The sequence below is a fragment of the Medicago sativa genome, chromosome 8 (assembly GCF_051527215.1).
Source record: "Medicago sativa cultivar Bolivia chromosome 8, Bolivia_mono, whole genome shotgun sequence".
NCBI classification, from domain to species: Eukaryota; Viridiplantae; Streptophyta; class Magnoliopsida; order Fabales; family Fabaceae; genus Medicago; species Medicago sativa.
Window position 1 is genome coordinate 10,096,735 of NC_140756.1, and position 72,089 is coordinate 10,168,823.

A 72,089-nucleotide genomic window follows, 5' to 3' on the forward strand; every position below is an offset into this window, starting at 1 on the left:
TTCAAAATAATTTGTGACACACAAATGAAAAGTTTACCCTTTGAGCTAAAAAAAGAAGTAGTTCACCAATTTAACTACAAAAATTAAAATTAAATAGATTGAAAACCCCTTATATATATTTATTGTAAATTCATGTTATAGATATGAAATATGCCTAAAACTCTTACAACATAGACCAACTGTACGTTGGTAAGACTCTTTCCATTTCACTTCTTTATAAATTTATCAATATACACATATTTTAACTTTTTTTTGTTGAAGTTAAATTAAACCATCAAACTTGACATCGAACATAATCGAACATAAGACCTTAAAATAAACATGCTTCAAGCAAACACTACCAGATCAACTCAAATAAGTTAATTTTAACCGGTTATTATACAATGATAATGACAAAAATCACTAAGAGCCTGTTTGGAACACTTTTTTAGTTTCCAAAACTAAAAAACCCAAAACACTTTTCAAAAATTATATTTTAAAAATAGGTAATCAAACAAGTTTTTAACTTTTTAATTTTTAAAAATTAAAAAAGTGTTTTTAAAAAGTGTTTCAAACAGGCCCTAAATGTTTCAATTATATTTGTTTCCACTTCAAGCATACGTCATTGCATTTATAAGGTATTTTCCACATTGAGTTGAATAGTGTAAGTGTTGTTTATAAATTATAACTAATCTCTGTTTTCAAGTGATGCGAGACCTTTTGTGTTTTAGAATATTAGTCCCTTGGTCAAGGCTACACCTTTAAAAAATCTTTTGCCCATTGTACAAGGCTTAGATTTTGTTTCCTACTACGTCTATGTTTTGAGCTCAAATCCGCATCACTATTTTCCGATGTATACATAAAGATATTTTAAAAATAAATGTTTTTTTAGGGGTAAAAAATTAACATTATAACGTAGAGTAGATGGATAACAATGAGATATAAGTCCTTAGTAATAAACAAATAATGAAATATATAAGTCGGTATCTCAAAACATATTTAATTATTTTATTTAAGCAACAAATTAACTAACTAAAAACAAAAAGATTTCCTCAAAACAAAAAGAAACAAACAAAAAAAGGATAGTGTGACGAAACACGAGTAACGGAAAGAAGAAGTGGGTCTCCCAAAATAAAATCGTGCGCGCATTCTTCCATTCTCCCCTACATTTTCTCATTTTTATTTTCCTTTGTTTTTTTCTCCCTTATTCCTCTTTTTTTTTTAACAAACAAAAATGGATTATATTAACACAACTATAGCAATCCTCTCAAAGCACAAGATGTACCGATAAGACTACTAAAACGAAACAATCCGTACACAAATAATACAACAAGTGGCTAACCAATGCCTAAACAGACAAAGGATTCGATAACCACAACTGATCACCAAACCTAAATACAACCCCGTTGGCTTTCGCCCACCACAATGAATGATATTTCACTTTATTTAATAATTGAGCTATGGAACTTTCTTTTGCTTAAAGAGCCTCGTTATTTCTTTCATTCCATATAACCCACATCGTAAGTAACCAAATAAGTCGAAGAAATGATCTCCTTGCTTTCAAACCACCCGTGTAATATGAAAAATGAGCACCATGATTTAAAATATCACAATGATCGACACCATCAAAGCCTATCCAAGCCCTCACTAAAGACCATAAAGAACCAAAAAATCCGCAAGACAAAAATAAATGGCGAGCATCTTCCACAAGACCACACCCCGATACACACAAGCACTCCTCGGAATCCAATACACCACGATATACTAGATTAGACTTTGTTGGAAGACGATCTCTAATCAACCGCCAAGCAAAGATTGACACCTTAAGCGGAACCTCGTTTGTGCCAAACCAAATCATCACAATGTCTATCCCGCCGCAATTCCCGATTAGTAAGCATAGCATACGCACCACGAACCGTATACCCTTATTCCTCTTCATTAAAATCAAATAACTCTTAAATGAAAAACACAAATATAATATAAAATTCCCTTCTTCCTCTTCATTGCAATCAAATAATTCTTAAATGAAAAACACAAATACAAAAAACCACAAAAAATCAAGTGTTTTTTTAGACGAAGTGATAAATGTCATTTAAAATAAATTTCACATGAACCATCAACTAGATATTATGAATAATAAATTCAGGGTTGTCATGAGAAGTGATAATGATTAGATGCATGGTTCAATGTTTTTGCATTATGGGTTTGTTATGTTGCGTGAAATTCAATAAAAGTGCTGAAATTGTTTTCATGTAAGATTAACTTAACTATCAGTAATGTTACATTATTTACATAAGGTCAAGTTCAAACTTCATATTATCCACTTATTCACTAAGAATTACCAGACAACTTGACCAAAACTATTAAAATTGTTAAACACACATCGGCTCTGTTTGGTAAACCCAAGAAAAGAGCTTTTAGCTCTTAGCTTTTAGCTTATAAGCTCATTTGACAAAAAAAGCTCGTTTGGTAACACTTTAGCTCCGTTTGGTACAACGAGCTTATAGCTTATTTCAGAGCTTATAAGCTATTTTTCGAAGCTACTTCAAGTAGCTTTTGAGCTTATAGCTTTTAGCTTCTCATTTTTTCTTCCATATTTACCCTTATTATTCAAAGCAAAAGCTATCATCTAATTTTACCAAACACTTCAACTAGCTTATCAAAAAGCTATCACTAGCTTATCACCTATCGCCTAATTTTACCAAACAGAGCCATCATGATCGGGGTTCAAATGCAACTCTTTTTTTTTTTTATGTCAAGTAGCCTAGTGGCTAGAACAATTAAATGTGGAGAAGTGGAATGTCCGAAGTTCGAACCCGACTCTTACCTATAATATACAATATCCCTACCAACTTAGATAAGCCTCACAGAATCGAATCCAACTCTTTTATTATTGATATATACACATTTTCAATAATTATTGTATTTTCCTTCATCTATTAAAAAAGAAGTTTTAGAAAATGTTGACTAAAATATTGATACATGAGATAGACACATAGCAGAAAGAGAGAGCACACACATATACACATCTCCAGCAACGAAACGGAGTGATGTAGCAAAACCGATCTCTATATATATAACGGTTACTTTTCTTCCTTTTTTTCTTTCTCTTCTTCTATTCTTATAAGAACAAACAAAAACCATTATAATAAAAAATTAAATTAAAATTAAATAATTTCTCATCGTCATTGACTTGAGAAGAAACACTTGCTCTTGGTTACTTTGCTGTTGCTGCTTCTCAATTCATGGATTCTAACAACAAGCACAAGTATATCCTTCTCACTCTCTCACTCTTTTTTCTTTTAATTTTTTTATTTTTATTTTTTGAATTTTTTTGATGTAATTTTTGTGTTTGATTTGTTTTGCAAATGCTGTTTTTATGTGTTTTAATTTCTGGGTTTGATTCTGTTTGACAAATAATTAATGGGTTTTCCTTCATTTTCTGGATTTAATGTTGTTTTGTTTTTAGGGTCTTGATTCTTAATGTTGTTTTGTGCATTTAATCAAATGTTGGAAAATTGTTGTAGTTGATTCGGTAGTTTTGATTTGTTCTAGAAATGTTTGATTTGGTTGTTGTTCATTTATGCCCCTTTTTGCCCTTTTGTTCTTTTCTCTTTTTCTTTATTTTTCCTTTTCCTTTTCCTTTTATCCCATTTTTGCTATAATTTCTAATGTAGAATCTGATTGTTCAGTCTTATGCTTCATGTTGTTGATTTTTGTTTTGTTTATGATGTTGATTGTGATTGTGGTGTTACAAATGTTGTTTGAGTACTTTAGTTTGTGTTGCTACCTGTTATGGATCTTCTAGATAGGTTGTTAGTAATGTGATTCTTTTGTGTTTCCAATCACTTGCCAATGCTGCATCACAACGAAGGTGTGTCTGGTGTCCGACACGGCACCCCCACAATTATTCAATTATGTCATTTTCTCAAATTATTATCGGTGTTGACGTGTCGGTGTTGTGTTTGTGTTTGTGCATTGTAGCAACTATGCCATTTACTTGTATGTTGATGTTCTATGATATGGTTTCTAGGGAGACATGGAATTGGCCCAGAGAGGATTATGGTCTTCAGAAGACGTCAAACTTCGGTAAGTTCTTCGCATGACTTTAAGTGCACTGTTCTATTATACCTAAAGTAGTGTTTGAGAAAATTTGTTATTCGTAACAGAAATTTCGGAGGAGATGTGGACTGACGTGCCTCAAAATGGAGAGGATCTTTCCTACATGTTTGATGGTGAAACTGAAACTACCCCAGTTAAAGCATGTGGTGATTTGGCATATAATGTCAACAATGGGGGTAAGAATCTTTGGAATTCAATTTTTGTTCACATTGTATTTCAATATATACACAATTTATAAAAGTCTTAGTCCTGTTGACATTAAGATAAGTCAGTTCTTTGGAATACCGTAAGATATATACCGTAAGATAAGTCAGTTCTTTGGAATACAATTTTTGTTCACATTGTATTTCGATATATGTAACCTAATAAATTTAATCCTTTTCCTTTTTAGTCCTGTTAAATGGCTGCGCGATAAGTACCCGAATTTGAACAAATCACTATTGTTCTGCGATAAGTAGTTACCACAAAATGTCGTCAAATAACGCCACTATAGCATTGTTGTGTAGCGAAAATTGAACAAATTGCTATTTTCCGTGATCTGTGATTGACAACAGTGTTCCTTTTATTATTATTATTATCATTATTAAATAACCTCTTCTAATGCAAAAATTGTGGATTTCAGATTCAAACTATCTAGCCAAGGAACTAGAGGAAGGTAGGGAGACTTCCCAAGCCAAGAGGCGGCGGATGCTACAGTTCAACGATGAAGACATGGACCAATCTCTTTGCAACATGGAGATGTCATCACCATGCTTTAAAAATGTCAGTGTTTGTTATTTTTTCAGGATTATCTTTTCAAACATATAGCATGTTTGGTGGTTATTACAATATCAAGAAGACTTAATAAGTGCAGATTTCTTCTTAATGGTGCTAAACTGCAATTATGTGAATATATTGCCTTGAGTAAATTACAATAAATGTAGATATTATGTTTTTGATTAGGAAGAGAAATGCATAATGTCTTTCAATGCATAAATAGTGTTGTCAAATCTCCGCAATGGCATTATGATGTGGCAGATTCCGTGCCAGCTGCCATAGGCCACAACGTCTGTCCTATCCTCTGCAGGCCGCAATCAAAATGGATTTCCTGCCTTTTTCTGTGAAAGGCACGGTGCCTGTAGGCGGGTTGAGGAAAGGCAAGGATGAGAATACACAGGGAGATAAGGATGAGAGAAAATACATCAAAGGGAGAGATAGAGATAAAGACAGTTGACTTTCCAGCAAAAATGGTTGGGGATCATTCCATTGTAGGAATGTCAGTTTCCACCAATATATGGGGATCCTCGTGCCCTGTTTGGAGCCCCGCAGACAGAGATTTTTTTCATGGGGACGGGGAGAAAAATCCCACACTGCAGGGATGGCGATCATACACCCCTCACCCGATAAAATTACAATAAAATCCTTATAAATATGTGTTTGTTATATTATAAATATATTTTTGTAGTTTTAAATCTGTACTATTGTTGTCAAGTTAAAAAATTGCCGAGTAATCCAAATTTTTTGTAAAACCCCTTTTAACATACATTTAAATTAACGATTATTTTAGTTATATATTTTTCGTTCCAAATTTATTGTGTTTTAGTCAGTTATGTACTATTTTTTATGAATCATGGAGTCCTCGTGGAGATCTACAGGGATAAGGAGAGAGTACTCCCAACCCCCGCCTTGCCCCGCTGACATCCCTATTCTTCAAGCCACCATGCCACATAGCCATGATTATGTGCTGATTTTTGGCTTGCTACTATAATATGCCATCCACAGTTGATAATATTGGTCACAGCTCATAAGTTAACATTGCTATCTGTGTTCTTTGTCTTGTCTTTTCTGATGTTAGACTTGATAACCATTGTTAGACTGATGATGATTTTGCCTTTTACCACCTTTTATTGATTCAACTCAGAAGTGAGGCCTTTTCATTAATCCATTACAACATGATGGCGTGATATAGAACACCGTTTACTTCAGACATTTGGGATGACAGATACTCCTATGTCGAACTAGAGTTTGTTGACTAGGTTGTTTTGTCGAAATCTTGTTATCTTCTATATAAACATAATTTATTAATGATATTGTAGTAGTATCACTTCTTTTCTCGAGTCCTTTTTGTGGTCACGACTTTACATGTCACTCAACAGCTGGAAGTCTCTGTCTTTAGTTCGATCAACAAAATTGGTCCTTCTCTTATGTTGAAGTCATAATTAAGACAATAATTTATCTATAATGTTGTTGATATAGTACCGGTATTACTTATTTTCTTGAGTCCTTTTTGTGGTCATGAGTGTGTTGTCACTCAACAGCGGGAAGTCTCTGTCTTTAGTTCGACCTACAAAGTGGGTTCTTCTCTTAATTAAGACAATACTTTTTCTATGAAGTTGTGGATTTGTCTTGATTTATTAGTGTTATGTATATAGGGGAAGGACGACTCAATTAAGGAAATTTTTCCGGAAGTGTCACAATGGATGTCTGGGGCACCAGGTTTGCCTTTTACAGGACTTCGCCTTTTGTCTATTTATTTTTTTCCTTCGGAGATAGATTCCCTAATTAACTTGGATATTTATTTCTGATCCTTTCCAAATTGTTACATAGAATATACATTGGAAAATGTTCCTGACCTTGAAGCAACTGAAGAGTGGCTTGCTGAATACTTAAATGATACTGAGATGCAATTCAGTCCTGATGATTTGTATGCTTCTCTCCACCGCTGAATTTTTTCTTTATGGTTTATTTACACAATAATCTGACATTTTTGTTATTTGAATCAGGAATTTTTCAGGAGCAGATGATGTGCATATTGATGTTGCAGGTATATGACATTGTTTTCTACAAACTTCTCTACCAATATTGCCATTCTTGACTGTTTCCTCTGTGGATTGAATTTTATTCAAAAAAGTTTCTTCCTCCTGCAGAGTTATGCAACATCACACCATCGCATCAACAAAACGTGGTTCCGCAGCCTGTTACTCGAACCCCTAAAAATATTGTCTTCAAAGGTTTGTCATTGTCTTTAATAGAGTCCCTCTTCAGTTTTAGTTCTACCAAGTAACCACTTTTCAGATTTATTTCTACCAAGTAACCATGCAATTTATGTTGCAATGCTGTCACAAGATGTGAGAAGCAAGACTATCAATAGCTTATGGTATTTTCGAGTCATATCTGAAAGCAATCGATAAGAATTATCGTGCATATTTATCTTGGAAATGAATCCCCATCATGGATCTTGGTTCATTATGATGAAATCTCAATATATTATGATAAATCGCAACTTCTCCCTGAACATCATGTAGCTGGCCACTTTTTATTTTTATCAACTTGTCCCTGAATCAGCTAATGTTTTTGCACTTGTTTTTTTTCTCTTCCATAAAGCGCCATATTTTAATTGATCTTATGTACCTTGGAATTCAGAACTTTTTTACGAAATTTGTTGACATGAAAGCAAATTCAGACTTATTTTTTTCATGTATAGGTAGGAAATCTTTTATAAGGACACCCACAAAGTTGGCTTCTACCGTTGCCTATCCATTTACCTTCATTAAACCAAGTGGTGCCCATGGAGACATAACTCTGAAGGAAATCAATCAGCGCATACGAACTCCTTCAAAATCAGCGCAAAGCAGTGACGATTCATCTGCTTGCCCTATATCAGCCTTCTCAGGAAAGCCTGTGGTTGGTAAAACAAAAATCCGCACTGAAGGTGGAAAAGGCAGCATCACAATTATGAGAACTAAAGGCTAAGTGCATGTTTTGAATCACGGTGATTTTGACAAAATCACAATGCCAGATTCACCAGGATTCCAAACATGCACTATTTTAGTGAGTTGTTGTCTGGTACGAAGTACTAACTTTTGTCTCACAAAGTCACCTTTTAATATGTTGGTTGCTTCATTTTGTGAAGATGCTGATACTGGAACTTTTTATTATTTCTCCTTATTTCCGTCCGTAAATTACACCACCTTAGTGTTTGTTTCCTAGTTGGGTCTAGATATTAATTTAGCTGTTCTTTTGGGGGCACATGATTTTGTTAAGTCTGTGATGAGAATCTTAATATTTATATTAAGCTCTTTAGTCCTCACAACACCCCATGGCTTCTATAGTCTATATGACAATTTTACTAAGCTTGCGCTTAGCTTTTGTAATTGAAACATACGAATCAATTTGGCTCTATTGCATGTTTTGCAACCATAAATTTCTGAAAGAGTTGTATGCATATCTGTGTTCTTTTATTCTTCTTTTGTATATATTGTTGCTTGAAACGTAAATAAAAAAATGTAATGTTGAATGTGGGAGTAAAATGGATGGAAGAGCTTAAGATTTTATTTTTCATTAGCCAAATGATATCAATATCCTATGTTTTTTTTCTTGTTATGGTGTCATGACATACAATCAATGGCAAGAGCCATAAGTGCATAACCTTATTTGGTAATAAGGGCATAACCTTATTGGTAGATATCAGTGTTTGGATTCAAATTAACTTTAAAGTTGATCCATTTCAAACTGAACTAAATTTATGTGTGAAGAAGTGTTTAGTTCCCTTTGAAAAGAAAAATAGGTCTTGAATTTTTTTAACTTCCAATAACTTTGATTATTTTTTTATTCAATTAAACGTTTGCTTGGTTTTGCGTCAAATGTGCAATGCAAGTTTCAATTTCGCGAGTGTTTTTCAACACCATATCCAAATGCTAACATCTAAATGAATTTCAATGCTTGCGACTGTATATTCAACAAGTCATTTGTTGAATATACATTGGAACTTAATCCGGATTAAGTTCTCTCGAGTATTAGTGATGAAAAAAGTTGGGACGGGAACTTACATAAAAGATGGCTAATCAAGTTCTTATGCGAAAATTACTAGTTACCGGTAATTGGTAAAGTAGGTGGTTGCTTTGAACTAATAACGTTAGTTATAGAACAATGTCATATACTACGTATTCAAGAGAAATTTACGACATAGATAAACTATAGATGCATTATGTTTATTTAGGTTGATTACAATTTAGCAGCCACAACAATCAGGGCAATACAAGAAGTTTTCTTCCAAAATTAGTAAATAGAAAATAAATTTGTTTATTGACAAAACTGAGTAAACTATGATCAAATAATAGTATTTTTTTCTTCACAATGGTAATGGTAATATTGATACCATTGCATATTATTTACCTTCCTGTGACATCACTCAAAGTTACATTGTTGTTTGAGTTAAATTGATGCCTTTTTTGAGAAAATTCTGTCCTTCGAAAATTTTGCTTGTGAACAAATGCAACTTTACCTGGAGGTGGAAGATGTCTGATCTCATTTATGAGCATCAAAACTACAGTTGATACACTTGGTCTTTCTTTTGGAAGTTCTTGCACACAAAGAAGTCCTATGTGTATGCACCTAAGCATGCTGCTCTCGAAAGATGCATCCCATATCTCTGGATCTATTAGTGATATAATGTTTTCTTCTAACCATAGCTTCCATGCCTGGTAAAAAAACAAAATGATAATAAAATCATTACTAATAATATTGAGATTCTTTCTAAATTCGCTTCCAAGAGTCTTTATTATTGGTTAAAATTTACGTAAGTTCTTCGATTTTGAAGCACATAGAAAATGTGACCCACATAGAATAGTGGAATCCACACAAATTTTTAACAACAATAAGTGTTGAGACCGTGTTGCTAACACTCTCATTCATTATGTTAGATATCAAGGAAAATGCATTCTGGCTTCAAAGAATTCGCCTTTTTTGATGAATAAATGGAAACATTATTTTATTCATTTATGGCAAGGTTTTTTTTATGTTTGGTCTCAACCAAGAACGATCAATATAAACCAATTATCTTGTAATAAAGACATTGAGTATATAAACTTACAAAGCCTACAAGGCTAAGAGAATCCTCGCTGTGATAAAAGCTCGTATTTCTTCGCCCACTGACAATCTCTAGCAATAAAACCCCAAAGCTATAGACATCTGATTTCTCAGAGAAAAGCCCCTCCATTGCATATTCAGGTGGCATATAACCACTGCATTTAAAGCATATATGTTATAATAACACGAGTAATGATTACACAATTCATTTGTAGCATTAATAATCCCAACAATATAATGTTCAATGAGATAGGATTACTTACTAAGTTCCGACAACCCTTTTTGTGTTAGCTTCATCACCTTCTCCACCTTTAACAATTCTAGCTAACCCAAAGTCTGATATCTTTGGAATCATGTCTCCATCAAGTAAGACATTGCTTGCTTTTAAATCTCTATGTATAATCTTAAGTCTTGAGTCTCTATGAAGATACATTATACCTCGAGCTATTCCTTCAACTATGTTCGACCGCTTTCTCCAATCTAAATTTTTCTTTTGTAATGGATCTTAAAAAACATAAACAATACATTAATGTGATGACAAATTGGGTGCTTTAAGAACATTGAAATGGATGAAACACACTAACAAGATGTTTGGATATACAACATAATCATGGATTTATAAGCCATCGAATACACAATATGAAAAACAACTTATGTCACCAAGTTATATGAATGAGTTTTTGAAAATTAAGTAACGTAGCTTAAGCTAATTTATAGGCTCTTTCAAATATTTAATAAGTTTATTTCGCATATCAAAAAAATTCACTAATTATTTTAGGCTAAAACTAATTGAGCTAACAATTTAATTTGAGGTTAGAATACAAATGAGGGAAAATAACTAACCAAAGATAAAGATATCCAAACTTTTATTTGGCATGAACTCATAAACCAACATTTGCTCTCCCCTTTCAACACAACAACCAAGAAGTCTTACAAGATTGCGATGTTGAAGTTTAGAAATTACTACTACTTCGTTCATGAATTCTTCTATTCCTTGTCCTGATGCCTTTGAGAGTCTTTTCACGGCAATTTCTTGACCATCTTCCATGACTCCCTAGATAGTGTGAAAAATATTTTAAGATTGGATTTATGATATATAATACAAAAAGTGTCATACAAAATCTTAGACAAAATCACCTTGTATACTGGGCCAAAACCTCCCTTCCCAAGCATATTATTAAAATGAAAACTGTTTGTGGCAGTTTCAAGCTTTTCAAAATCATATAGTGGTAGCTCATCCAGTTTCATTTGTTTATGTTCTCTGGTAATCATATTTTGAGGTAGTCTTCCTGAAATGAATTTTTTCAATGTTAAGAAGGGTATATATAGTCAACATCAAAGAAATTCCAAATTTACAAAAACATAATTTTTTTTTAATATAAAAAGTAGGGTTAATAGTGTTTTACCCCCTGTAATATAGGTCATTTTCGGTTTTACCCCTGTAAAATATTTTTTTTTAATTTCATCCTTGTAATTTGAAGATTTTTGGTTTTGGACCTTCATGAATTTTGACCGTACAAAATCGAAGATATGGCAGTAAACCAAAATTTGCTCAAATTAACAGAGCGTAAACCGAAATTTGCTCAAATTACAAGGGGGTAAACCTAAATTTGCTCAAATTACAGGGGTGAAATTTTCCGTGAAGGTCCAAAACCAAAAAATCTTCAAATTACATGGATGAAATTTAAAAAATATTTTACGGGGGGAAAACCGGAAATGACCTATATTACAAGGGGGTAAAGCACTATTAACCCTAAAAAGTATGTATATGCTTCATCCTTGTATGTTATTTCACCAAACAAGTCAACACCTCCCACTACTATATATAAACATTTACTATGACTTTGAGCTGGATTTTTCATTACCTACTATTTTATCTTTTAATAATATTATTTTAAATTTTAATTAAAAAATTAAATCTTATTAAAATAGGAAAATCACACTACATTAGAACAATATTATCTATTCTTTATAATTCCAATTATACCCTTAAACAAATTTTCCTATAATAATGTTATATTGTTGGTGGTATTAAAAAAGATAAGGATTTATATTATATTTGTTCAATTATTGTTGTCATTGAAAAATATAAACATGATTTTTTAGGTTTGTTATAATTTAAAAGTCACAAATATTTATACTTATAATTTTAATAAAATCAAATTTTCAAATAAAACACAGTTCATTTTGCAAAAAATAAAATATAAAATACCGTTCATAATTTACATGCGTTAGCCCAATAAAAAGAGCGAGAAAAAGAACACGTGAGTGTCGGTCTTTTCAATAGTTATAAACAAAGGAGGTTATCCTAAAAAATAAAATAAAGGAGGTTATAACACCCCAAAATTTGAGTTCTTAGAATTTTAGTGAAGGCAGTGTAGGCCCTAGGTTTGTATATTGACTCTTGGAAGCTTTAGAATTTGTAATTATAGAAGGTTAAAAAGTTATAGGTTTTCTTAATTTGGGAGGGATAAAAAAGGGTTAATAGTGCTTTATCCCCTGTAATATAGGTCATTTTCGGTTTAAAATATATTTTTTGGATTTCATCCTTGTAATTTGAAGATTTTTGGTTTTGGACCTTCATGAATTTTGACAAGACAAAATCCTAGATATGGCAGGGGTAAACCGAAATTTGCTCAAATTAACAGGGGTAAACCGAATTTTTTTCAAATTACAAGGGGTGTAAACCTAAATTTTCTCAAATTACAGGGGGTGAAATTTTTCATGAAGGTCCAAAACCAAAAAATCTTCAAATTTCAAGGATGAAATTCAAAAAAAATATTTTACAAGGGGGAAAATCGAAAATGACGTATATTACAAGGGGTAAAACGCTATTAACCCAAAAAAAAAAAAATCATATTTTGAAGTAGTGCATGCATGGGCAAATTTGTGAACTTGCATACATAAGTTTTCAGATGCATTCTCTCAAATTTCTCTCCATGAAATTCTGTCCCACAAACCCTAATTTTGATTACATCTTTTTCTCTCATGAAAAGCCACCAAGAAGTCATTGATCCTTGTTAAGCAGTGATCATGAATAGTCTCTTTGAAGTCACGAGTTATCGTTATAACCTCAATTTGACTGTTGTTGTTGTTCTTCAAGGTACGATTCTCTCTTTACATGATTTCAAGTTTCCTTTTCAACTTCCTTAAAAAAAAAAGGTTCCCTTTTCAATTGATATTTCTCATCCTATTTAGTTTTTTGACATTTTGCTTGAAGATTCTACCTTATGTTGGGTCAAAAATGGGATTAAGGGTTAAGTCCTATGTTCTTCATATTTAATTATTGTGTTGTTCTTGTAATTAAATTGGTAAATATTTGTTATCCTAGGAGTGTACTAAGTTGTCTAGCAATGGAGCCACCTATTTCACTACTCAAACTAAGGTAATGATTGAGTTAACTAATCTTAAAACATAGGTCCTGTGTATATAAGACGAACAAGAATGTCTCATTTCTCTATTTTGTTTGGGGAAAAGCTATGAAACGGAGACACTCTTTGGATTAGACGTGTTTCGGCGTTCAACACATGTTATGTTCGACACCGACACAACACCGAAACATATAATTACACCGAATTATGTGATTTTCGTAAATTATTAATGGTGTCAACATATCGGTATCTGTGTCGGTATCGATATCTATCGGTGTCCGTGTCGTGTCCGGTATCTCGTGTTTGTGCTTCATGAGGCAAAACCAATTGCCCAGATCTAGTAAGAGATTTAAATTTGTACATGGTAAACTAATTATTAAGCTTAGCTTTATATTACTCATGTACAAAGTTAAAATATTACCTAAAACCTTTCGTGGTAATTGTAACTATGATAAATGAGTATTGTCCTTAACTCCATTTTCATTGACCTATGTTCCATTAAAGGCAATGAAAGGCCAAATAATTGTGGATTTTCAAGCTATCTCTTCTAACACATTCTCCTTTTATAATTCATGTAAGATCAAATTGGAGAGATAGTTCATTTTTTGAAAATGGCATTACACCCTCCAATAAATGTCATTCACTTTTATTTTCTCCCTTTTCTATTGTGATCAAACCAATGCATGCAAGAATTTTTACTATCTCTTCTAACACATACGTACCTTTATGCCTAGCAGAACATTTCCTCCATAAAAGATAAGCACATATAACCAAGATAAGTGCTCCTATCACCCCAGCAATTACAATGATTAAAAAACTCTTTCTGTGTCCTTTTTCCTTTTTAACAGCAACTGTATATGATACAAATTATTAGAATAAGTAATAGCTTAAACAAATTAATACATTTTACATTTTTAGTAATTGAAACAAAAAGAATGTTTGTCCATGAGATCTTAACTCGGCGGTAAAAGTTTAATGCGTAACTTAAAGTGACGGTGTTCAAATGTATGAAACAGTTGTAAAATAGTTAGTAGTCTCGCTGTTTGTAATAAAAAAAATTAACAAAAGGCTCTTTAAAAGAAAGAGAGAAAAGCTGATACCAAGTTCTGCGCCCGGCACTCGAATGAAGAGATCAACTCCACCATAAGGAAATTTCTGCAAATCAATTAACTCTCCAGTCCAATACATACAAAATATAGAAGGATCATATGCATATGCCAAACAAGAACAATTTGCCAAACAATCTTCTCCACACATATCTATATCAGCAGTTGATCTCTCAGCAAAATCAGGAACTTTCATATTATGATACACCTTAAATCCATCTTGTTTCACTAGATTTGATCCATTCTTCACCATCTCACACTTCAAGTTCAATCCCTCTTTCCTCACACAACCATTGGTCCAATTTCCTAAACTCCATTCCACAGAATTCTTTGGCTCAAACCCATCAAAACAACTACAAATTGGCCCAATAGAATTATCACAGTTACCAAATGGCCCACATTTGCCATAAAAATCACACTCATTTTGATCAACCTCAAATCTAAGAAGTTCCTTTTTATTCATATACTCAACCAACTTAAGTGTTCCATGTGGTGTCAATGAGAGAATTCCAAACATAGTTTTGTCGGCGAAATTGTAAGTAATATAAGTAGTTCCATCATTGTCTTGATCAAAACGCCAACCGTGTAAATACTTGGTTAACATACTTGGTGTTCCGAGAAAAACCAGTCCATTCCATGGACCAGTTCTCCAATGAATTTTCTTATCATACCAAATGAAAACTTCTGGTGCATCCAATCTTTCAAGACTGGCTGAATAATGTCCTGAAGAAGGATCATTTTCACTTTTTCTTGATACAAAGGATATTTTCTTACCTGTTACTTGGTTGGCTTCAATTCTCATTGTTGGCACAGCTGCATCGGCAGGGTGTGTGAAACTATCCCAGATTGTTGCTCCAGAATTGATGTCTCTTAGAATCAAGTTCCCTGCATCATCAAGTTTAGCTGTTGAATTTGTTGAAGTTGAAATGTTTGTTGACCAAATGATGATACCATTTGGTTTGTTCAATATTACAAGATTTCCATCTTTGTGAATTGTGACAATTCCATTTGAATCTTTGAGTGGTTGATCTCTGTTTGCAATCCATATGTTGTTGGTCTCATTGATGTACCAAATTCCTAAGTAACGGTTGGTTGAATTCAATGGGCTGAAAAATCCTAGCTTGAAGTTTGTGTTGTTTGAGGTTATTGTCTCTTGGTCTTTGAGTGATTTTGATGATGTAATGGCGTTATTGGTAGAACTATAGCATGAATAAAATGTGCAAAATATGAGGAATGTAATGAATAAGTCATTTGTATTATGACTTAGAAAAGCCATTAATGTGTAACAAAATTGTTTAGACAATGATGATTTTTTAGGAATACTAGAACTTAGTTTGGTTTGATGAGTTTGTAATTTGTAACATATTCCTATTCAAACTATATCATGTGGATTGTGGAAGATGTTTTGTATAGCTTCTGGACATCTATTTTTGCATAAATAAAAACAAAAGAACCAATTAAGAAGTCAACTCGTGACAATTACAAGGATTGTTGCTAGGGGTGTTGGGGGATCGATTTGGTTAATTTTATTTATTTATTTTTTGTTGAGAAGATTTGGGGTGATTTTTTGGTAAAAGTTTATTTGATTCAAAGATTAAGTTAACATGCAGTTTGGTTTAGTTTTTTTTTTGTTAACCCTTTGGTTTAAATGGTAAAGTGGTCTTAGTAATTCAGAGTTTTGACGGAGTTAGTAAGAATTGTTCTTATTAAGAATCAAACTCAATTTTTCTTGAACGACTTGTATTATGGCGAGCTCATAAACCACTAACGTCAAATTAACATATTATACAATTTGGTTTATTTAGTTTGATCTAAAGCTTTATTAAAAAAATCAGATCTAATTAAATATTTTTCAATAGAAAAATATTAGCAGTTAGTTTTTACTGTCGTCAACAAATAATATTAGCAGAATTGAACATTCTTGTCAAAAACAAAAAAGAAAGAAAGAGATTGAACCTTTGGTCTCCCGAACCAAACATTTGACTACTCATCAAGAAAAATGTTAGCGAATTAATTTTAAATTAAATGTAGCCGGTATAAAAATTTAGGGTAAGGAATGATGCTCCAATTCAAGGTATGGAAGTCCTTCAGGGTTTAAGTTTAAGTTCTATCATTTTACCATTAGATCAAGCGTTTGAAGTCAGATGATTCACTTTTACACATATAACTTAATTGTATATATTACGCTGAATAATATGTTATAGGTTAAAAATAACATCAACATATGTACTAGTAATGTATTAAAAAGATTTATTAGTATATATTAAATTTATATATATTGGTGTGTTTGGTTTAATGATTGTTGTTTTTATAAAAATCTAAAAGCTGATGGGATTAATTTTAATAAAAGAAAAATAACGAAGATAATTTAAAAAATGGATCTTGTTGAGATTTCGAATTCTGTAAATCAACATGTAATTTTCTTTTGAATTGATTTGTATGCAAACACCCCTCCTAACTATGAGATCAATAGTCTGTTTGTTTGAAGAGAAATTGTGAAGAGAGAGTTAGCAAAGAGAGAGATAGGAGAGAAATCCTCAATTTCTTCAATTTGGTGAAGGACAGAAGTTAAAGAGAGAGAAATATGAGAGATCAAATATCACCATTTTGATTTCTTTGATGGACAGCGAAGAAAATGGAGAGAAGGGGTAACATATACTGGTAATTACAGCTTTACCCTTGCTTTCATTTCTTACACATGCTTTAATTTTTATTTGACGTATCCCCAATACTTTCATTGCTCCACAACGAACCCAATGTGATACTGATGATGATATTATAAAGCAATATGAAATTGCAATTAGCTAGCTACAAGTTTTGATTATTCTATTTACCGTGTAATTCGTATATTAATGGCGAGCAATTTCGAGGTTTCTTTGATTATTTTTTTATGAGAATAGCAATTTTTTATTACATCCACAATTTCTTTTAAGGAAATTATTACATTCACAATCGTTATTCAACAACGATAATAATAAATGTACTTACTTTTTATAAACCGACAATAAAAGGTTTAACGAAAAATAAATTAAATTTGACAATAAAGACTTTAGTATAAATATATTTTTGAATAAGGGGCTTATTTGTCAATTCAAAAAATAATTGTGTTTCTCTCTTTCCTATTTCTCTTCTTCTCTTAAACCAAACAATACTTCAAATCTACTCTATTTCTCACTTCTTTCTCTCTTTTCAAACTCTCTCTTACCTATTTCTCTCTTCACAATTTCTCTTGCGAACCAAACACACCGTAAGAGACGAAGACCATTTCAAAGTCATCATTTATAAAGTTAAAATATTCATTCCAATTCCAATTCCCATAATAGAAAGTCAACAAAATATAGTAAGTTATTATCATGCCGACGTTATGATTGTGACTTTGATTTTCTTCACAGCTTAGAATTAGATCAATGATTTGTTGGTGGAATTTCACATTCTAGTCAACAAATCACACATGTCATATCACATCTTTGTTTGGCTGCAAAGAACCGAAGAAGACAATTGGAGTTTGTGGTGGGTTTAGCTTAGTTGAGTTTCCATGATGGATTTGAGTTATTTCGAGGGGGATGGTTGTTTTTTTTGCATTCAATAGTTTCTAAAATCACATGTAAAAGATTAGAAAACCCGGCGCTAGTTAACTACCGTCGGTTTTTTAGTTATAAGCCAGCGGTAGTTAACTACCGTTGATGGTATTTTAGTATTTTACATGTGTTTCTAAGAATTATTGAATGTCAAAAAACCAATTATCTTCGAGGGGTGGCAAAATGGATTGAACCGGCAGCACCGACCCGTTTAGTCGGTTATTTTGGTGGGCCGAGTCAAACATTTAAACTTATTTTTTTATAGTTGGTTTGTCCCTCTTAATTCGTTGAAAAAAAGGGGATGGGCACAGAGTAGGGTGGGCTGGCCCACTTAACTTGTTTTTTAAGACTTATTTTATCATTTTAGATTTATTTCCGTTGTTAGATTTATTTTAAGATTTGTTTTATGTTGTGGATTTGTTTTAACTTGACGAATTTGTTTTACTCTAATATCTAGCTTTTTAATGAGTAGTTGATATATCTATTTATTTTAATTGTGGATATCTCATCAAGGTACTTTCTTTGTCCCATGTGGGTTTTTATTTGCGGATATCCGAGGGTACATTTTTTTTTGTCATTCCTAGTTAATACAAATAAAAACTACTTTTTTCGCTTGTTATTGAACCTTTTTTTCTAACCATTTGGTCGAAGGGTAAGGATGTTCTAGTGATTCAGAGTTTGATTAAAAAATAAGTAAAGTATGGTTAATAATTATTTCTTTGACAAATTGAATTTAAATTCTTTCAAACGATTAATCCACTTTACACAAATTAAAGAAATATTATAAGTAAAAGAATGACAATAATAATTTATAATATTCTTATTCAGCAATGATATATTCACTATTATTATACTTTTTTTGAAAGAACTATTATTATACATGAAAAGTAAAATATAAAAATTTGGAACGATACACATAATATTAAGTAAATGATTCATAAAAAAATTAAATGAAACAACTGAAAAAAAAATATGGATATTAATTTCCTTTTAGTGGAGATGGACTCTCTCACAATTTGGAGGGTCAAATTGTGGCGGTTAAAAATCAATCTCACAATTTGGAGGGTCAAATTGTGGCGGTTAAAAATCAAATTTCTACTTCGGATATAAAAGCAGAGTCGTCGGTGCTTCTTGATGAGGAATTAACGGAACTTCATGAGTTATCTGTGTGAATCTTTGGCGTGGGTTCAAAATAGCATTAATTGGCAAAAGTCTCGGATGAAATGGTTAAAGGATGGAGATGCAAACTCGAAGTTCTTCCACGGTGTTATGTCGGGTCGTCGGCGCCATAATGCAATTAATATGGTGTCGGTTGACGGTTCTATTGTTGAAGGAGTACACAATATTCGGTCTACCATCTTCAATCATTTTTCGTCACACTTTAAGGCCTCGGGAGCAATTCGGCCTGGGGTTGGTGGTCTTCGGTTTCGTAAATTATCCGGTGCCGAAGCGGGAGCTTTAACGAAACCGTTCTCGCAGGTCGAGGTGAAGCAAGCTATTTGGGATTGTGACAGTTTTAAAAGCACGGGGCCTGATGGTGTTAATTTTGGTTTTATAAAAGAATTTTGGGATTTATTAAAGGATGATTTCATGAGATTTTTGACGAAGTTTCATCGCAATGGGAAATTGACAAAGGGTGTAAATTCTACTTTTATTGCTTTAATCTCAAAGGTTACTAGTCCGCAGAGGCTTAATGATTTTAGCCCTATATCTTTGGTGGGATGTATGTATAAGGTGCTCGCTAACAGATTGCTCCAAGTTGTCGGCGGTGTCGTTTCGACTCACAATCCGCTTTTGACAAAGGGAAACAAATTTTAGATGGTATTCTTATCGCTAATGAAGCGGTAGATGAGGCAAGGCGCATGAATAAGGAGTTACTTTTGTTTAAGGTTGATTTCGAAAAGGCATACGACTCTAATGATTTAAAGTACCTGGATTTAGTGATGGCTAGTATGAATTTTCCAACTTTATGGCGTAAGTGGATATAAGAATGTGTGGGAACATCAACGGCCTCGCTTTAGTTAATGGGTGTCCAAATGATTAGTTTCCTATTGAGAGGGGTCTTCGACAGGGTGATCCGCTCTCCCCTTTTCTATTCTTGTTGGCGGCTGAAGGGTTTAACGTTTTGATGTCTGCTGTGGTAGGGGCAAATTTATTTCATGGTTATAGGGTTGGACGAAAAGTTAATGAGGCTCGACTAACTCATCTCCGGTTGCGAGATGACACTTTGATCGGTGGTGAAAAGAGTTGGTTAAACATGTGTAGCATACGAGCAGTGTTACTTTTGTTTGAGAAGGTGTCGGGGTTGAAGGTGAATTTTCATATAAGTATGTTGACGGGGGTGAACATCTCTAATTCTTGGTTGTCGGCGGCTTCTTTGGTTATGAATTGTCGTCGGGGTGTTATTCCTTTTGTTTATTTGGGTCTCCCTATTGGTGGCGATCCTACTAAATTGTCCTTTTGGAAATCTGTTGTCGATAATATTGTTTCTCGCCCGTCGTCGTGGAATAACAAGTTCCTTTCCTTTGGTGGCCGTTCGGTTCTCCCGAAGGCTGTCCCGTCATCTCTTCATGTTTACTTTCTTTCCTTTTTCAAAAACCTTGCAGGTATTATCTCTTCTATTGAATCTATTTTCGGATTATTTTTTTTGGGGGGGGGGGGGGGTTGTGAGATTAATAGGAAAATAGCTTGGATCAATTGGGAGTCTATTTGTACTCCAAAGGAGGATGGAGGTTTGGGGGTGAGGAGAGCGGGAGCTTTTAATATTTCATTACTAAGGAAGAGGTGTTGGAGGTTGTTGATTGATAAGGGGGTACGTGGTATCGAGTTTTGAAGGCTAGATATGGGGCGGTTGCGGGAGGTGGTGGGGGTGTTCGGTTTGGTGGTGGATGTTATGCGGGGTCCATGAGGGGGTGGGAGAGGGTGTGGGCGAGTTGGTTTGAGAATAATATAAGGCGAGGTGGTAGGTGATGGTAGGGATACTTTATTCTTGCATGATAAGTGGATGGGGGATATTCCTTGAAAATTTAAATTCCCACGCTTATTTGACTTGGCTGTGAATAAAGAGAGTACGGTGGAGGAGATGGGAAGGTTAGGATGGGAAGCTAGTGGGAGGGGTTGGGTGTGGAGACGTCGTTTGTTGGCGTAGGAGGAAGAGAGTGTGGGGCCGGGAGTGTTACTCGGTTTGTTACCCAATGTTATCTTGCAGTTACGGCTCATGATACTTGGCGGTGGTTGCTCGACCCAATACATGGTAACTCGGTTGGTGGAGCATATCACTTTATTACTATTACAGGGGTGTAGGTTGACGGGCATTCGGTTGATGACATTTGACACTCGAGTATTCCTTCCAAGGTGTCCGTGTTCGTGTGGCGTCTTCTTCGCGATAGATTGCCTACTAAAGATAATTTGGCAAGGTGGCGGGTCATTCAAGCATCGACACGACATGTCCGACGGCTTGCGGTAGTTTGGAAACAGCTACACATTTGTTTATGGGCTGTGGCACTTTCAGTTCTATTTGGTATTTAGTGCTCCGTTGGTTAGGCATTTCGGCGGTTATGCCCGGCGATCTTCGACATCATTTTCATCGGTTTATCCATTTAGCCGGTCCGCCTAGATCTACACATCTACATCTAAGGGTAATTTGGTTTGCTTCGTTTGGGTGGTTTGGAAGGAAAGAAACAACCGTGCATTCAATAATGCGGTCTCTAATCCTTCTACTCTTCTAGAAAAGGTTAAGCTTCATTCATTCTTATGGTTGAAATCAAAACAGATAGCTTTTAGTTACAATTATCATGATTGGTGGAGACATCCTCTTTTGTGTTTGGGTGTCCACTAGTTTTTGTTCTGTTTTGGGTGCTTCGTTGTTTTGGCACCCTTCTTGTAAATACTCTTGGTTGATTCACCTTTTGCACACCTTGTGCGGGGTGTTTCATTGTTGATTTTTATATATCATTTTAGTTTGTTAAAAAAAAGTTCAAAAAAACCTATAATCTTCCTCAGGTTCCTCTTCTTAATGAAACTCTTGCTATAATGGATCGAAAATTTGAAAGTGCGAGATAAATCATATCTATTGTGAAGTTAATCAATGTGCAGATGAACTAGCTAATCTTAGTTATGGTTGAAGAGTTTTAAAAATCGGACCGAACATCGAATCGATCAAGGTGCGGATCATTGGTCCAACCATTGAGTCACTAGTCGAACCGCATGACAGAACCGTATTTAATCGGAAAGCTCGATAATATGACCCGGTCTCTATAAAAAACTTGTTGTATGGTTTATCTTTATTGAATCAGGTGATTTGATCTATATAAAAATATCCAAGTGGCCATGATACTTGTAAAATAAAATAAAAATCATAATAAAAAAAATTAGCATTGTTTTACTTATTACTTATAAAATAAGTGAACATAAGACAAATATAATATGTATATAGGTTAATTAGTTTTTTTGGGTACAACACACACTGCGAAAAATAATAATTAAGGGTAGCATAAAAAACGTAGTTATTAGACAAGAAAGATTTCTCTTCGAGGAAAAAAATCATACAATAACGATTTAATTAGTATAAAATGATTGATTATATCATTAAAAAATTACTATTGTGCCAAACAAAATTTAATTAGTATAAAATGATTGATTATATCATTAAAAAATTACTATTGTGCCAAACAAATAACAATAAGTAAAAAGCAACGTTTTCAAACAGGGCATAAAACATCACGTGATTCTATAGAGATGGAGGGTAATGTTGATATTTTCTAGTATATGTAGGGTTTCCTTTCTTTTGTTTAAAGAGGTAAATGTAGTTACTCTTGAAAAATACCCGCCGTCAATTATTCTCTTTGTAACTTCATCTCCAATTCTTATGAACAATAATATCAACGGTCTCATATTACATTTAAAGAAGTTCAATCTATCTAAATTTCCTTTTTTTTTTTTTTTGCTTTCTTACTTCTTCTTTCTTATTTCTCCATCTCTAATGAAATCTAGATCTTCCATTTTTTCAATTATCTGAAGAAAAAGTAGAGGTCAAAGCGTTGAACTGGCCGATTTACTGAACCCCCGAGTCACCGATTTATTTCAATTTTTACCAGTTCACGCCGGTTCCTACCGGATCGAATAACTGCACCAGACCGATTATCCTATCAGTTATCGGTTATCTAATGGTCTGAATATATTAAAAGAGTAGCCAAAGTAAACAATTTAGAATTAATTAATTTGTGAACTTACAAAAGGAAGCGTTAATTTATGAATTGTTTAATAGTGATTGTTTAAAATGAAATTATATATAGAAAAACGTTTCCCTATCGTTGAACTTACAAAATATTAGTGTAGCCAGTCAATAGATTCTAGAAGGGTTAACTTTGATTTCAACAAAGAGCATACATTTTCTAACGACATTTTTAGTTACATCATTATCCTTACTTAACTTCGACATAATGAACTAGAAACATCGTACAGTGTGGTCCTAATTGACAAAAGAAAATGATGTGAACACAATATTTTTTGTTGACGTTAAAATACTGGAAATCTTTGATTTTTTTGTCCTAGAAATCATACATAGCTCAATCAGCCTAATCAGTTAACCTTATATTCTCACTTAACCAATTCCTACTTGGCATCATAATCAGCCTATAATTTAGGATCAGATTATCCCCTAAGTAATATGTGTTTTTAATTCCATTAATTGATTTTTGCCAAACAAATAATTTGGTTTAAACTATCAAACAGCACATAATTTACATGAATTACATGAATAAATGTAAGACCCATAATTTATAATTTATGGATGATCAGTTATAGGGCTTTGCTTGCAAACTTGTTATTTATGGACCGTAGAACTCGCTGAGAATGTCTCAGTTTGTGAATTAATCTACAAAAAATTGTTTTGATACTTTTACTAAATGATGAATGATTATATCAAATGTCTTGACCTTTCAAAAAAAATAAAAAAATATCAAAAATGTCTTGACAATGTCGGAGTTACAAAACTGAATTTCTATTGATTTTCAAGCAAACGGGGAAGAGTATTAATTCGTTTACCAAGTAATAAAGTGATAAGTAGAGTATCATATCCACATGGATTGTCGTTTCGTCCAAACAATTTGCGTTACTTATTTTTAAGTTGACGATATAATAAAATATAAGGGTTAGAGAGTTGCAATTTTTATCTCGTTTGCAATAGAGAACGTTTACTTGTTTTTGGGCGAGAAAAGTAAGTAACGGTCGGGATTATTCGAATCCCCCTATTTATATGACTGTTATTTCACAGGCTGGATATGAAATAACAGTCATGTCACATTTATTTATCTTTGGTAAACTACTAGACCGTTTACCCGTGCTACCGCACGGGTCATTTACATTGAAAAATAATATATGAAAATAAATGTGATGGACTTCATGGAGTTACCTATTAACATCAATAGAGAAAAAAATGAAGCTTGCAAGAAAAAAAGTTAGTTTGAGTTTTGCGATAATAGTTGTTTCGTAAATATTTTACCAATACATACATGACCAAACATAAAAGATAGTCACATATATTAGGACCAGTCTCCCTTGAAGAAAAAATTATTAGGACCGGTCTTGTGAAATAAGTTTAGATTCACTTGTGACAAATTAAAACATTAGTTTCACAAATTTGTTACACCATAACATCAATAGAGAAAAATGAAGCTTGCAAGAAGTTGCATATAATGAATGCATTGTTCAATGGCCAATAATAGCATGACTAATGTATTCTCGGACAGCCACTCCACCGTGAGGCAACTTTGTCAATTTTTCTTTCTCTCGGATCATATGAACTATGCTTATGACTGGCTTTGTTATTCAAAAACTTAACTTATAATCAAATGTGGTTTGACATATTTCTTTTTTATAATAGAATATGTGATTCACACCTGAAAATTCCCAAAAAAAAAAAAAACTACAATTGTTCAATTACCTATGTCATATAATTAAAATTAGGAATGTAAAAAAGTCAATATATTCTCGGTCATTTTATTCCGCTGTTTTTTTTTTGTCGTCACACCATCTCCCTATTTTTGTTACTTAGTAGCTTTCTTATTTTGATTATATGGGTTTTTTTATTTTTCCTGTTAGAGTATATTTTTGTATATCTTTATCTCTTAATCGGGTACATCTTGTGTTTGGATTTGAGTTCTTTTAAAATATATTTGATGATTAAAAAACAACTTGTGAGTAGCAATATATATATATATATATATATATATATATATATATAGAGAGAGAGAGAGAGAGAGAGAGAGAGAGAGAGAGAGAGAGAGAGAGAGAGAGAGAGAGAGAGAGAAATCCACATGCAAAAATTTATGTTAGATTAATATAAGTTGTCGTCACTATTATTTGTGAACATCTTGTGCTTGGATCGGAGTTCTTTAAATACATCTTTGCCAATTTTTAAAAAAATACAAAATGTGATTCCTCTTGTAGAAGGCGCAATATATATAAATAAAGAAATCCGCATGTAACGATTTATGTTAGACTAATATAAGTTGTCATCACTCAATTAACTTCAGAATAAGTAGAAAATTATGTTACATGATAAATCCACTTGCAATGAATTATGTTAAGACTAACATAAGTTGTCATTGCTCAATTCAATTCATAAGAAGTAGGAAATTACATTACTTGACCATGAGATTATTTTGGTACAAATCTAAATGCATTCTACTTTGATTTCCTATTTATTTCCTTTGTGGCCTTCATGTGTATTGAGTTGGAGTTCTTAGAATCATAGAGAAAAATATTAGAAATAAACACTTGAAACAACTAAGAAATTTTTTAATTTCTTAAACAACATCATATTCATATAAGAGAATAAACTGAGCAATACAAATGAAAGAGGATAAGTATAGATAATTACATAACCTAACCATATGGTCAATTTAAGAGGAACAACCAATACCTTCTCGTCAATTAGCATATTAGAGAAATCATCCACAAAGGTATGCGTACCTTTGTTTTTAACTACTCCCAGCTGTGAAAGTAAAGATTATACAATAAGATTAGAACACTTGAATAACATGGTTAAAAAAAAAATGTAGAAAATAGCTTACTTTGTGTCATTGACATCAACAACAAATCTGGTGGTAAAGCCAAAAGATCGGGAGGAAAATGATCAAATGCAACATATAATGAGTAAAAAAGGAATATGAGAGATTAGTGTTGGTTATATACGTGAAAGGGAAATAAGGGAATTAAGATGATTTAAAGCCTAACATTTTTTAGGTTTTACGTGGATGAATGTAAAGGGACACATCCTATAGTGATGGTATAAAAATAAAAGGAGTTACAATAATTAATTGTTTTTTTTTGTACAAACAATAATTAATTGTTATTTACATATGAATAGGAATGTAACCGACCGTTTATTTATTTTTTATTTTTTTAAATGAATGAGTTAGCACTACTTGTAGATGAATAAATCGTACAAAAAAAAAACAGCCAGATGTAGTTGAAAGATGTAAGAATAGATAGTGGAAAGTTACAAAGCTCAAATGATGAGTTACATAATAAATATAAGAATTAATATATGTAAATGGAAATATTTAGTAAATAGATGAGTTACAAAATCATGTGGACCAATAACAACAAAGCATCTTTGGCGCCAAAAAGTAGTAGAATTAGGGTTGGCAATTTTCTTAACATTGTTATTAGTATTAGAAATAAGTTAGATTAGATTAGATACAAGTGATGAGGCCGTTGGGACGTTACTAACCTAGTAGGTTAGAACCGCACTCGCCGATCACACGGTGATCCTTACGTGTGGGGTCTATAAATCTCAGCTTAACTAGGTCTATATATCTCTCAAATGTTTGGTTGAACCTACTAGTCACAAGGTGATCCTTACGTGTGGGGTCTTACCACCTCAAAGGTAATTGAAAACATAGACTTTATGTTGGTTTTCCACCATTTCCCAAGGAAATGAAGGCCAAGGTTCCTTAGGTCCGACCATCAATGAATCTTAGGACATTCATAGCTCTCTCTCTCTCTCTCTCTCTCTCTCTCTCTCTCTCTCTCTCTCATTCAGTAGTTCTACAAACGGGTAACCCTATCGGCGTCTAGCTTACCAAGGGTTTAAGAGAATGGTTCTATTGAGTTTATTCCACTGGAGTCGCTTGTTTCCTTAATCACTAACAAGTTACCTCGTAGGTTCAACGAGATTTTACTCAATATTAGTAATGTCACCTCCTAAGTACTTACTATTAGGGTCAACTCGCTTTCGGTATCTTTTGCTAGTTACTAATTAATTACTTCTTAGACAGATAGATATTAATTACTTCCTTTGAAATAAATAATTCCTAATAAAAGTTAATAGCGAACAAAAGATAAATAAAATAAAAACAACATTATATAAAATAAATATCCAACAAAAATAAATAGAGGTTCAACTTAGAACTCCAATCTAAAAAGAATTAGTTACACATGGTAACTAAAAACAAATTACTAAAGATAAAAACATACCCTAAAAAATCAAGGAAAAGATAGAAACTCTCCTAAAGATAGATACCCTTCTTTTTTCATGTCTAGGCATTTTTTTTTATTAGGACACCCCCAAAGTTGGCTTCTTTCGTTGTCTATACATTTACCTTCATTAAACCAAGTAGTTCCCATAGAGACATAACTTTTAAGTAAATCAATCAGCACATTCGAACTCTTTCAAAATCAGTGCAAAGCAGTGACGATTCATCTGGTTCCCCTAAATCATCTTTTTCGGGAAAGCCTGTGGTTGGTAAAACAAAAATTCGCATCGAAGGGGGAAAAGGGAACATCACAATTAGGGATGGGAATAGGCCGAGCCGGCCTACGGGGGCCTACGGCCTAGCCTACGACGAGCCGAAGCCAGGCCGGACTTTTTCTTAAATAGAGAAGGCCTAAGCTTTTTTTTTTAAGCCTATTTAGCTTAAAAGGTTAGACCACAGCCTCTCAAAAAGCCTCTTAAGCCTATTAGGTCGGCCTATTTAAGTAATATGAATAATATTATTTATTATTATATTATATTTTGTACTTTAAATTAAAATATAAATTTTGTAAACTTTTTCAATAATTTAAACTTTATTAGTATACATTAATTTTCTGCATATATAAATGTATTATTATAAACTAGAATAGAAATATGATACAATATATAGTCGAATTTCCTAAAACCTCGTGTTGATTATCAAAACGGAGTTTAATCTAATTGAACTATTAGTTCGCTAGTCCATTTAAATTTAGATCACATTGCTTATTTAAAGATGTTCATAAGATATAGACTTTTAAACAGGCTAGCGGTATCGTATCGAGCTTTCGAAGGCCAGACTTAGGCTTTAAAAAATAAGGCTAAGTGCATGTTTTGAATCACAGTGATTTTTACAAAATCACAATACCAGACTCATCGGGATCCAAACATATGCACGCACTATTATAGAAGTTGTTTGTCTCACAAAGTCACCTTTTATTATTTCCTTATTTACGTCCGTAAATTACACCACCTTAGTGTTTGTTTCCTAGTTGGGTCTAGATATTATTTTAGCTGTTCTTTTGGGGGCACATGATTTTGTTAAGTCTGTGATGAGAATCTTAATATCGTTTTAGTGTATATATATGCCAATTTTCCTAAGCTCACGCTTAGCTTTTGTAGTTTAAACATACAAATGAATTTGGTTCTGTTGCATGCTTTGCAACAAAAAAAAATCTGAAAGAGTTGTATGCATTCTGAAAGAATTTTTTGAAAGAATGCTTGTTATATTATATTCGATAAGTCATTTGTTGAATATATCAATATTACATTGGTTCGAGTGGAATTTATTTCGGATTAAATTAGGTCTCATGTCCAAGCATTAGTAATGATAAAAATGTACTTGGGAGGGAAGGTTCCATAAAGGATAATCAAGTTCGTATGCAGAGATTACTAGTTACCGGTAAAGGCGGTGGTTACAACTAATAATGTAGTTAATTACAAAACAAAATCATATTCAAGTGAAATTTACTACTCCCTCCGGTCCTTATGCAAAGATGTATTAGGTTTATTAGTTATTAGATTGAGAACAATTTCGCAGCCACAACAATCAAGGTAATACAAGAAGTTCTCTTCCCAAATTAATAAATAGAATACAAATTTGTTTATTGACAAAACTGAGTAAACTATGATAAAATAAAAGTTTTTTCCTTAACAATGGTAGTATTGATTCCATGCACATTATTTACCTGCCTGTGACATTACTCAAAGTTACATTGTTGTTTGAGTTAGATCGATGACTTTGTTGAGAAGATTCGTACTTCGAGAATTTTGGTTGTGAACAAAGGCAACTTTACCAGGAGGTGGAAGATGTGTGATCTCACTTATGAGCATCAAAACAACAGTTGATATATTTGGTCTGTCTCTTGGAAGTTCTTGCACACAAAGAAGTCCTATGTGTATGCACCTAAGCATGCTGCTCTCAAAAGATGCATCCCATACCTCTGGATCTATTAGAGATATAGTATTTTCTTCTAACCATAGCTTCCATGCCTAGTAAAAAAAAACAATCACTACTACAAAAATGAGCTTATATAGCGCTTTTTTTTTGCTTTAGATAGCGCTTTTGAAGCGCTACCGTAAATGGCGCCGGTAAAAGTAATATAGCGCTTTTTTTTTCCGTATAAAGCGCTAGCTAAATCATGGTTTATATAGCGCTTTATGTCAAAAAGCGCTAGCAAAGGGTCTCCTTAGATAGCACTTTCAAAAAAAACGCCATCTAAGACAGGTTTAAAGACGGCGTTTTTGTTTTAAAAGCGCTATGTAACAATATGTTTAGATAACGCTTTATAAAGGAAAAAAAGCGCTAGGAGAAGCATTTATTTATTTATTTTTGTCATTTTTTTTTCCTTTGAAGATAGCATTTTTTTTATCAATTTAAAGTAAAATATATATAAAATTAGAAATATAAAGGGAAATATATATAATTTTGGCACATTATAATTGGGACTATTATTTATCAAATAAAACTTAACCATATCATAAAAAATGTATGTATATATAGAATAAAAGTCAGAAATGTTTAGCCTATAGTATGGTAACGTAGATATCTCTAGAAGTTACAAATAATTAGTTAACATAAAGATCAAAATCTTCTATGGTATCATGCAGTCTTCATCTATCTTCTTGATCTTCTCAACATTTTTATCCAAAACAAGTAGGCAAATCATCATTCATTTCCAAATTTCGTTCACTCTCCTCCACTTGAATCCTCCAGCTGAATATATACCGAGAAAACACCATTAAACAATAACACTATATTATATTAAAGATAAATTCAAAGTACTACTGATCATGAGTACAAATTAAAGCAAGATTATAAATTAAAACAACTACCACTTCTAGCAAATATATTGAGAAACATGAAACCCACCTTATCATAAAAATATCATATAACTTTTAGGCTGAGCATGAAATGACACCATTCTTATTGGATTTCTCTTAGTTTATCTTTTGGAGGAATACTAGCAACACTCTCTTTTGAGCACTCTCTCTAGCACTCCTTTATTGGGTGAAATCAATGTATGTCCCACCACTTTATGTAGGTTCCATTTCCAAAGTGTAGGTCCTACATTGATTTCACCCAATAAAAGAGTGAGTGCTAGAGAGAGTGTTCAAAAGAGAGTGTTGCTAGCATTCCTCTATCTTTTGAGTATGTCATACACTTGAAATCATCAATGTACTGCATATATTATAACAAAAAATAACCATGTTATTTGATAAACTTAATTATATACAAATATTATACTTTAATATAAAAATAACATACCAGCTTTGGAATCTTGTTTAGTTTTGAAATGAGAATCTCTTTCATAAACCTCATCACAAAGTACCCGCAATCTATACCATTTTCTTGGCGAGGACACTACAAAAAATAAAATAAGTTTGTATCAATCAAATTATTTATATTATTCATACACTAATTTTTTAAGGTTGTTATGTTATATTACTAAACCTGTACTTGGACCCATGATATGTTGTTAAATTTATTCTTTGATACTTGAGCATCCCTTGCATAGCGAAATACCTGTAGAACTCTACAAAATATAAATGTAAACTTAGATTACATACAACTAATCATATATATATATATATATATATATATATATATATATATATATATATATATATATATATATTGTTTTCATATATATCAATATATAAATTTATATATACTTACGTGTCAAACATATTCTTCATTTTTGGGTAATTCATATAGTCATTGAGTAATGGATCCAAATAATATATGATTTCCGATATGGGATCAATGACCACTAACACCCAATGTCCACTACACAAATGTCAAAGTTAATTAGAAAATCTTCTATAAACGATGGTAACAAGTTAGGAAAAAATAATCAATAACAAAGTTTCAAGGAAAATCTTACATAGGCTTATGTATATAAAATGGTAGAATAAATAACTTGCACTCATCTTTATATTTCAAGAATTCCTTAACCGTGTATGCTTTGACCAATTCTTGATCTGCTTCAATTAACACCAATGATATTCGATGGGGGGATAAGAAGGAGTATTTCCTTGCGAAATTAGTGTCGCGCACAAATTTTTCATACAAAAATATAACATCTGGTTTGTAAGTCCGGGTAAGGTACTTTAAGTTAGGAACCGTGCTCGGGCTTCCTAGACCCCGACAGTTCCAACTAATTACACTCATCTATCAGCCCTAGACGAAACGGAAAGGAAAAAAACCGCAAGTCTTCCAAAACGAGAACACAATCGAATAAGTAAGACCTTACACTAATAATTGAGAAAGCAAGCACATGGCACATAATTAACCATGTCGAGACAAAACTAGCAATGATCTTTGGATTAAAAGACTAAGGTATCAATTTATGATGTTTGTGAAGGGTGACATGGTGAGGTAATGATGACATAAAAGACATAACCTCAGGAGTGAAAACTTGGAATCGCAAAAGGCAAAGTATTGACATAGTAAAACATATCATGATGTCATAATACAAAAGTAAAAAACATGAATCAATTACCAATTGAAGACTTGGAGGTTAACCGATTGGAAGAAATTGACAAAACATGCGATGTGAAGAAACAAAACGGCGGCAAAGTATCAGACCCTTTGATTATGTTATTGGCTTAAATCATCCATCATCAGGTAAAGAAACAAGAGAAGAACACGATTAAGATTGAAAGTCAATCTAATCGACAAAACAGAACTCTCACAAGGGGCGATGAGTGAAACCCTAGGAGAGAAAAATCGCTTAAAAATTCAAACTTTTAATGAGTTATCCTCTATTGTAGTTAACACATGAGGTTAAAAATCTTTTTTTTTGGTACATTTGATTTAGTTTGTTTATATATATATATATATATATATTTGTTTTTTTGGGAAAAAGTTTGGATTTGTTTTTTTTTTTTGTAAAGTTTGGATTTAGTTTGTTTTTTTTTTTTGAGGGAGGATTTAGTTTGTTATATATATATATATATATATATATATATATATATATATATATATATATATAATTTTTTTTGGTACATTTGTACCAAAAAAAATTAAAAAAGGTGGTGCTTTGTTACTGCAATCCATTTTTCATAAAAATTCAAAAAATATTTAAAATATGCTATGCGGGGATCGAACGGGGACCTGTTAGTTAATGTACATTAAATCACTTTATAAATGGCGTTTTTTTTAACCTATAAGCGCTATCATTCTCAAGCATACAGTAGCGCTTTTTTTAACCTATAAGCGCTATTTAAGGTTGATTTATATATAGCGCTTTCATAAAAAAGCGCCATATACGATTAATCATGTTTTTTATTTAAATAACTATTATTTTTATTTAACCTATACTAACGCTTTCAATACAAAGCGCTATATATACTTAAAATGATAGATAGCGCTTTTTCAAAAAGCGCTAGCTAAGACCTCCGTGTTTTAATTTATAGCGCTTTAGTGTTAAAAGCGCTATTTATGGGGCGCTATATTTTCCCAATTTTGTAGTAGTGAATAATAAAATTATTAATAATAATATTGAGATTCTTTCTAAATTTGCCTCAAACACTCTTTTTATTATTGGTTAAAATTTGCGTAGGTACTTCAATTGTAAAAATGGGTTCCATCATATAGAAACTCTGATTCACATAAAATAGTGGAATCCACACAAATTTTAGACAATGAAGTGATGAAAGTGTATTGCTAACTTTTTTGTCAAATAAAGTAATAGAGACATGGATTACATAGACTTACAAAGCCAACAAGGCTAAGAGAATCCTCATTTTGATAAAAGCTGTTATTTCTTCGTCCGCTTACAATCTCTAGCAATAAAACACCAAAGCTATATACATCCGATTTCTCCGAGAAAAGTCCCCCCATTGCATATTCAGGCGGCATATAACCACTACATTTAGAGCATATATATTATAATAACATAAGTAATAACTAAATCACTAATTTGTAATATTAATTTTAACATCATACCGTCAAATGAGATAAGAATACTTACTAAGTTCCAACAACCCTTTTTGTGTTAGCTTCATCACCTTCTCCACCTTTAACAATTCTAGCTAACCCAAAGTCTGATATCTTTGGAATCATGTCTCCATCAAGTAAGACATTGCTTGCTTTTAAATCTCTATGTATAATCTTAAGTCTTGAGTCTCTATGAAGATACATTATACCTCGAGCTATTCCTTCAACTATGTTCGACCGCTTTCTCCAATCTAACATTTTCTTTTGTAGTGGATCTTAAAAAACATAAACAATACCTTAATGTGATGACAAATTGGGTGCTGTAAGAACATTGATCAGCATGAAACACACTAAGAAGATATTTGGATGTACAACATAATTTTGGATTTATAAACTATTTATGCCATCGAATACACACAAAGAAAAACAACTTATGTCATCAAGTTATAAGAATGAGTTTTTGAAAATTAAGTAACGCATCTTAAGCTAATTTATAGGCTCTTTCAAATATTTAATATGTTTATTTAGAATTTCAAAAAAATTCATTAATTATTTTAGGCTAAAAGTAATTGAACTAACAATTTAATTTTAGGTTAGAATGCAAATGAGGGAAAAGAACTAACCAAAGATAAAGACATCCAAGCTCTTATTTGGCATGAACTCATAAACCAACATTTGCTCTCCCCTTTCAACACAACAACCTAAAAGTCTTACAAGATTGCGATGTTGAAGTTTAGAAATCACTACTACTTCATTCATGAATTCTTCTATTCCTTGTCCCGATGTTTTTGAGAGTCTTTTCACGGCAATTTCTTGGCCATCTTCCAATATTCCCTAGATAGTGTGAAAATTATTTGATATTATATTTATGATATCTATTAAAAAAAAATGGCATATTAAACCTTAAACAAAATCACCTTGTATACAGGGCCAAAGCCTCCTTTTCCAAGCATATTACCAATGTCAAAACTGTTTGTAGCAGTTTCAAGCTTTTCAAATTCATATAGTGGTAGCTCATCCAATTTCATTTGTTTGCGTTCTCTAGTAGTCAAGTTTCGAGATTGTTTCCCTGAAATTATTTTTTTTAATTGTTAAGAAGGGCATATATATTAGTCTTTTACAAAAAAATAAAAACATGAGTGAGAGAGAGAGCGTGGCGGTTACCCTCGTTTCCACCGAGGGCAATTGCACCGGTATTCACCATCGCCGGAAGTGAGGTACTTTGGGAGGAGTCGGGGTTCAAGCAGGGTGCCATCAAATGGGGGGAGTGGTCCGTAGTGAGACCGCGAAGGGGGAAAGCGCATGAGCAGGTGGATGAATGACGGGACAGGCTTCGGGACGATCAGCGGCGCAGAGGTTCAAGGGAACATCGACAGGGACAGTCTATGGTTAGGGTCGGCACATAGGTATGATTCAGAGGATGAGCATGATTATTGTCACCAGGTATTATCGCATGATGGGAGGGTTGTATTGCAGTACTTATTCGCGAACAGGCAGGTCTAGGGTTCAGGTGGGGGAGCGACGCGCAAATGGCTGCACTATGCAGTATCCACGATCGTGTTCCAGACAAGGGTGAATGGAACAGGTCGCGATGCCAGTAGCAGCTGTAGGTCGCATTCATGGTCATGAGCAACTGTCTAAATCACGTCAACGGGGAGTTGTGAAACAATCTGGTACGGTACAACAAACTGTTTCTTTTTATTTCACAAATGTGCCAAAAGATATTTCTTATAAATCTTTACATCAAGGATTTGAGGTTTGAGGGATTATGGAAGATGTTTATTTGGCTAGAAAACGTTACGTAAATGGTGGTGTGTTCGGTTTTGTGCATTACTGTCAAGTAAAAGACGTTGATAAATTGTTGCAAGCGGTGAATAATGTGTGGTTTGGTGATGGGAAAGTGGTTGCAAAGGTAGCTAGTTTTGATAGGTTCGGGAACATGAGTGCTGATGTTAGGGAGCGAGGGGAGGGAGAAAAAATTACAGAGGAAGAAAAAAGAAACACGGGGGTAGTAGGTATGAGGGAGAAAAAAGAAAGGGTGTCGGGTATGCTGGACTACCGTTTAGAGAAGGTGGGGGAGAAGGTTGATGGCGGTTTATTGGTGACGAAGGTTGTGGCCGCGGGTGTAGGTAGGGTAGGGAATGGTGTGGATGTGCCGGATGGGTGTGGAAGGCCAGCAATTCAATGGGGAAATCTAAGCAGGTGTTCGTTCTCCCAAGTATAGTTCCTCAGAGAATGATTTGTCATATTGGGCCATGAAGGGTTATGTGGTGTCTGTTCTAAATGGGGAGGCTATACCAGTTATACAGCATCATATTTTTGACGCGGGTTTGGAAAAACTTATTATAATCCATTGGGAGATGACAAGGCTTTATTGCGTACAAGTGATGATGAGGATGTGAGTATTATATTGTCAGAAGCGGCTGAATTTTTTAACAATTTCTTTTCTACACCAGTCAAGTGGAATAAAGAAACTTTGGTTCGTGAAAGAGGCGCTTGGGTAAGGATTTATAGAGTACCATTACATGTTTGGAGCATAGATTTTTTTTTTTTAATTATGTGTTCTTGACTGTGGCCGCCTTTTGAGGGTGGATGATTTAAAGAGCGTTTGACTATGCGCGGGTTTTATTGTCAACTTCTTCATTGGAGGTGATTAACACGGATGCTAAGGTTTTTGGTGGATGGGGTACTCTTCGATTTTAAGATTATTGAAGAATGAGTATTTTCATTGGGTGAGGATGCTTGCTTACTCGACGATGAAGAATCTCATGATGACGTACAATCTGATATGGTTGAACCAAATGTTGATGCCGATGGTAGTGGTGATGTTGTTGACCTTTTGAATAAGCTCTCGGAAGACCGGAATAAGGAGGTTAGCGAGCAGCGGGTTCAGCTCTCTTCGCCTAAAGGTCACGTGACTGGTCTGGAGAATTCTATTGTTGGTGTTGAGGAAGATGCTGCTTCGGCAGTTGCAGCCTCACCTTCGGCCACTCTATTGCTGAAACCTTTGCTTCATGTGCCGGCTCCAACTTTGAAAGCCTTGCCTACTCAAGTTGAAATCAATTCCGACAAATCCAAAGTTAATGAGCAAGCTGAGGATTGCGGTGATATTAGCAAGTCTGAGAAGATTTTACGTGGTGTTAAGAGAGTCCCAGAGCAAACTACTTCTTGTCCTCCAGGCCGGGTGCATTCTCCAACATCTGGTCCATGGAGTTTGGAATGGGCGAAAAGACAAAAACATGTTGTTGATGGGGTTGTGGTACCGAAGAAAACAGATATTATTAATAAATCATCTTTGGCAGGTTTACCGCGTGATTCAAAGAAGAAAAGTGGTGGCTATATCTTCTAACACATTCTCCTTTTTATAATTCATGTAAGATCAAATTGGAGAGAGAGTTCATTTTTGAAAATGGCATTACACCCTCCAATAAATGTCACTCACTTTTATTTTCTCCCTTTACTATTGTGATTAAACCAATGCGTCCCTGTGAACTTACCTCAATTGGTAATGACAATGCATAATATATGTCAAGTACGGGGTTCGATCCTGGACACCAAAAAAAACCAATGCATAATGCAAGAATTTTTACCATCTCTTCTAACACATACTACGTACTTACCCTATTGGACAATATAAATGTACATGCTCTTCAATTCAAGTCTGAAATAGAAATCAGGAAACTTTACCTCTATGCCTAGCAGAAGAACGTCTCCGCCACAAAATATAAGCACATATAACCAAAGTGAATGCTCCTATGCCCCCAGCAATTGATATGATTAAAAAAACCTTCTTGCGCTCTTTTTCCTTTCCAACTGCATCCGTATATGATTTAGATTATTAGGAAGAGTAAAAGCTTAAACAAATTAATACGTTTTTAATAAGGGAAAAAAGACTCTTTATCCATGAGGTGTGAGATCAACGATGAAAATTTGACTTTGTAATTTAAAGCAAATAGTTCAAATCTCATATAGAAGAGTTGTAAATTGATTATTGGTGACACCATTGTTAATAAAAATAAACTCAAAAATAAAGAGAGAAAAGATACCAAGTTCTGCCGGGACACGAACGAAGAGATCAACTCCTCCATGAGGAAAGTTCTGCAAACCAATTAAGTCTCCACTCCAATACATGCAACCAATAGATCGATCATATGCATATGCCAAACATGAACAATTTGCCAAACAATCTGTTCCACATTTATCTTGATTACCATATGATCTCTCAGCAAAATAAGGAACTTTCATATTATTATGAACCAAAAATCCATCTTGTTGAACTTCACTTGATCCATTCTTCAAAATCTCACACTTCAAGTTCAATCCTTCCTTCCTAACACAACCATTAGCCCAATTTCTCAATCTCCACTCCACCAAATTCTTTGGCTGAAACCCCTCCAAACAACTACAAATTGGTACACTAGTATTATCACAGTTTCCAAATGGCCCACATTTTCCATAAAAATCACATTCATTTTTATCAACCCCAAGACTCAAAACTTCTGCTGGCACACGAATGAAGAGATCAGCTCCACCATGAGGAAATTTCTGCAAATCAATTAACTCGCTACTCCAATATATACAACCTATAGAAGGATCATATGCATATGCCAAACATGAACAGTTTGCCAAACAATCTGTTCCACATTTATCTTGATTACCATATGATCTCTCAACAAAATCAGGAACTTTCATATTGCGATTCACCAAAAAACCATCTTGTTTCACTATATTTGATCCAGTCTTCAACATCTCACACTTCAAGTTCATTCCTGCTGTCCTCACACAACCATTAGTCCAATTCCTTGAACTCCATTCCACCAAATTCTTTGGCTCAAACCCATCAAAACAACTACAAATTGGTACACTAGAACTATCACAATTTCCAAATGGCCCACATTTTCCATAAAAATCACACTCATTTTGATCCACCTCAAGTCTTAAAAGTTCCTTTTTATTCTTATACTCAATCAACTTAAGTGTTCCATGTGGTGTCAATGAGAGAATTCCAAACAAAGTTTTGTCGGCGAAATTGTAAGTAATATAAGTAGTTCCATCATCGTCTTGATCAAAACGCCAACCGGCTAAATACTCAGTTAACATTCTCGGTGATCCGAGAAAAACCCTTCCATTCCATGGACCTGTTCTCCAATAAATAATTTCATCTTTCCAAATGAAAACTTCTGGTGCATCCAATCTTTCAACACTAATTGTAAAATGTCCTGAAGAAGGATCATTGTCACTTTTTCTTGATACAAAGGATATTTTCTTACCTGTTACTTTGTTAGCTGAAATTCTCATGGTTGGAACAGCTGCATCTGCAGGGTGTGTGAAACTATCCCAGATTGTTGCTCCAGAATTGATGTCTCTCAAAATCAAGTTTCCTGAATCATCAAGTTGAGCTGTTGAATTCGTTGAAGATGAAATGTTTGTTGACCAAATGATGATACCATTTGGTTTATTCAATATGACAAGATTTCCATCTTTGTGGATTGTGGCTATTCCATTTGAATCTTTAAGAGGTTGGTCTCTGTTTCCAATCCATATAATATTTGTATCGTTGATATACCAAATTCCTAGGTAACGGTTGATTGAATTTGATGGACTGAAAAATCCTAGCTTGAAGTTTATGTTGTTTGAGGTTATTGTTTCATTGTCTTTGAGTGATTTTGATGATGTAATGACGTCGTTGATGGAACTATAACATGAGAAAAATGTGCAAAATATGAGGAATGTTATGACCAAGTGATTTGAGTTTTGATTTAGAAAAGCCATAAATGTGTAACAAAATTGTTTAGATAATGATGATTGTTTGAGGAATACTAGAACTTAGTTTGGTTTTATGAGTTTGTAATTTGTAACATGTTCCTACTCAAACTATCATGTGGAAGATGTTTTGTATAGCTTTTGGCCATCTATTTTTGCATAAATAAATACAAAAGAACTAAGAAGTCAACTTGTGACTTTTACAAGGATTGTTTCTAGGGGTGTTGAGGGATCGATTTGGGTTGATTTTATTTATTTATTTTTTGATGAGAAGATTTTGTGGTAAAAGTTTATTTGATTCAAAGATTAAGTTAACATGTGGTTTAGTTTAGTTTTTTTTTTTGTTAACCCTTCAATCTAAAAGAAAAAATGGTCTTAGTAATTCAGAGTTTATATTGGATTTAGTTTAGAATTGTTCTTATTAGGAATCGAACTTGTTTTTCATGAACAACTTGTATTATGAGGAGTTCATTAACCACTAAAGCCACATTAACAGATTATACAATTTGGTTTAGTTTAGTTTGATTTAATGCTTTATTAAAAAAAATCATATCTAATTAAATATTTTTAAGAGAAAAATATTAGTAGTTCATTTTTATTGTCAATAGAAATAATATGGGAAATGTTAACGAGTGCCCCCGGGGCACTCTTTAAGAGCCTAGAATAGTAACTTTTTATGAAAACTTGTGTATTTAATACATTGAAAAATTGAACTGTTTGACTTTTTTAAAGAATAACTTCTTAATTTAGCATGCTTAAAGAGTGCCCCGGGGGCACTCGTTAACAAGACCCAAATAATATTAGTAGTTAGTTTTTTGTTAAGGTGAAGGGGAACATGTTAGTAGTAGAATTCAACATTCTTGTTAAAAAAGAGAGAAAGGGTTACTTATTTAGAAAAATGTTAGTAATTAATTTTAAATTAGATATAGTATAAAAATTTAAGGTAAGGAATGATGCTCCAATTCTAGATATGGAAGACCTTCGGGTTCAGGTTTAAGTTATACTAGACCAAGAGTTTGAAGTTAGATGATTTACCTCTTTTTTTCAATAGCATTGCTATAGATAGCGAGAAGTATTCCGAATTGATCCCGAATGGGAAACAAGTCAATCAAAAAGCAGTGTTGAACAGATATCATGGGAGGTGGAGACAAAGATGAAATCATGGGTGAGCGGCATACATGCCACATGTATTGTGAAACTCTTGCATGACATTTTTTCGCTTTAAATATCATTTTCCTTTTTTTAATTAAGATGATTCACTTTATTTTTTTTATTTTCCTTTTTTTAATTAAGATGATTCACTTTATTTATTTATTTTTTTTAAGAAAATGTGATTCGCTTTTTACTAACGCATAATAACTTAATTGTATATATTACGCCAAATAATATGTTATATGTTAAAAATAACATCAACATATGTACTAGTAATGGCAGTAATGTATTAAAAAAAATAAAATTATTACGGTTTTTTTAAGAAAAGATGATTCGCTTTTTATTAACGCATAATAACTTAATTGTATATTTTGTCAAAAAAAAAAACTTAATTGTATATATTACGCCAAATAATATGTTATATGTTAAAAATAACATCAACATATGTACTAGTAATGGCGGTAATGTATTAAAAAAATAAAATTATTACGGTAAATATTAACATTTTATATATTGATGTGTTTTGTTTAAGGATTGGTGTTTTTATAAAAATCTGAAAGCTGATGATTAATTTTAGTACAATAACGAAAATAATTTCAAAAAATGGATCTTGTTGAGATTTCGAATTCTTTAAATCAACATGTAACTTTCTTTAATTTTGAATTAATTTTTATGCAAACACCCCTCCTAACCATGAGATCAAGACAGCAATTAGCTGCATAAATCAAAGAGACGAAGACCATTTCAAAGGCAGCATCTGTACATTTATAAAGTTACAATATTCATTCCAATTCCAATAGAATAAAAGTAATAGAAAGTCAACAAAAGAGAGTAAATTATTGTCATGCCAACGTTATGATTATGACTTTGATTTTCTTCACATCTTAGATTTAGATCAATGATTTGTTAGTGGAATTTCATATTCTAGTCAACAAATCACACATATCATATCACGACTTTGTTGAGCCGAAGAAGACAATGGAGTGTGTGGTGGGTTTAGCTAGGTGGGTGAGTTTCCACGATGGATTTGAGTTATTTGTAGGGATGGCAAAACGAGCCGAATCCGCGGGGCCGGCATATTTAGCTGATTATTTTTGGCGGGCTAAGTCAAACATTTGTTTTTATTCTCTCTCTCTCTCTCTCTCTCTCTCTCTCTCTCTCTCTCTCATACTCACATGTGTTTTTATTCTCTCTCTTATTCTTTCTCTCTTCATTGTTTTTGTCCAATAAAAAGAGGAGAAAAGTAGTTGTCCCAGAGTTGTACAAAATTGGTTGTACAAATATCACTCATCTTGTCTTATGTTGAGGATTTGTTTTAAGTTGACGGGTTTTTCTTATTTAGCTATTAAGTAGGATGTTGAGTTCGACCATTCGTTAACTATCTTGTTTTTACCACAAATTTATTTCTGCCTATTCTTTTATATTTTTTTAATGATTGATGTATTGTAATTTTGCATCAAAAACAAGATAAGTATTTTTGTATCGTCTCCACGGGGAATAGTGCGTTATCAATGACAGCTTTAACATCAATTATCATTCAAAGTATTAAGAGTACTTGTTTGTTTGAAATGTGATTAGCTAAACTAATTTGCAAAAAGTAAAAGTTGAGATAAATAAGGATTGAAACTTGTTAGGAGTAGCGTTCCTTAACCAAGCGTCACACGTACCCTAATGATCCATACGAATTCTAGCTTTATAAACAACATTATCACAATCAATTCTAAACTACCCTTCGTGTCCAAAGTGATATAATTATTTCTAAGTTATCGTTTAAACATTCGTGTCCAAATCCCTTAAACGATAACAAAGTCGATCGGATAACTTAATCGACCGTGTCCACTCGATTAAGCATCCGAAAGCATTAAACTCTTGATTATGGTGATTATCACAAGATTAACAAAGTTGTCAAAGAAGTTAACCTAAGATATATTGCTACTCTAGCTCTAGATTCAAGAGTTTGTGTCCAAATCATCTTGAATCTTATTGAAAGCATTAACACAAGAATAACAACAATATTGAATATAAATTGCTAGAATCATATATTGCAAGATCAAAAGGATTACATGCTTAGCAAGATCAAGTACCTCTCATCCTAACAAAGAGTGTTTAGCTACACATCATCATGGAAGCCTTGCAAGGATAGCTTGAAAAGGAAGGATTCATTACACTTGTGATGTCTCAACTAAGGAGTAAGCATCCAACTTCCAAAACCACTCTCACTCTATGAAGAACTACCTTACTTCTCTCTTTAAAGAAATCTAAAGCTAAAACCTAAGAGAGAAACTAAGAAAATATCAAGCTAAGAAAATCCCAACATAATAATATCTTCAAGGAATAGCAAGTGGGTGTTTTATAGCCTCTCGCTCGCCCGAACTCGCGAGATGCGAGCTACATCACTCGCAGATGCGAGTTGCTTCTCCGGACCAATGCAAAGTTGCCACGTCATAAATGAGGAGGTCAAACCTCCCTAACTCGCAGTTGCGAGTAAGGGAGCTCGCAGTTGCGAGTTGCTCGCATCTCGCTACTCGCGGTTGCGAGTTTGAGTGCGAGTTGTTTCTCTCTGGATCGGCTTCGCCCAAATAGTGTTTTTCCATGGTTTTGGTCTTTAATCGGTGTCTTGAGGCTAATTTCTGCACAAAAGGATAGAGTAAGATATATAAAGCGTAATAAGGCATTTAACACTTATTTCTCGGCTTTTCCTTCGATAACTTGTAAAACAAGTAACAAAAAGTGTATGAAATATAACATGAAAATAACACTTCTTGGCACTTATCAATGATAAAAGCAACATATTTGCTACCTATTCTTTTATGTTGTGGATTTGTTTTAAGTTGACAAAACTTTTTGCTTGCCCGTCAACTCGTCTATCCGCCACTAAATGGGACGAGGTGAGATTTTTGACTCGGTCACCTAATTAGAGTCGGCTTGTCTCATCCCGTTTTAGGCGGACTTAGATGGGACAAGCTTAAACGGGGCGGGTCATCCCGCTTTGCCATCCCCGGTTATTTCACTCTTTTTAGTGAGTGTGCCCTTTAGTGAATAAAATGTAGGTTGAAATTATTGATTTGGGAAAATACCTTTTTTGGTCTTTTTGTTTGACAAAAATGCCAAATTGGTCCTTTAAATTTTTTAAGTTTCAAATATGTTATTTAAGTTTTTCTAAGTTTTTTTTACAAAAAAAAATAGTTTTTCTAAGTTTTAAATTGATCTTTTAAGTTTTTTTAAGTTTCAAATAGGTCATTTAAGTTGTTAACTACCGAGGAAAACTTCGGCAATTAACCGTCGATGTGTCCTTTATACGAAACGAAGCATCGATTTTATATCGGTTCCTTCATTCTTCAAAATTCTCTCAAATTCTCATAAAAGCCATTTTCACGAATTGCAAGTCAATCATCCCCACATTATCACAAGTAAGTAGCATTAATCATTGTAATCTTAAACACATGAGAGGTTCAGAAAATGAAGCTTCGCATCGGCATCGGGACGCATCGGCGGTTAGCTGCCGAGGAAAAAGGGATCCGGCGACAGCTTAACTCCCGAGGAAATTGAATTCGACGACAGTTAATTGCCGAAGGGCATTTTGGTATTTTACTAGTGTGTTTCAGCTTAAACACGTGTGTGAACAACATTTTTTTTTCTATTGGATACATATGAAACTTTATATTCATATAAATATTCATTAAACGTATGGTTTAGGAATTTTAAGCTTATGTTTTTCATTGGGGGGTGGGGGTGGGGGTTGGGATTACATCCCTACAAAGAATATCTCAAAAGTATCAACTAGCAAAGCCGATGGCAAACTAAAAGGAGCCTCTTGAAATACAAATAGAGGATCTACGTTAATAGCTCTTTTCTTTGCTAGCACATATGCACAAGCTTTCCCTTCCCGAAAGGTACGATGAAGAGATATTGTCTAATCTTTTTACATAAATCTCTAATAATATCTAGCTTATGAGTATGAAGATATTTATGATAACATTTAAAAATAATATTAAGTAAATGTATTTAAGTTTTTTTTTAAGCAAAAGGAATAATAATAATAAAAAGTTACAGAGGCCGGGGGGCATTAGACTCGACCCGGATACGTGGTAAAACCAAACAAAGAGAACCTACCCTAATCAATCCTAATCAAACAAACATTCCTCACAAGTGCAACTCAGCAAACCCGCGTACGGGCGCGAAACCAAGTTAAAAAAAAGGAAGAATGAAAATTTGTAGAGACCAAAAAGGGTTTTAAATTGGCGAATGAATCTACCGCCGGCACGGTAAAAAGATCCACGTATCGGCAACCTCCCGAGTAGCGCAGCATGCATAAAAGCTTTTTCCGGCATAACATCCAAAGATAGTACCAATTATAGGTAGACGACACATTGAGACTGCAGTCTCAACGGACACTGGAAACATCGAGAGAATCAAGCACGGGAAAACCCACTAAACCGGTTTCAACGCGTTGTCCTAGATCGAGGGATGAGTCAACACGTAAGTAAACACGGACCCTTTTGGGTTAATAAAGCCATACCCTTTCGGGTTTACAAACCAAACCATCGCAAAAGATCACATCCGCAACCACCCAAGCCCCGCACAAGAATAGAAAGAAAAGCGAAACACAAACAATACGAAAAATAACAATACAATAACAAAACGGCCTCAAAGCCAACCAGATCAAGAACAAACCAGAGCTGAAAACCTCCGAGGAAAGTAACAACTTCGACATGGCAACCCAAAGAAGCAACAACGGCAAAATAGCGACGGACCAAGGAATCACCAAAATAACGGTATATTTGAGCCACAAAAGGAAAGAGTTCGACCACCAAAAACGGGAGGTGGTGCAAACCCGGACAAACCCCAAACTCCGGTGAGCTAAACAAGATCGAGGAACCCAAGCCGAAGAGCAACAACGGCGAGATCCGAACCAAAACGCCGGTGAACCACCTTAAACCCACGGCTCGATGCCCCTTGTGGAACTCGACGGCGAGCAGGAAGAGGTGGTGCGGAGAACCAACGTTCTCGTCGCGCCACCGCGGCGGAGTCTACATCTTAAAAAAGAAGAGTTTGGATTTTGGGATTTCGATGGCGGTGAAGGGTTTTTTTTCTAGAGAGAGGGCGAGAGAAAAAGAAGCTAGAGAGAGTACGTTGACAAGCACTTGTTGCTAAATGTATTTAAGTAATTTACTTTAATTATTAATGTATACGGACCTTGTGGAACTTGACGGCGAGCAGGAAAGAGGTGGTGCGGAGAACCAACGTTCTCGTCGCGCCACCGCCGACGGAGTCTACATCTTAAAAAAGAATAGTTTGGATTTTGGGATTTTGATGGCGGTGAAGGGTTTTTTTGTAGAGAGAGGGCAGAGAAAAAGAAGCTAGAGAGAGAACGTTGACAAGCACTTGTTGCTAAATGTATTTAACTAATTTACTTTAATTATTAATGAGTACGGGTGTGGGTAAGGTACCATTAACTATGCATCAATATTCATTAAATAACGAGTAGTTGATATATCCGTTTATTTTAACTATGAATATCTCATTAAGGTGCTTGCTTTGTGCCATGTGGGATTTTAATATTTTATTTGCGGATATCCGAAGCTACATTTTTGTTGTCATCCCTAATTAATACAAATAAATACTACTTTTTTCGCTTGTTATTGATCCTTTTTTTTTTTTGTTAACCATTTGGTCACAAGGGTAAGGATATTCTAGTGTTTCGGAGTTTGATTAAAAGATAATTAAAGTATGGTTAACAATTATTTTATCCAAAAATTGAATATAAATTCTTTTGAATGATTAGTCCATTTTACACAAATTAAAGAAAAATTATAAGTAAAAGAAAGACAATAATAATTCAACAATGATATATTCACTATGTTGGAACAAAATGTGTTTAACAATGAACCTTAAAGAGTTTTGATGATAACAAGGTATTAAAAATTGTAAATTGGACTAGCTAATATTTGTTCAAGTGTACGGGACCATAGTTATAAAGTTACATCATCATTGGTTCTGAATGAGCAAATAAAGAGCAAAGGAAACAACAAAAATTTGAAGCTTGGACGCTCCCGAAGGCAACTTGTTACCGAAGAGAAAAAGCGCTCCCGAAGTTAAAAGTCGCTTCGAAGTAAGGATAGTGCTCCTGAAGTTAAGACGCTTCGAAGTAAGAATAGTGCTCCCGAAGACAAGAGGTCCGAAGCCATATCATCGAAGCCGCACCATCGAAGGCTGCGAAGTTGCTTCATCGAAGCTACATCATCGAAGCCGCATCATCGAAGCCGCCTCATCGAAGTCATTTCACCGTAAGCCGAATCTCAACCGGATTTGCAAAAGATTCAAGAATTGAAGAATTATCAATGCAAAAGCGTCTATTGGATTCGAAAACACAAACAAAGGATTAGTGGAATTTTGCAACGGTCATTTCAAAGGTGTTTGAAGGCTTGTGCTTGCATTTTGGACGAAAGCGTTGACATTGTACTTTGTACGAATTGTACAACCACGTTCTCCACTACTCTGTTTTGTGTCCACGCTTCAAGATAAGAAAACAGCTCCGAATACGGTCTCGCCCGCATATATGTTCCTTTGGATAAGGAATGGATTTCAAATTGGTTCTTCATAGGACAACAACCAAATCGGGCAAAAGATCATTGGTGAAAGATCAAGCTTCAATAACGACTCTTTGGTGCGCCGACAATTTCACAACGTCTCTTTCACACCTCTATATAAAGGAGTGAAGACCTAGAGTTTTGGTAATGCAAGAACGCTGAACGAAAGACTCACAAGTTTTTCACAAGTACCAAACCTCTGCTGAAATTGTTCCGCATTCACTTAGAATTTACGTGTCTCAAAGTCATATCTTAGAAATTCTTAAGTCCATTGAGTACGTATCGATTTGTATTGTGAGCACCTCTGATTGTATATCAAGTGTTCAACCTTAAACAATTTTCGTGTAATTTTATTTAGTTAGGAAGTCTCTTGCGGTTGTGCTTGAGCAGAAGTCTCTTGATTGTGTTCTTGAGCAAAGGAAGTCTCTTGCTTGTGTGCTTGAGCATTGGAAGTCTCTTCTTGGTGTGCTTGAGCATTTGTAATCATATATTACTCATAGTGAAATCTCCTTGGAAGTGCAAGGGGGACTGGACTACTTCCGGATTGTGGAAGGAACCAAGATAATTGCTTTGTGTCGTTCTTCTTCTCTCTCTCTGTTTTATTCCGCTGCATTTAGATTCGATTATCACTTCGAAGCCGTCTCACCTAGTTTCGATCGGTGTGTTCGGTTTTTAGGAGAAACGAAGAATTTTTCAAAACACAATTCAACCCCACTTCTTGTGTTTTTCTCACCTTCAATTGGTATCTAGAGCCTTGGTCCGTTGTGTAACACTTAACCGTGCAACGATCAAAGATCCGAGAAAAACATGTCTACTCCTCCTCCTAACGGTCCTAGTGATACTAGCTATAAACATGTCTCACATGATTATAGTGATAGTAAGAAAACCGAGTGTTGGAAAAGTTCCAAAGTTCAATGGAGATGCTTTGAAGAGTTCTCTTGGTGGAAGACCAACTTTTACGGTTACATCATGAGCCTGGATGAAGAATTATGGGATATTACGGAAGATGGTGTTGGTGATTTAGTCCTTGATGAAGAAGGAGCTGCTTGTGGATAGAAAGAAACATACTCCGGAGCGAGGAAACTTTACAAGAAGCATCATATTATCGAGGAGCCCTTGTCATCGCCATACCCAAAGCGAGTATATGAAGATGAGTGACAAATCCACTTTGCTAAAGCTATGTTTGCTTCTCTCTGTTCAAATTATGAAGGGAGCAAGAAGGTCAAAGAAGCAAAGGCTCTCCCGCTTGTACATCGGTATGAGTTATTCAAGATGAAGGATGATGAAACTATTGAGGAGATGTACTCAAGGTTTCAAACCTTAGTTTACGGGCTACGATTCTAAAGAAGAGCTATGTTGCTTCGATCATGTAAGCAAGATACTCGAAGCTTACCCGAGATGGAGACCAAAAGTGACCGCCATTGAGGAAGCTAAAGATTTAAACACTTTAAGTGTCGAAGATCTTGTTAGTTCTCTCAAAGTTCATGAGTTAAGTCTTAATGAACATGAGTCTACTAAGAAGAGTAAATTAATAGCTCTTCCATCCAAAGGCAAGTCATCAAAAGCTCTCAAAGTGGTTGAATGCGAAGAGGAAGAACGATCAAGTTCGGATTCGAACCGAGATCTTCTTGAAATGGCCATGCTCTCAAACGGACTTCAATATCCGGCCAAGAAGAACAGAAAGTTTCTCTCCGAAGGGGTAACTCCGAAGCTCAAGGAAAGAAGATCGAAGGGATGCTTCAGTGTAAGAAGCCGAGTCACTTCATTGCCGAATGCCCCGATCTTCAAAGAGAAAAGTCAAAGGACAAGTCAAAGAGGTCTACATTCAAACCAAGCAAACTCAAGAAGCTGATTAAGCGAGTTTAATGGCAACCTGGGATGATTTGGGTAGTGAATCCGGATATGATAAAGAGGAAGCCGATGAAGATGCAAAGGTAGGCTGTTGGGTTGGTAGCAACGGCAACTTCGGAAAAGCCGGATCGGATTCGAACTCGAGAAGATGAAAACGAGGTATATTCCAAAATTCCCGAAATAAACTTGTTGAGTCACTTAAAGAACTTCTTACACATTTTGAAGTAAGAACCAATGAGTTGAAGGATTTAAAAGAAAAATATGCGGATTTGGTACAACGGCAAAAATCAACTCTATTGGATCCGAAAGCTTCGAACAAGGACTTAGGGGCTTTGACTTCATGTGTAAAACATATGAAGATCGGCTCGAGTTCTTATGTCGAAGCTACAAGAAAAGTGTAATGAAAAACCTTTAAGTAACCATGAAATTGCTCTTGAAGATTTTATTATATACGGCATTGACGAAGCGAGTGGCTTCTATGATTTATAGCATTTATAAGAACAACGGCGAGAGGAATTGGTTTTCGAAGTGAAACTTGAGAAAACCAATCTAAAATCTTGTTGTGAATGCATCAAGGAAGGTACGAAAACATTCTTTGTACCGGAAGGGGCTGAGTTGGAAACTGTTGTTCAATCGAACACCGAAGCTTCTAGTTCTAAGGCTAAAATTACTTCAAAGCCAAAGAACTCCAAGTCAAAGGCTATGATCAACTCGATTCCAAGACTTCAAAGGTCGGGATCTGAAAAGATCGAACCTATTCCTCGAGTACGGTGAAACCAAAATGCGGGGTTACGAAGTCTAAGTTTCGAGAAGAAGACGATTCGCTTCGAAGTACCAAAACCTAAGGTGATGGTTAATCGAAGCAACCCAACTCACGGCACAAGGTACAAGAAGTGAAGAGTAAAGCCTTAAGTACTAACCTTCCAGGACCCATAGAACAATGGGTACCTAAAACTAAAAATGTCAATGATGCAGGTATGTCTAAGAGCAGTGCCAAAGCAAAGATCATGGTACCTAGACGGCGGTTGCTCAAGACACATGACAGGAGACAAGTCCATGTTCCTCGGCCTAACAATGAAAGAGGGAGGAAATGTGAAATTTGGAGGCAACCAATCAGGCAAGATCATAGGTACAGGAACTATTGGTAATTCCTCTACCTCAATTAATAATGTATGGTTGGTAGATGGTCTTGAACATAACCTTTTGAGCATTAGTCAATTTTGTGATAATGGTTATGATGTGCTTTTGAAAAACCCAACTGTACGGTAATCAACAAGGAAGACAAATCCATTGTGTTCAAGGGAAAGAGAGTTGACAATGTCTATAAAATCAATTTTTCCGAACCGGCCGATCGAAGGTGGTTTGCCTACTATCGGTGAATGATAAGAAATGGATGTGGCACGAAGGTTGGGACATGCTAACCGGAGGTTAATCTCTAAGCTTAGTAAGTTACAACTTGTGAAAGGGCTACCGGACATTGACTATCATTCGGATGCACTCTGTGGTGCATGTCGAGAGAGGGAAAATTGTGAAATCATCTTTTAAAACCAAAGACATTGTTTCAACCTCAAGACCTTTAGAATTACTCCATATTGATTTATTTGGACCGGTGAGTACCGCATCCCTATATGGAAGTAGATATGGATTAGTCATTGTTGATGATTACGAGATGGACTTGGGTGAAATTCATAAAGAGTAAAGATGTTGCGTGTGATGTATTCGGTAAGCTTCGCACTCGAATTCAATGCGAAAAAGAATCAAAAATTTTGAAAGTCGAAGTGATCATGGTGGAGAATTTGAAAATGAGCCATTTGAAGCTTTTGTGAAAAAACATGGAATTTTCCATGAGTTCTCTTCTCCTAGAACACCACAACAAAATGGGGTTGTAGAGAGAAAGAATAGAACTTTACAAGAAATGGCCGAGAACCATGATTCATGAAAACAATTTACCAAAACATTTTTGGGCGAGAAAGCGATGAATACGGCATGCTATGTTCAAAACAGGATCTATATTAGACCTATTTTGGAGAAAACAGCATATGAACTCTTTAAAGGAAGAAAACCCAATATCTCTTACTTTCATCAATTTCGATGTACATGTTACATTCGAACAACAAGCTCTACCTAAAGAAATTTGATGCCAAGGCCCAAAGAGGAATCTTTTTAGGTTACTGCGAAAGGTCAAAGACATACGAGTGTATAATTCGAAACACTTTGTGTTGAAGAATCTATGCGCGTTAAATTTGATGACAAGGAGCTTGAAGATAAAACTTCAAAGCAAGGTGAAAGTTCTGCAGAGATACAGTTCCCGAAGCTACTCCGAACCCGATCGAATAGCCGAATGCGAAGATAGTCCGAAGCCGAACCCACATCGAAGCACAAGATGAAGCCGCTTCGATGAAGCACAAGATGGCTCACATCAAGCGAGATCCTCCCGTAAACACATTCAAACACAAGTCTTCACATCCCGAGGAGCCAATCATTGGAAACAAAGATAGTCCAAGAAGAACAAGATCACATTTCGGACAAGAGGAGTCAATGATTGGACTAATCTCAATGATTGAACCTACAACAGTTGATGAAGCACTTTCGGATGATGGATGGATCCTAGCTATGCAAGAAGAGTTGAATCAATTTCTAAGAAATGATGTGTGGGATCCGGTACCCAAACCTCGGCACAAGAACATTATTGGAACAAAATGGGTATTCGAAACAAGCCGAATGAGCAAGGTGAAGTAACAAGAAACAAAGCCGGGCTTGTTGCACAAGGGTATAGTCAACAAGAAGGCATTGATTACACTGAAACGTTTGCTCCAGCTTGCAAGATTGGAAGCAATCGAGTTACTTCTTTCCTATGCAGTTAATCATGGCATAATATTATATCAAATGGATGTCAAGAGTGCATTTCTAAATGGTGTCATAGAAGAAGAAGTGTATGTCAAGCAACCTCCTGGATTTGAGGATATTAAATATCCCGACCATGTTTTTAAACCGCAGAAATCACTATATGGCTTGAAACAAGCTCCCGGAGCTTGGTATGATAGACTAAGTAATTTCTTAATCAAAAATGATTTTAAAAGAGGACGAGGTTGATACTACACTCTTCGAAGGACCCTTGAGAAAGATATTCTTGTTGTGCAAATATATGTTGATGATATAATATTTGGTTCTACTAATGCATCTCTTTGCAAGGAATTTTACGAGTTAATGCGGGATGAATTTGAAATGAGCATGATGGGAGAGCTGAAGTTCTTCCCGGGCATTCAAATCAATCAATGCAAAGATGGAGTCTATGTTCATCAATCAAAGTACACAAAGGAGCTTCGAAGAAGTTCAAACTTGAAGATTGTAAAGTGATGAACACTCCAATGCACCCTACGTGCACCTTAAGCAAAGAAGATGAAGGAGCTAAAGTAGATCGAAGCCGTATAGAGGTATGATTGGTTCTTTGTTATACCTCACCGCATCTAGGCCAGATATTTTATTCGGTGTATGCTTGTGTGCAAGATTCCAATCGGATCCTAGAGAATCTCATATGACCGCCGTCAAGAGAATCTTCGGGTATTTGAAAGGAACAACTAATCTTGGACTCCTTTATAGGAAATCCTTAGATTATAAGCTAATTGGATTCCGTGATGCCGATTATGCCGGTGATAGGATTGAAAGAAAGTCAACCGGTGGCAATTGTCAATTTACGGGTGATAATCTTATATCTGGGCTAGCAAAAGACAAACAACTATTGCTATGTCTACGGCGAAGCGAGAATACATTTCGCAAGTTGTTGTACACAACTACTTTGGATGAAACATCGGTTGGAAGATTATCGTATAACCGCTAACGGTATTCCCATTTATTGTGATAATACCGTTGCTATTTGTTTGTCTAAAAATCCAATTTTGCATTCAAGAGCTAAGCACATTGAAATCAAACACCATTTTATCGTAGATTATGTTCAAAAAGGAATTTTAGATATACAATTCATTGATACCGAAAATCAATGGGCCGATATATTTACTAAGCCTTTAACTCGTTGAAAGATTTGATTTTATAAAGAAAAATTTGAACATGCACTTTGTATCCGATTAAATGCTTGCTTGCTCCCGAATAGGATTTTAGGTTACGAAGTTAGTTCGAAGCGGTAGTCCATCGAAGCTCTTTATTGAGGTTACGAGGAAAACTCGCTTACGATGATGACGTCGGCATCCGAAGTCCGGAAGCCGGATTTGTTGCTTCGAATAGTTGAATTAGTAGAAACGTTGGAAGTTACCTTTTAAAAAGTAACTTCGGCCCATTAACTTGGTAGTTACTCTGTGAACTTCTTACGTGGCTCGTATGTGTTGGTGTATAACTAAAAGGGCAATGATGATTTAATAGCTTTGAAAGTACTTTTCACGCGCCCCCAATTTTGTCATTAATGTTATGTTTGTTTGTCTCTTTTGAATTGCAATCGTTTTACTTTTAACACTTTGACAATTCACACACTACTCACTCACAACAAACACATTTGCTCTCAAACCTCTTGCGAAGTAAGCGCATTCTCTCAAACTTAGAACCCTAAAATCTTCATCTTCTTTAAATCTTCGTCAATCATCAAATGGCATCATCAAGCTCAAAAGTTTCAGAATCTACATCAAACAAGCAAAGCGTATCGAATGCTGGGTCCATCTACAAAGAGAAGACTATGGATATTCCATGGAAATCCTTAATCGTCCAAGTAGAATCACCAAGTGGACTTCACTTCACTCAAGAAGTACGAAGTGGACATGGAAGGCTACGTAGAAACTCGAAACCGTCCGGCTACTTCAACATGCTAAATGGGCCAACATATGTGAACTTGGTCAAAGATTTACGGTTAAGGGCTGAAATTGTCAATAGAAAGCTCGTGAAGGCGACAGATAAACCACCGGGTCGAAGAAAGGAAAGAAGGAGATTGAGTTGAATCCCACTTCCTTCGGTAGCCTTGAGATAAGGTCCGAAGTGATGGGTATTCCCGTAATCATCACAGAGGAGATAGTTGCTAAAGCTTGTAGAATGGATGCGAAGGAAGGTTTCAAGAAATTGTTAAGAAGGATGATGTCTGTTGCAAAACTACTACAACACTCTTCTCGGGTGGTAACAAAGATGCTAAGCCTTCGAAATGGAGATTCACAATAGAATGTTGGTGAAATTCGGCAACGATTGCTTCTTTCAAAGAGCGAGTGGGCCCGATCAACCCAACAACCAACGAAGCTAGCAATCTATTTCATGACCAACTGGAAAAGATAAACTTTCCAAGATATGTATTGGATCATCTCGCCGGGCTATTAATGAAAGCACGATCAAAGGAAGGAAACAAGTGCCCTATGGAAGATTGCTCTACGAGATCTTTTATCAAGGGAAAGTGCTGGATTTGTTGAGAAGAACAAGGGATGCTTCGATAATTGCTTCGAAGTTTCTCTGCAGAGAAGACTATCGCAGCAAGACTTTGCATTCAATGCACTTTTTCAAGACGGCTCCTAAAGATGAGAAATGGTTGGAGTTGACCACGAAGAATACGAGATTATCGGGGACTTTCCTTCCATAGTTAAGGAAAGTAATCCCGAACACTTAGCTAGATTAGTAGCCGAGTACGTCTTGGAGGAAGATGCGAAGTCTCGGGAGGAAGCTGCTCTTGCTAAAGGGAAAGGCAAGAAGGCCAAAGCGATTCTTGTGCCGAAGGCTGCATTTCGATGCACCTAAATGGAAAAGGGCCGTAACTAGTTCGAATCCGATCTTGCTCCTACTAAAGGAAAGAGGGCCGAACTAGTACCGAGTCGAAGTCGCTATAGCTAAACCTCGTTTCTATCAAGGATAAAGGAAAGATGCAGAAGGTTGGTGCTGCCTCTATTCCTCGAAAAGAAGAAAAGGTAAGGCAGATTTGTTAATCACCCAAGAGCAGTGGAGGAAGCTCTTGAAGAAATGGAGAAAGAAGAGGTGATCCCAAGTGAAGAAGAAGAAGGCTCCCCTTCAACTTGTGAGTCCTATGGTTGAGATGACTCCAATAAGGAAAAGGATGGCGAGATGAACGTGCTTCGATCTTATTTCAAACAAAAAGGATCTAAAAGCACAATACACTCATCAAAGAGATGAAAAGCTCAAGGCCTTGGGTATGGAAGATTGTGATAGGTACTTCAAAGAGAAATTGGTGAAGTAAGAGCCATTGCTTGGTAAATCTACGAAGACAATGAGGATGAAGAAATGATGATATTTACGGAGAATGCTCCAGAAGAGGGAACTTCGAAGTAGTTCCTCAAGCCGCTAGTCCACGAAGATCTCTTCGAAGCCGGTCTGTAGTTCGGGAAATCCAGATTCCGGTCACCTCTATCCCCTTTTCACCTTCTTCACCATCGCACCTCGAACCAATAGAAGACACTTCGTCTTAGACAATCTTGCTCTCCACTACTCGGGTGAGTTACCCATAGACAAATCTACTTCAGAAAAGGCCTGCGAAGCAACTCCGATGTACCGCTTCGAAAATGTTGTTTCGAAAACCCCCATCAACAAACACCTGAACCACATAAACCCACAACACCCCCACAATCACCAACAGCTACCATTGACCCCCAACTCAACACTCAAACATCAACTTCACCACAACAACCACCAACTGAAATTGAACACTCTCCAGAACCAACTCCCATGGATGTTGACAACTCTCTAGTCAATGTTCAAGCCTCAACCTCTACCACACACATTGCTTCGACCGGCCTTCATCTTCAAACACACAAACACACTTTACCATTCCAGTTCCTAACCCCGTTCAAGATTTGGAAATCGGTGATTCGATCTTGAAATCCTTGAACAACCACCCTCAAACATCTTGGAATCTCGGATATATTAATTACGAGCTTCTCTCAATCCCGAGTCGGATGCATAATCTTGTGGATCAACGAAGGACAATTGATCTCACAAGTGCATATGAAGACTCTGGGCATCTCTTCGGAACCGGGCAACCGAGCTAATTGAAAGCATAAGGGCTAAGTGCATCGAAGCAAGGAAGCTTCGTCGGGAAGTTAATGGAGCATCCGAATCGAGTCTCGTAGTAAGAAGTTCTACACCGCTCCCGGCAAACCAGCCTTTCTTCTTAGAATAGGATTACTTGACCGAGAGAAGCAAGGTTGTGTAAGCTTCGAAGAAACAGATGGCACAAGCAGCGGCAAGAAGCTAGAGAAAGGGAACAGGCTCTTCTCCGGAGGCAACAACGGCTTGAAGAACTGTTGCGAAGAAGATTGAAGAAATGGAGAAGATGAAGAAACAACAACAAACCAACCCTTAGTTGCACACATTTGTGTTATTTTTTTTGTTTGTTTTAAATTCTTAGTCCTTGTTTCGAAACCATCTTGTTTTATATCTCTATGCTTCGACTGCCTTTACCGCTTCGACCGCTTAGGCTTCGATAATTGGATATTCATGCTCATATATTTTGATCTGTTTTATTTAATTTATTTCTAGTATACTCTCTCTTGTTTGAGTTTTTCTCAAATCTTTTTGTCTTTTATGCTTATTTATCTAATTTTTTTGATAATGACAAAAGGGGAGTATATGTGACAAGTATTTAAAGGCTGCGAGCCCCATTAATGGCATTTGAAATTTTTGAAAAACTTCTATCATTGTGACCTTATTGGTATAAGCTATGAACGAACGAAGAAGTATCAAAATTCAAGTAAAATTAATTGAACCATTCTTCTTTTCTATAAGTTAATTCTTTCAATGACTCAATTTTTTTTAAAAAGCTCGATATTTTTATTATGCGAAAAATGAATTTAATTAACCTGGATAGAACTTAGGGGAGCTTACAAACCTCACCTTAAAGACTATCGAGACTCGGGGAGTTTGAGCTTACAAACCTCGGACTCGAGCTTACAAACCTCGTAACCCCAAAGTCAACTTGTTAATTAGATTAACAACAATTGATCAATTTTAAATACTTTTGTTTGTCATCATCAAAAAGGGGAGATTGTTGGAACAAAATGTGTTTAACAATGAACCTTAAAGAGTTTTGATGATAACAAGGTATTAAAAATTGTAAATTGGACTAGCTAATATTTGTTCAAGTGTACGGGACCATAGTTATAAAGTTACATCATCATTGGTTACTGAATGAGCAAATAAAGAGCAAAGGAAACAACAAAAATTTGAAGCTTGGACGCTCCCGAAGGCAACTTGTTGCCGAAGAGAAAAAGCGCTCCTAAAGTTAAAAGTCGCTTCGAAGTAAGGATAGTGCTCTGAAGTTAAGACGCTTCGAAGTAAGAATAGTGCTCCCGAAGACAAGAGGTCCGAAGCCACATCATCGAAGCTGCACCATCGAAGGCTGCGAAGTTGCTTCATCGAAGCTACATCATCGAAGCCGCATCATCGAAGCCGCCTCATCGAAGTCATTTCACCGGAAAATTTGAATCTCAATGGATTTGCAAAAGATTCAAGAATTGAAGAATTATCAATGCAAAAGCCGTCTATTGGATTCGAAAACACAAACAAAGGATTAGTGGAATTTTGCAACGGTCATTTCAAAGGTGTTTGAAGGCTTGTGCTTGCATTTTGGACGAAAGCGTTGACATTGTACTTTGTACGAATTGTACAACCACGTTCTCCACTACTCGTTTTGTGTCCACGCTTCAAGACAAGAAAACGGCTCCGAATACGGTCTCGCTGCATATATGTTCCTTTGGATAAGGAATGGATTTCAAATTGGTTCTTCATAGGACAACAACCAAATCGTGCAAAAGATCATTGGTGAAAGATCAAGCTTCAATAACGACTCTTTGGTGCGCCGGCAATTTCACATCGTCTCTTTCACACCTCTATATAATGGAGTGAAGACCTAGAGTTTTGGTAATGCAAGAACGCTGAACGAAAGACTCACAAGTTTTTCACAAGTACCAAACCTCTCGCTGAAATTGTTCTGCATTCACTTAGAATTTACGTGTCTCAAAGTCATATCTTAGAAATTCTTAAGTCCATTGAGTCCGTATCTGATTTGTATTGTGAGCACCTCCGATTGTATATCAAGTGTTCAACCTTAAACAATTTTAGTGTAATTTTGTTTAGTTAGGAAGTCTCTTGCAGTTGTGCTTGAGCAGAAGTCTCTTGATTGTGTTCTTGAGCAAAGGAAGTCTCTTGCTTGTGTGCTTGAGCATTGGAAGTCTCTTTTGGTGTGCTTGAGCATTTGTAATCGAGATATTACTCATAGTGAAATCTCCTTGGAAGTGCAAGGGGGATTTGGACTACTTCCGGATTGTGGAAGGAACCAAGGTATAATTGCTTTGTGTCGTTCTTCTTCTCTCTCTCTGTTTTATTCCGCTGCATTTAGATTCGATTATCACTTCGAAGGCTGTCTCACCTAGTTTCGATCGGTGTGTTCGGTTTTAGGAGAAACGAAGAATTTTTCAAAACACAATTCAACCCCCTTCTTGTGTTTTTCTCACCTTCACACTATTATTATACATGTAAAGTAAAATATAAATATTTAGAGTGATATACATAGTATTAAGTACATGTTTCATAAAAAAATGTAAATGAAACAAGCTGAAAAAAATATGGATATTAATTTCCTTTTAGTGGAGATGGTCGCCTTACACTTGTGAGCATGATAACGTTCAAAAAACCCAGAATCTTCCTCAAGCTCCTCTTTTTAATGAAACTCTAGCTATAATGGATCAGACAATTTGAATGTGCGAGATAAATCATATCTATCGTGAAGTTAATCAATGTGCGAGATAAACTAGTTAATCTTGGTCATGGTTGAAGAGTTTTAAAAATCAGGTCGGACATTGTAATATCTCATAACAATTTAGCCAACATAACCTGGGTAACAATGGATCCCCGGTAGAAAGGCAAATCCGAGTGTTCGGATAAAGTATAATACCGCAGGGCAAACTTGGGAAACGATGGAAATTCGGTTGAAAGGCAAATCACGAGTATACGGTTAAAATGAATGACAACTTGCGGGGCAAACACGGGAAACGATGGAAATCCGGTGAAAAGGCAAATCCCGAGTGTCCAACTAAAGTGGCTAATAACTACATTTAATTTAAGAATAAAAACACATATTTTTAGAGGTCATCTTTTATTTTTATGTGTTTAGTAGGCATAAGAGTTTTAATAGTATTGATGAGAGGATTTTTCTCCATGTCTAGTACACTGTGGCATGGTTGGGAACATCAAAATATGTTTTATATTCTATGTTACCGAGTCTTTATGCTCACTACGTTTGGGTGATGTTTTCGAGTTTAGCCCGACATTGGAAAGTTGAATAGTATATGTCCGGACTACTCGTCAACAATTCAATGTAAAGCTTCTTTGTTGCCGGATCACGAACGGTGTCATAGATTAGAAGTTGTTTTATTTTGTATGATTTGAATGGATTTATGTAATTATTGTAATAAATACTTGTACTTTAATTAGTAATTTGTCATAAATCATTTTTTTTATCAAATTGTTTCGGTCTCTAGTATCGTACATCTTTCTAGATGTTACGGACATTGACTCGGTCAAGGTACTAGATCAATGAGTCATTGGTCTAATTATTGAGTCATTGGTCTAACCGCATGACCAGTTACATTTTTAAGAGATGTTTTTGAAATTCAGTTGGAGAAATAAATTGTCACGTGTTAGTGGAATTTATTGTTGTTGAGAAAATAATTTAAATCGTCAGATATTAGAATTGTGGTGTGAGAGTTAGAATACAACACTATATTTTTTGTTGGAGAGTTAGAATAGAACACGGTTACAGTGTTACTTGACCCAAACAAAAAAAAAAAAAAAACAGAGAGAATAGAACACTGTTAGCTACACATAATTAGAGATTGCGTCATTTTATTTTAAACTCAAACACTATATAAGGGATATCTTGCCACTTTCTACCTCTTCTGATTTCCAATTTCAAGCAACAAGATCCTTTTACCTATAATTCAAAACATTTTTGTGAATTTTGTTGACATGAAAACAAATTTAGACTTCTTTTTTCGTGTATTGGCAGATTTTTTTTTATAAGGACATCTGCAAAGTTGGCTTCTTTCGTATTCTATGCATTTACCTTCATTAAACTAAGCGGCGCCCATGGAGACATAACTCTAAGGGTGTGTTTGGATTGAGGGTTTGGGAGGGGAACAGAGGGGAACGGACTATATAACATGTTTTTCTAAAATAAATTAAGTGTGATTGAAGTATTATATGATTGTTTATCATGTTAATATGTTAACTTTTTATAAAACATTTCATAGTGTCCGTAATTTAAAAATGAAAAGTAAATCATCCCCTCCCTTCCCCTCCCAAACCCTCCATCCAAACACACCCTAAAGGAAATCAATCAACGCATTCGAACTCCTTCAAAATCAGTGCAAAGCAGTCTCGATTCATCTGCTTGCCCTAAATCAGCCTTCTCGGGAAAGCCTGTAGTTTGGTAAAACGAAAATCCGCACCAAGGGGGAAAAGGGAACATCAAAATTATGTGAACTAAAGACTAAGTGCATGTTTTGAATCATGATGATTTTGACAAAATCACAATGCTAGACTCATCGGGATTCCAAACATGCACTATTATAGAAGTTGTTGTCTAGTACCAAGTACTAACTTTTGTCTCACAAAGTCACCCACCTATTAATACGTTGATTGCTTCATTTTGTGAAGATGCTGATACTGCAACTTTTTATTATTTCCTTATTTACGACGCAAATTACACCACATTAGTGTTTGTTTCCTAGTTGGGTCTAGATATCATTTTAGCTGTTCTTTTGGGGGCACATGATTTTGTTAAGTCTGTGATGAGAATCTTAATATCATTATAGTAATATGACAATTTTCCTTGCGCTTAGCTTTTGTAGTTTAAACATACAAATAAATTTGGTTCTATTGCATGTTTTGCAACTAAAAATTTCTGTAAGAGTTGTTTGCATTCTCAAAGAATTTTTAGAAAGAATGCTTGCGATATTATATTCGATGAGTCATTTGTTGAATATATCAATATTTACACTGGTTCGAGTTGAACTTATTTTGGATTAAATTAGGTCTCATGTTCAAGTATTAGTGATGAAAAAAATATACTTGGGAGGGAAGGTTCCATATAGGATAATCAAGTTAATATGCAGAGATTACTAGTTACCGGTAAAGGTAACGTATGTTGGAATATTTTATTATTTATTATATTCCAATATCATTATGTGGGCAAATATCGTAACAATAATTATATTAGCTATTTATCAATTGTGAGCCTTAGTTGATTAGTGATCAAATTAAGTAATAAGGCTATTAGATTTCTAATTGGATAATTAATTAAATATTTAATTAGTTGATATGGACTCAATGGGTGGATGTCCGGATGGCCCATTAACGGAATAATGGGAAACCCTAATGGCCATCCAATATAAAAGAGGCTATGGTCCCCAATATACCGTACACGGCGAACTCTCTCTTCTCCCCATCCGAAGAGAACTTGAGGCATAAAGGTACCGGTTGAGGAAGAACCAAATCAGCCGTCGCTAACGTTCTTGTTTGTTTCGGATCACCTTCTCTCCTTATTGCCGTTGTCGAGAGGGCTACATGAAAGCTTTATCCAGGTATTCCTAATACCCTAATTCTTAATATCCTTGATAAATCAAACATGTCGTAGATCCGTTCATAATCACGTTCAATGTTTTGTTTGCTTCCGCTATTGATTCATGATTGTTGAACATGTTTTATGAAATCTGTTTTAACTAAGACCTAAATTTCCAACAAGTGGTATCAGAGCAGGTCTTCATGTTTGATTTATTGAGATTGATTGTCAAATACTTTGGATTTATTCATGTTTGAGTTTTAGGTTTTCACTCGCATGAACTCTATTGTTGAATCCGGGGATTTCGATAATTTTTTACCGATTCGTTATGCACTCTTAATTATTGAATTTGGGATGCCCTTCGTGGAATTAATTCTTTGTTTTTCGAAAGAAAAAAAATAATAATAATCTGATTCGTTGAATCATTGTGAATTTTTTTGTTTTTTTTTTGTTTTTTTGTTCTTTTTTGTTTTCGGCAATGTTAATCCAATTTGTCATGATATTTGACACTGATGGTAATCAACCACTCTTGCGATTCATATGTCTGTTACATTAATCGATTTTCTTTTGGTTGTTTATCATTACTATTGATTCTTGATTTGTTTAAAATGTGGCATGTACTGCTTCGTTCCATGATCAACATGTATCATAATCATAATTTGTCTAACTTTTTTGAATAGCACATGTTTGAATTTGGTTCTCGTTTATGAACACCATCATTTTAATTTGGAATATTCGTTAATGTTCGGAAATAATCAATTGAATTCTGGTTCAATTCTTATTTTATTTTGGCCATTTTTTTTTGTATCATGGTTGAATTTGGATCAGCAAAAATATTTTTTTTTGTTGCCGTAAAATATTTTAATGTCAATTTTGTGCATAAGTGTCTTGCTTTAGTAAATTTGAGACACTTTTAATTTCTAATTTTTTTAGTTGTCTTTTGTGATTTGTTTCGAAAGAAATTAAATTAGTTATAATATATATTTCACTAACTATATTTTGATATCACATTGATAATTAATATTGTCATTTGAGAATTATAATATAAGGATAAACTTAGTTTTATAAGGATTATAATTCTCGTAATTATTATATTTGTGATAATAAGGTTCATATTTGGAAATATATATTTATATCGATTATGTTTTATACATTTGGGTGACAACTGATTTCATATTTTTATTTTATTAGAAAATGAATTTTGATACACATAGATTTTGTACTTAACAGTTTATTTTGAGAAATTAACAAATAGTTTTGTTATATATATTTGGTTGTTATATATACTTGGGGAATATTTGTTGCCTTTTCGACTCAAAATATTATGAAGAAATTTTTAGTACAAACGGTAAGAATTTGATTCTTTAAAGTTTTGGAAATAATAATTCTAGTTTTGTTTGTTTGTTTATAAACATATAAAGTTTGTTTCCTTATTTAGGAATTGAGTCTAGAGTTATTCACTATTTTATTTAAAGAATTATTGATATATGTGAATCAATTGTGGCATGAATATTTTTGGTGTATATAAGATTCAATTTTCTTTTGATTTTAAATTGAATATTTGGCTTATAGCATGATTGTGATATTTGAGTTTATTGTTATTAAGTTTCTACAATAACATATTTGTTAATCATGCAATTTGGATAATTTTCATGCTATGTTTGTTGTCGCTTTTATGCAATATTTGTAAATGTATTGTCATACACACGTTGGTGTGATTTGTGACTTGCATCTTCTTTCAAATTCGTGAGATTGTCTTCACACTTAAGTATTGTCATACACACATTGGTGTGATTTGTGACTTTCATCTTCTTTAAAATTCATGAATTTGTCTTCACACTTAAGGGTTGTCGAGTGACCTTATGGTTACTTAGCAACATAATGGACTAATTCAGCCTACATTATGTCGGTAGTGCCTTGTAAATTTAAGACCATTCCCATTTAATTTGTTGTCAAATGTCTAGTAATTGCGGTTGTTTTGGTTGAAACAACATGTTGCCAAAGTAACCTCTCGTTGCGTAGATTTGATTCAACCGAACTTACAAAAGGCGTAGTATGAAATTATCCATGTGAGTTGTCGTCGGCCCCAAGGAAGGCACAACTTGACCGGATAGTTACATACATATGATAGTAAATGTTTGGTGATTATAAAGTAATTTTTCATGTGAATAATAGGATACCCGAAGGTGACTATTATTTGACAGGATTTATCACCCCATTTAATATATATTAAAATTGTCTAGTAAAATTAGTTGAGTCAGTTGAAACAATAATGTTGCCCAAGTAACCTCTCGTTGTGTAAATTGATTTCAATTAAGCTTACAAAAGATGTAGTGTGTAATTATTCATGCGAGTTGTCGTCGGCCCCAAGGAAGGCACAACTTGGCCGGATAATTACATACCCGTGATGGTAAATATGTGGTGATTATAACGTAATTATCCGTGTGGATAATAGGATGCCCAAAGGTGACTATTATTTGATAGGACTTATCATCAATGTTTGATCATTACATTGAGAGTACCGCTTGCAGTTAATTGTTAGCAATCCAAAGATTGTGTTTTAATGGTGCGCTTGGTATCTTGTTAAGGTCTTTTATTTACAAATAAAGAAGCATGTTTCTTTAATATTTTGCCGACATGTGTGATCATGTTGTGGTAGTGTAAACTTATTTAAATATTTAAGAGTTTACATTCACATACATTATGATAAACATATGACAATTATAAGAATTTATTCTTTGTCAAAGTAAATTGTCATTGTTTGATCAATATTGTAAAATACCGCTAGCAATTGATATTATCGTTTAAAGACTTGATATTGATGATGCACTAGGTATTTTGGTGAGTACATTTTGTTACTCTTGTTCTCTTTAAACTAATATAGTTTATGTATCTGTTAATTTGAGTTAAATTTTAACTCTTAAATGTTCTTTTAGGAATTAAAGAATAATATTAATATTGTTCTTGGATCAAGACCTTAGATAAGGTTGGTGAAACTCACATTCTCTCACAAATTCAGCAACTAATGTGAGAATTAAGTTTGACAAGTGAGTATACACCAAATCTCATAGGTCACGTGAGATCATAAAGCTAAAATATCATATGTATTAGAGGTGTTATTTAAGATGACAAAATTTTTGTCATATTTTCTTTGCTTAAACTAAGGTGGTTTTAAAAGCAATATAGAGAAAGACAAGCTCTCATTGGAGAGTGAGTATTTCATTAAGATTATTAGGCAAAGAAAATGTTAGGAGCACGTTATGTAAATATTTAATCTTGCTAAGACACTATAATTTCGACTATCATATGACTTGTTCGAAAATTCAGTAATTTCGATTATCATATGACTTGTTCGAGAATTCAGTATTTAGTATTCTCTTTGCACAATTAAGTTTATAATCGTTACAGTTAGAAATGATCATTTAAATGATCAATTCATAAAGTGTGCAAATAAGGAAAGGTTGAAGCAAGAGAAAATAAAATAGTGCTCATTTGGAAAATACCTCAAACGATAAGGGCCAATAAAGAAAGGTAGTCTTGACTGACTTATGTCCAATGATGTTGAAAGATATATCAATTTAGAATGGACAAAGTCGATAAAGATTGCTTTATTCATTTTTTGAACCGATTTTAGATTGTCGTTACTAGTTTTTTTTTTTGTATTTAAAAGACAATTTGGTGAATCATCGTTTGAATTTTTTTTCTTTTTCTCTTTGAATAAGTCAAGATATTTTGAGTTCTTTTTTCAAATGATGATTCAATGTGTCTTTTAAGTTCAATTATTAGAGTCAATTCAGTTATGACTTGTGACATTCTATATTGTTTAAGGTTTTGAATACTATAAGTTTTTCGTCCCACAAATTAGGAAATTTTTTGAGACATAAATTGTTAAGCTTTCTTGAGGATATTGAGTTTGGGGGAGAGATATGGTTTTAGAACACAATTGAACGAGGAAGAATTAGTTCTAAACTAATTCATATAGTTACTATTATTATAGTATATTTGGATCCTCATGAGGACATTATTGTGCTTCCTCTCAATCAAGTTAAGAAATTATTTCATATAGTTCAAACTCAACACCCTCAAGAACTAGGGATTTTAGTGTCTTTAAGAATTGACTGAAAAGAGAAATTCTATTTAGTTTAATTGAAAGACTCTACTAGGACAGTCATGATACTAGTTTGCTTATTATAATTTTGGAGCTGCATAAGATGGATTTCAATATAGTGTTTCTTAATGGCAACATTAATGATACAATATGGTGCAGCTGAATAAAACTTTTGTGTCAATTGATACAAAGTAGATGGTTTGCAAAGTTATGAAATCCACTTATAAGTTAAGAAATTTGTCTCTTTTACTGTTACCATAAATTCTCATAAAGTAATTGTCTCATTTGGTTTTGAGATAATATTATGGAGAATTGTGGATTTAGCAAGTTCGGTGGGAGTAAGTTTATATTCCTAGTTTAATATGTCAATTTTATTTTATTTAGTCAACAAAGATATATGTTTGTTATGTGAAACCAAGGAAATCTCTAACAAAAGTTAGTGATGAAAGATCTGGAGACACCTCTTTTGTATTAGGCATTTCAATACTTAGAGATTTTTCTCAAGGTATTATTCGGACATCGCAAAAGAGTTATATCAATAAAGTTGAAAATGAAATGACATAATTTTTTGGATGACCTCAATCACCGAGAGAGACTTTTCAGTCTCAAATATTGTCCATATTAGAAAATTTATGAATTCGTAAATTTAAGTATTTTTCTACACTTTGCTGTAGGATTTTTATGTATGATTTTATTATACGCATTTGGAAATAGCGTATATAATAAGATTGTTTGGCAGTATATTTGAGCAATTCAAAGTTTGAATTGTTGAAAAAGCAACCATAAGGATTATTAAAGAGAACGGGAGAGCTTATGCTCACATAAGATATACCGACAATTTGGAGATCATTTATGTGTCGGACTGCGGCATTTGGATGTAAGTAGATAATACACATCCTAACTCAAGAAATGACTGTAAGTTTTTATGTCACTTGGTTGCATATTGTTAAAGGTATTGACAGACCGCTCAAGTTATATAGTGACATAATTTAGTCGTATAGTTGTTTAACAACAAATTTCTAAAAATTCGTTACCTATAGATTATTGTTGTTAAATGATAGAACATGTAGAGACAAATTTTATGTTTGGCTGATCCACTAATCTAAGACTTGACACATAAGGTCTTTCATATTGTTGTTGTCATTAAGGATGTCTTGGATTAGTGAGAGTCTCTTTTATTTAATGTTCTATACTTTTGTTTTGGTATCGATACAAACTTTATGTTATGATTTTCTGCAGAAATAAAGATTATGAGGTTATTTTTGTTATAACCATTTATGTATCATTTTATGCAAATATTAAATTTGCAAACTTCATTTTGATCTCACTAAAGTTTTCAGTTGGATCAGTTGGAAATAGACATGATTTAGAGATCACATTGCATGAAATTTCCATGCCACTCATCCATATCGATCTATGTCATCAAGTGCATTGATATGGTGGTCGTCGGGGTTCCGTCACGTTATACGTCGGTGGCGACAGCCGCGGTGGTCCCATTATTAATGTATGAGGTGGACCAGATTGTAAAGTTGAAATCTAAAGATAAATAGCATTCGGTTGCGCGCCTAAAGAATTCGATATAATTATTAAGATATGTAGCCCAAGTGGGAGATTGTTGGAATATTTTATTATTTATTATATTCCAATATCATTATGTGGGCAAATATCGTAACAATAATTATATTAGCTATTTATCAATTGTGAGCCTTAGTTGATTAGTGATCAAATTAAGTAATAAGGCTATTAGATTTCTAATTGGATAATTAATTAAATATTTAATTAGTTGATATGGACTCAATGGGTGGATGTCCGGATGGCCCATTAACGGAATAATGGGAAACCCTAATGGCCATCCAATATAAAAGAGGCTATGGTCCCCAATATACCGTACACGGCGAACTCTCTCTTCTCCCCATCTGAAGAGAACTTGAGGCATAAAGGTACCGGTTGAGGAAGAACCAAATCAGCCGTCGCTAACGTTCTTGTTTGTTTCATATCACCTTCTCTCCTTATTGCCGTTGTCGAGAGGGCTACATGAAAGCTTTATCCAGATATTCCTAATACCCTAATTCTTAATATCCTTGATAAATCAAACATGTCGTAGATCCGTTCATAATCACGTTCAATGTTTTGTTTGCTTCCGCTATTGATTCATGATTGTTGAACATGTTTTATGAAATCTGTTTTAACTAAGACCTAAATTTCCAACAACGTAATCCTTATTTATTAATTTTGTTACGTATGCGGCAACTTAACCTAATTTTTTCCCGCTCATTTGCTTTATTAGGTTTGCAATTATTTAACCTAACAAATTCCATCTAAAAAATGCATTGCACACCAATTTCATTCCTATCCGCTTGCCTTTTTTTTTTGAAGAAAATATTTTCTACCATATCAATGATCTTACGGGTTAAAGATTATTTATTGGTCTCTATTATAGTCGAAAAAACCCGTGCGACGCACGGGTCAAAAGTCTAGTTACTAAACAAAGTCATATTTAAGTGAAATTTACTACTCCCTCCGGTCCTTTGTGCAGAGATGTATTAGGTTTATTAGTTATTAGATTGAGAACAATTTCGCAGCCACAACAATCAAGGCAATACAAATTCTCTTCCCAAATTAATAAATAGAAAACAAATCTGTTTATTGACAAAACTCAGTAAACTATGATCAAATAAAAGTTTTTTCCTTAACAATGGTAGTATTGATTCCATAATGCACATTATTTACCTGCCTGTGACATCGCTCATAGTTACATTGTTGTTTGAGTTAGATCGATGACTTTGTTGAGAAGATTCTGTACTTCGAGAATTTTGCTTGTGAACAAAGGCAACTTTACCTGGAGGAGGAAGATGTGTGATCTCACTTATAAGCATCAAAACAACAGTTGATATACTTGGTCTTTCTTTTGGAAGTTCTTGCACACAAAGAAGTCCTATGTGTATGCACCTCAACATGCTGCTCTCGAAAGATGCATCCCATACCTCAGGATCTATTAGAGATATAATGTTTTCTTCTAACCATAGCTTCCATGCCTAGTAAATGAAAAAAAATAATGATAAACTTGTTACCAATAATATTGAGATTCTTTCTAAATTCACTTCCAACACTCTTTAATATTGGTTAAAATTTGCGTAAGTTCTTCCAATGTGAATGACATAGAAAACTTGACCCACGAAGAATGGTGGAGTTCACACAAATTTTAAACTAACAATAAGCGTTGAAAGTGTATTGCTAACACTTCTTGTATTGTAGTATATGTAATAAAGACATCGAGTATATAAACTTACAAAGCCTACAAGACTAAGAGAATCCTCGCTGTGATAAAAGCTACTATTTCTTCGTCCACTGACAAGCTCTAGCAATAAAACTCCAAAACTATAGACATCTGATTTCTCTGAGAAAAGCCCCTCCATTGCATATTCAGGTGGCATATAACCACTGCATTTAGGATATATGTTAGACAAATCCATGTTATAATAAGACAAATAATAATGAAACAATGTATTTGTAATATTAATTCCAACATTGTAATGTCCGATGAGATATGATTACTTACTAAGTTCCAACAACCCTTTTTGTGTTAGCTTCATCATCTTCTCCAAATTTAACAATTCTAGCTAAACCAAAGTCTGATATTTTTGGAATCATGTCGCCGTCAAGTAAGACGTTGCTTGCTTTTAAATCTCTATGTATAATCCTTAGTCTTGAGTCTCTATGAAGATAGAGTATACCTCGAGCTATCCCTTCAATTATGTTTGACCGCTTTTTCCAATCTAAGTTTTTCTTTTGTAGCGGATCTTTAAAAGAATAAAGAACACATTAATGTGATGACAAATTGGTGCTTTATGAACGTTGAAAAGAAGGAAAACATTATAATGTATATATATATATATATATATATATATATATATATATATATATATATATATATATATATATATATATATATATATATATATATGAAGGAGTTTTTGAAAATTATTGTTGACAGATCACAAGCTATTTTATAGGCTCTTTCAAACACTTAATCAAGTGCTTATATTAGAAGCTAAGTTTTCAAATAAACTTTTAAACATTTAAGCAGGTGCTTATGATTATTGTATGGCCAGTACCAAAATAAAAATTTACTTAGCAAATTAGTAAATTTTTCATTAACTTATCACTGTACTACTAAGTGAGCTAACAATATTAATTTGTGGTTAGAGCTTAGAATAGAAAAGATGCAAAATAACTAACCAAAGAGAAAGGCATCCAAACTTTTATTTGGCATGAACTCATAGACCAACATTTGCTCTCCTCTTTCAACACAGCAACCTAAAAGTCTTACAAGATTGCGATGTTGAAGTTTAGAAATCACTACTACTTCGTTCATGAATTCTTCTATTCCTTGTCCCGATGTTTTTGAGAGTCTTTTCACCGCAATTTCTTGGCCATCTTGCATTATTCCCTGGATAGTGTCAAAAATATTTTAATTTAATTTTGGATTTATAATATATATAATTCAATAAATAACATAAAAATAAAAAAATCTTAGATAAAATCACCTTGTATACAGGACCAAAACCTCCCTTTCCAAGAATATTTCCAAAGTGAAAGTTGTTTGTGGCAGCTTCAAGCTTTGCAAACTCATAAACTGGTAGCTCATCTATTTTCATTTGGTTTTGTTCTCTATTAATCAAGTTTTGAGACTTACTTCCTGAATACATTTGTAAGTTGTTAACAAGAATATATATTGTCAAGCTAAAATTATAATTAAAATTTATATAAATCCATTCTAAATTATAATTATGCAAGAATATATATTATAAAGTAACAATAATTGTCACCCTCTTTTCTAAGGCAACTTTACCTTTATGCCTAGTTGAACATTTCCTCCACAAAAGATAAGCACATATTACCAAGATAAGTGCTCCTATCCCCCCAGCAACGGCAATGATTAAAACACCTTTGTTGCCCCCTTTTTGCTTTTTAGTAACCGCAACTGTATAGGACTCAAATTCAGATTATTAGAGTGTAAAAACTTAAATAGATTATTTTGATATTCAATAATTTAAAGATTTTAAAAAGCAAAAAAGAAAACAAAAGTTATTGTGTTTGTTTATCATAATGAAAATCATATTTTCTTTTTAAAAAAACTCGTTATCAATTTTTTCTCTCTAAAAAAGCTACTAAAAAGAGCTCCTCATCTTAAGTAGTTTTTAGATTTTTTTTCCCCTTGGCATTTTATTTTTTTTTCTAGAATTTGTAACAATGGATGATAACTTCTAAAAGTAATTAGGTAAAAAAAAAACCTTCAAAAAGTAATTAGTTCATTTATAATAAAAAGTAATTTTTTTTCAAGAAACGAACTGTAATAAACGGCCTTAGAGAAGATCAAGTCTTTGGTACACTAAAATGTAGAATTAATATTTTATGAGTGCGTCTAAGAGATTTATATTTGATCTTATGACCGTACGAAATATTTAGTAAAAAAGAGAGAAAATTTACCAAGTTCTGCCGGCACACGAATGAAGAGATCAACTCCGCCAGAAGGAAATTTCTGCAAATCAATTAACTCGCTACTCCAATACATACAACCTATAGAAGGATCATATGCATATGCCAAACAAGTACAATTTGCCAAACAATCTGTTCCACATTTATCTTGATTACCAGCTGATCTCTCATTAAAATCAGGAGGTTTCATATTATGATGCACCAAAAATGCATCTTGTTTCACTAAATTTGATCCATTCTTCAACATCTCACACTTCAAGTTCAATCCTTCTGTTCTCACACAACCATTAGTCCAATTGCCTAAACTCCACTCCACCGAATTCTTTGGCTGAAACCCATCAAAACAACTACAAATTGGTACACTAGAATTATCACAGTTACCAAATGGCCCACATTTTCCATAAAAATCACACTCATTTTGATCCACCTCAAGTCTAAAAAGTTCCTTTTTATTCTTATACTCAATCAACTTAAGTGTCCCATGTGGTGTCAATGAGAGAATTCCAAACATAGTTTTGTCGGCGAAATTATAAGTTATAAAAGTGGTTCCATCATCGTCGACACCTAAACGCCAACCAAATAGATATTCGGTTGACAATCTTGGCGTTCCGAGAAAAACCCTTCCATTCCATGGACCAGTTCTCCAATAAATATTTTTATCTTTCCAAATGAAAACTTCTGGTACATCCAATCTTTCAACACTAATTGTAAAATGTCCTGAAGAAGGATCATTGTCACTTTTTCTTGCTACAAAAGCAATTTGCTTACCTGTTACTTTGTTAGATGCAATTTTCATCGACGGAACAGCTGAATCTGCAGGGTGTGTGAAACTATCCCAGATTGTTGCTCCAGAATTGATGTCTCTTAGAATCAAGTTCCCTGCATCATCAAGTTTAGCTGTTGAATTTGTTGGAGTTGAAATGTTTGTTGACCAAATGATGATACCATTTGGTTTGTTCAATATTACAAGATTTCCATCTTTCTGAATTGTGACTATTCCATTTGAATCTTTAAGGGGTTGGTCTCTATTTGCAATCCATATGTTGTTGGTCTCATTGATGTACCAAATTCCTAAGTAACGGTTGGTTGAATTCAATGGGCTGAAAAAT

At 34.3% G+C, this 72,089-nt stretch overlaps 4 protein-coding genes and 1 pseudogene across 5 annotated transcripts in view; 1 reads left to right on the plus strand and 4 right to left on the minus strand.

Moving 5' to 3' along the window:
- Positions 1-2,981: 2,981 nt before the first annotated feature.
- Positions 2,982-8,305, plus strand: LOC146896806 (protein XRI1-like). The gene is made up of 9 exons (XM_085738274.1): positions 2,982-3,247; positions 4,013-4,068; positions 4,149-4,277; positions 4,724-4,863; positions 6,513-6,576; positions 6,688-6,784; positions 6,864-6,904; positions 7,008-7,091; positions 7,565-8,305. The coding sequence occupies exons 1-9, from the start codon at positions 3,225-3,227 to the stop codon at positions 7,831-7,833; spliced, it is 903 nt and encodes a 300-aa protein (XP_085594400.1). The 5' UTR covers positions 2,982-3,224; the 3' UTR covers positions 7,834-8,305.
- On the minus strand, positions 8,285-15,833 carry LOC146896807 (G-type lectin S-receptor-like serine/threonine-protein kinase At1g11300). The gene is made up of 7 exons (XM_085738273.1): positions 14,420-15,833; positions 14,042-14,170; positions 11,086-11,237; positions 10,792-11,002; positions 10,212-10,452; positions 9,953-10,103; positions 8,285-9,560 (listed from the first exon to the last, which is right to left on the minus strand). Exons 1-7 carry the CDS (start codon positions 15,699-15,701, stop codon positions 9,252-9,254), a joined length of 2,475 nt encoding a protein of 824 aa, XP_085594399.1. The 5' UTR covers positions 15,702-15,833; the 3' UTR covers positions 8,285-9,251.
- Positions 15,834-29,078: 13,245 nt separating this feature from the next.
- LOC146896808 (G-type lectin S-receptor-like serine/threonine-protein kinase At1g11300) lies at positions 29,079-39,367 on the minus strand (annotated as a pseudogene). The gene is made up of 7 exons (XR_015023773.1): positions 37,514-39,367; positions 37,155-37,280; positions 34,385-34,536; positions 34,091-34,301; positions 33,502-33,742; positions 33,246-33,396; positions 29,079-29,515 (listed from the first exon to the last, which is right to left on the minus strand). The product of XR_015023773.1 is annotated as a G-type lectin S-receptor-like serine/threonine-protein kinase At1g11300 (transcript).
- LOC146896809 (uncharacterized) lies at positions 29,975-31,504 on the minus strand. The gene is made up of 5 exons (XM_085738276.1): positions 31,411-31,504; positions 31,203-31,313; positions 30,978-31,059; positions 30,792-30,887; positions 29,975-30,239 (listed from the first exon to the last, which is right to left on the minus strand). Exons 2-5 carry the CDS (start codon positions 31,235-31,237, stop codon positions 30,213-30,215), a joined length of 240 nt encoding a protein of 79 aa, XP_085594402.1. The 5' UTR covers positions 31,238-31,313; positions 31,411-31,504; the 3' UTR covers positions 29,975-30,212.
- Positions 39,368-68,072: 28,705 nt separating the features above from the next.
- The window catches only part of LOC146896810 (G-type lectin S-receptor-like serine/threonine-protein kinase At1g11300), a 4,483-nt gene continuing 466 nt past the window's right edge, over positions 68,073-72,089 (minus strand). The window contains exons 1-7 of the mRNA XM_085738278.1: positions 70,972-72,089; positions 70,334-70,465; positions 70,029-70,180; positions 69,721-69,931; positions 69,041-69,281; positions 68,772-68,922; positions 68,073-68,516 (exon numbers count right to left, since the gene is read on the minus strand). The exon at positions 70,972-72,089 is cut by the window's right edge and continues 466 nt beyond it. Of these exons, the coding sequence (XP_085594404.1) occupies positions 68,208-68,516; positions 68,772-68,922; positions 69,041-69,281; positions 69,721-69,931; positions 70,029-70,180; positions 70,334-70,465; positions 70,972-72,089 (2,314 nt within the window). The 3' untranslated portion in view covers positions 68,073-68,207. The remainder of the gene's footprint in view (positions 68,517-68,771; positions 68,923-69,040; positions 69,282-69,720; positions 69,932-70,028; positions 70,181-70,333; positions 70,466-70,971) is intronic.

Excerpts from the sequence above, each read along its gene's own strand:
- LOC146896806 (XM_085738274.1), top strand. The coding sequence starts at position 3,225 with ATGGATTCTAACAACAAGCACAA. Across the intron at positions 4,069-4,148 it reads TCAGAAGACGTCAAACTTCG|AAATTTCGGAGGAGATGTGG; the intron begins GTAAGTTCTTCG and ends TATTCGTAACAG. Across the intron at positions 6,905-7,007 it reads TGTGCATATTGATGTTGCAG|AGTTATGCAACATCACACCA; the intron begins GTATATGACATT and ends TTCCTCCTGCAG.
- LOC146896807 (XM_085738273.1), bottom strand. The coding sequence starts at position 15,701 with ATGGCTTTTCTAAGTCATAATACAAATGACTTATTCATTACATTCCTC. Across the intron at positions 14,171-14,419 it reads AGTGCCGGGCGCAGAACTTG|TTGCTGTTAAAAAGGAAAAA; the intron begins GTATCAGCTTTT and ends TATCATATACAG. Across the intron at positions 10,104-10,211 it reads AAAAGGGTTGTCGGAACTTA|TGGTTATATGCCACCTGAAT; the intron begins GTAAGTAATCCT and ends CTTTAAATGCAG.
- LOC146896809 (XM_085738276.1), bottom strand. The coding sequence starts at position 31,237 with ATGAATTACCCAAAAATGAAGAATATGTTTGACAC. Across the intron at positions 31,060-31,202 it reads ATGAAGAATATGTTTGACAC|AGTTCTACAGGTATTTCGCT; the intron begins GTAAGTATATAT and ends TATATTTTGTAG. Across the intron at positions 30,888-30,977 it reads TATCATGGGTCCAAGTACAG|TGTCCTCGCCAAGAAAATGG; the intron begins GTTTAGTAATAT and ends TATTTTTTGTAG.